Source organism: Lates calcarifer, linkage group LG8 (assembly GCF_001640805.2).
Source record: "Lates calcarifer isolate ASB-BC8 linkage group LG8, TLL_Latcal_v3, whole genome shotgun sequence".
NCBI lineage: Eukaryota > Metazoa > Chordata > Actinopteri > Centropomidae > Lates > Lates calcarifer.
The window spans coordinates 23,340,594-23,411,561 of NC_066840.1; the positions used below are offsets into that span (position 1 = coordinate 23,340,594).

The 70,968-nt window shown below is 42.1% G+C and overlaps 5 protein-coding genes across 6 annotated transcripts; 3 read left to right on the top strand and 2 right to left on the bottom strand.

Annotated features, from left to right (window-relative positions):
• Positions 1-202: 202 nt before the first annotated feature.
• smu1a (SMU1 DNA replication regulator and spliceosomal factor a) lies at positions 203-5,413 on the top strand. The gene is made up of 12 exons (XM_018679609.2): positions 203-332; positions 954-1,164; positions 1,263-1,415; positions 1,572-1,682; positions 1,790-1,918; positions 2,090-2,209; positions 2,318-2,434; positions 2,553-2,680; positions 2,830-2,956; positions 3,043-3,210; positions 3,398-3,550; positions 4,108-5,413. The coding sequence occupies exons 1-12, from the start codon at positions 307-309 to the stop codon at positions 4,204-4,206; spliced, it is 1,542 nt and encodes a 513-aa protein (XP_018535125.1). The 5' UTR covers positions 203-306; the 3' UTR covers positions 4,207-5,413.
• Positions 5,414-6,193: 780 nt separating this feature from the next.
• LOC108885308 (probable carboxypeptidase X1) lies at positions 6,194-17,084 on the top strand. The gene is given in 15 exon segments (XM_051072564.1): positions 6,194-6,571; positions 10,008-10,117; positions 10,653-10,792; positions 10,964-11,048; positions 11,760-11,919; positions 11,997-12,088; positions 12,687-12,810; positions 14,281-14,477; positions 14,584-14,763; positions 15,142-15,339; positions 15,450-15,546; positions 15,716-15,855; positions 16,031-16,133; positions 16,222-16,274; positions 16,276-17,084. Coding segments are annotated over 15 exon segments (2,244 nt in total). The 5' UTR covers positions 6,194-6,258; the 3' UTR covers positions 16,528-17,084.
• A 97-nt stretch (positions 17,085-17,181) lies between these two features.
• On the bottom strand, positions 17,182-24,911 carry elp1 (elongator acetyltransferase complex subunit 1). Its single transcript, XM_018679606.2, is given in 32 exon segments — positions 17,182-17,327; positions 17,467-17,545; positions 17,949-18,100; positions 18,267-18,394; positions 18,487-18,586; positions 18,696-18,809; positions 18,959-19,019; positions 19,196-19,258; positions 19,353-19,414; positions 19,514-19,715; positions 19,925-20,022; positions 20,245-20,368; positions 20,498-20,646; positions 20,725-20,810; positions 20,980-21,117; positions 21,193-21,272; positions 21,449-21,527; positions 21,693-21,766; positions 21,851-21,966; positions 22,073-22,178; positions 22,284-22,337; positions 22,434-22,463; positions 22,465-22,538; positions 22,740-22,846; positions 22,942-23,097; positions 23,291-23,369; positions 23,544-23,714; positions 23,789-23,830; positions 23,833-24,018; positions 24,238-24,331; positions 24,434-24,558; positions 24,763-24,911. Coding segments are annotated over 31 exon segments (3,135 nt in total). The 5' UTR covers positions 24,497-24,558; positions 24,763-24,911; the 3' UTR covers positions 17,182-17,259.
• A 302-nt stretch (positions 24,912-25,213) lies between these two features.
• Positions 25,214-26,814, bottom strand: LOC108885309 (elongator complex protein 1-like). Its single transcript, XM_051072565.1, is given in 7 exon segments — positions 25,214-25,328; positions 25,458-25,539; positions 25,705-25,803; positions 25,805-25,828; positions 25,830-25,859; positions 26,016-26,220; positions 26,690-26,814. Coding segments are annotated over 6 exon segments (465 nt in total). The 5' UTR covers positions 26,166-26,220; positions 26,690-26,814; the 3' UTR covers positions 25,214-25,248.
• Positions 26,815-27,258: 444 nt separating this feature from the next.
• Positions 27,259-48,880, top strand: arhgef37 (Rho guanine nucleotide exchange factor (GEF) 37). Of its 2 annotated transcripts, none has more exons than XM_018679602.2 (16): positions 27,259-27,381; positions 31,501-31,701; positions 32,062-32,163; positions 34,224-34,726; positions 36,140-36,269; positions 37,327-37,474; positions 37,618-37,817; positions 37,983-38,113; positions 38,899-39,003; positions 40,679-40,792; positions 40,889-41,058; positions 41,841-41,988; positions 42,094-42,222; positions 43,696-43,891; positions 44,545-44,714; positions 48,031-48,880. In XM_018679602.2, the coding sequence occupies exons 4-16, from the start codon at positions 34,235-34,237 to the stop codon at positions 48,250-48,252; spliced, it is 2,355 nt and encodes a 784-aa protein (XP_018535118.1). In that variant the 5' UTR covers positions 27,259-27,381; positions 31,501-31,701; positions 32,062-32,163; positions 34,224-34,234; the 3' UTR covers positions 48,253-48,880. The 2 variants fall into 2 exon arrangements, with proteins under 2 accessions (XP_018535118.1, XP_018535120.1); XM_018679604.2 differs by lacking the exon at positions 27,259-27,381 and adding an exon at positions 28,245-28,260.
• Positions 48,881-70,968: the final 22,088 nt, after the last annotated feature.

Here is a 70,968-nt window from a genome sequence, read left to right on the forward strand (position 1 = left end):
CTCTAATTTGTTGTGGTATTGGAGACAAAATAGATTCTGAAGTTCAAATTTAAATGACCATTTAATTAGCACCCTCAAATTAATGGTGATAGTTTGTGTTGATTCAGAGGTTTGAACTTGGGCCTGAATCTTAATACCATCGCGTGGTGTGAACCACGACAAAATAATGGTCCACCTCCACGCAATTGAGACTTTTATTTTGAAGATCCCTGACTCCTCCCACTACTTCCGTGTTTGCGTCTGTCCTGCGTGCTACTGGATTTCGCTGCAGTTAAAGACGAGGGTGCTATTTTAAGCTAAATAATCATGTCTTTGGAGGTGGAATCCGCAGAGTAAGTAGTCCAGCTAATTACTCTTAAACCAGAGCACATTTTAGATTAAACTGCCCGTTTATAACTCCACATTTGAGCATATTCTCTGTAAATGAGGCCTGCCTCATCCTCTGCTGGCGTTAGCGCCCTAAGCTAAGCTAAGCTAACTTTCAGTTATCCCCGTACGGATGCTGTTTGCTCTTGTGTGTGGAAGTAGAAGTAATTTCAGTGTGTTATTTTAAGTATTACACTCTTTGTCTTTTTTGTTTTCAGTGCAACACTGTGGTGTAAACAGAGTTTAGAGACAGTGGAGTTAGAGTAAGTTAGCATTAGCTAAGGTCGCACTGCCGGTTGCAGTAACTGCTCTGACCGGGGAGGTAAACTAATCAAACAGACAAACAAACAAACAAACAAACATCTTACGAATGAAACATAAACTTTGTAATGTACGCAGTTAATAGAGACACTGTTCGTAAATCACAAACATCATACAGCAATGTCCACCTTCTTCACTTTGGAGGTGACAAGAGGGAAACGACTGAAAAAAAATAAAAAGTTTAGTTTTTATGTTGCTGTTATTACTGATCTAAACTCCACTCTCTTGCTTGTTCAACTGACTTACATCATTTGTGTTTCCCACAGCGTGATTCGTCTGATTATGCAGTACCTGAAAGAAAACAGCCTGCACCGGACTCTAGCTACCCTGCAGGAGGAGACCACTGTGTCTCTGAACACCGTGGACAGCATAGAGAGCTTTGTGGCGGACATAAACAGCGGTCACTGGGATACTGTCCTGCAAGCCATCCAGTCCCTCAAGCTACCAGATAAGACCCTGATAGACCTTTATGAACAGGTGAGGTTTGGATAAAGTGCAGGTGTTTCAGTTAATCATCTGAGGAAAAAAGAGTTGTTTTGCTGTTGTTACAACTGTCTTTGTTGTTTCTTTAACAGGTTGTGTTGGAGTTGATCGAGCTGAGAGAGTTGGGAGCAGCTCGTTCACTTCTCAGACAGACCGACCCCATGATCATGCTTAAACAAACCCAACCAGAGAGATACATCCACCTGGAGAACCTGCTGGCTCGCTCCTACTTCGATCCCAGAGAGGTGAGTCCAAACTAAGCAACGAAATCCAATCTTTGTTCATCCGTGCAGGAGCATGGTAGGATCAATACCAAAAACCCTGCAGCTGTTTTATCATCATGGACATGTTCTGTGCCCTTTGGACTTTTTAATAGGATGGGTTTTTTTCTTGTCATCCAGGCGTACCCAGACGGCAGCAGTAAAGAGAAACGCCGAGCAGCCATCGCACAGGCCCTGGCTGGGGAGGTCAGTGTGGTGCCACCGTCTCGTCTTATGGCTCTGCTGGGACAGGTAGGTACTCGAGAAACCTGCAGGTTTAATATTCTCCATGCATATGCTACCTGTCCACACAAAACTTCTAATGATGATTTTGTCCACTTCTACACTCTCCCTGTCAGTCATTGAAGTGGCAGCAGCATCAGGGACTCCTGCCTCCTGGTATGACCATCGACTTGTTCAGGGGTAAAGCTGCAGTCAAAGATGTGGAGGAGGAGCGCTTCCCCACCCAGCTCACCAGACACATCAAGGTACAACACTGTCCGAAAAGGATGGATGGAAGAAAGAAATGTTAACGGGCTGCTTCACTGCTTTTAAACTGTGTATTTAACTGAGCGGACTGTTGTTTTAATTTCACATGTTCTGATCAGTTTTGTGCCGTGATCATGTTGTGATGTTGAATGTTTTTCTCCCCTCCACAGTTTGGTCAGAAATCTCATGTAGAGTGTTCCAGATTCTCCCCTGATGGTCAGTACCTGGTCACTGGCTCTGTGGACGGCTTCATTGAGGTCTGGAACTTCACCACCGGCAAAATCAGAAAGGTAACTGATGCACGAGAAAAATACGTCGAAATCTACTCCCTGGTTGAACATGACACCACATTTAGAGTTCTGCTTCACTGAGATAACTGTATGCACTGTGACCTGCAGGATCTGAAGTACCAGGCTCAGGATAACTTCATGATGATGGACGATGCAGTGTTGTGTATGTGCTTCAGTCGGGACACAGAGATGTTGGCCACCGGAGCTCAAGATGGAAAGATCAAGGTAGAGGACAAACTTTATTTTATTCCTCCTCCTCCTAAGGATTCCCATAACTTACTGCAGGCCAATACCAACGAGGAGAAAGCAGCTTAAATCACCTCTACAATATATGTGTGTTTAGGTGTGGAAGATTCAGAGCGGTCAGTGTCTGAGGAGATTTGAACGTGCCCACAGTAAAGGAGTAACATGTGTCAGCTTCTGTAAAGACAGCAGCCAGCTCCTCAGCGCCTCCTTTGACCAGACAATCAGGTGAGCTCATATCGGACGCCTTCAGTTGTCTAGTTTCTTTCACACTTTATGGAAGTCTGTAGAGGTAATTATTAAGTCCTTGTGCTCTTAACTGAGCAGCTTTTTTAGGCAATGTTTGTGAATGTTATCCTTGTGTGTTTTGCGTAAAGAATCCACGGACTGAAGTCTGGTAAAACTCTTAAGGAGTTCCGCGGTCACTCCTCATTCGTCAACGAGGCAACTTTCACTCCAGACGGCCACCACATCATCAGCGCCTCCTCCGACGGTACAGTGAAGGTAAGAGCAGCAGCTCAGTCTAACGGTCTAACAGCATCACAGGTCTGTTTTATAATGACCCGTGTCCTTTCTGCAACCTGCCTCAGGTGTGGAACATGAAGACCACCGAGTGCTCAAACACCTTCAAACCTCTGGGCACGTCAGCAGGCACCGACATCACCGTCAACAACGTCATCCTGCTGCCCAAGAACCCGGAGCACTTTGTAGTGTGTAACCGCTCCAACACTGTGGTCATCATGAACATGCAGGGACAGGTCAGTTTCAATCATGAAGTACTTAATGCTGCTAAACCCAGCTCATGAGCTGCTCTGCACCTTCTCTTCATGCCATCTGGATTTAGTTCAAATAGTAAGACTTTTGAAATTGTTTTAATAAATCGCCTGCCTTCTAACGTTTATGCTGTGTGTGTGTTTAAATGCACCTGTGTCTCTCCCCGTGCAGATCGTGAGGAGTTTCAGCTCCGGTAAGAGGGAAGGTGGTGACTTTGTCTGCTGCACTCTGTCGCCCCGCGGCGAGTGGATCTACTGCGTGGGCGAAGACTTTGTGCTCTACTGCTTCAGCACAGTCACCGGCAAACTGGAGAGAACGCTGACGGTACGTTACAGTGCTCAGGAGCAAAGATCAAAGTGTCCAAAAATATCACAGCTCCTTCACTCGTCTGCTCCTGCTGTAAAACGTTCTGACTGTGAAGTGCTGATCTCAGTGTTGAAGGTGGGAGGTGGAGCTCCTGTGTCAGAACCACTTCATCATGAACAAAGAGAGAAATGACAAGCTGCAGATAATATTAGAAACAAAAAGCTGAGCATGTCTTTCCCGTATTTTACTGCGTTTAGTTACCACCAGCATTAAAGTGTATGTATTTGTACCATCCGTTTTAGTTTGTGTTAATAAAATATTAATTAATAACGTACTGAGTTTTTACCAGAATCCCAACAGGTGTGCTTGTTAAATCTTGTTTATATGAACAGTTGCGCTGAGTTTTTTAATCCTGACTTTCAGAATGTGATGTGTGTTTTTACTGTACTTTAATTTGTCACTGTAGCTGGTAACGAACTACCTCAGAGAGCAGGTCAGACTTTAAATAGCTGTATAATGAACATGTTTCATTTTAAACCAGGATCTTACTCACCTGTCACTCCTCCCTCATCTAGGTACATGAAAAGGATGTGATCGGCATCGCCCACCACCCCCACCAGAACCTCATCGCCACCTACAGTGAGGACGGCCTGCTGAAGCTCTGGAAGCCTTGAGGTGTTGACCCCAAAACTGAGACTGGACGTTCTCACTCAGCAGCTGCTCTCCTCACTCTGGACACTGCTCTGCCCTGTTCTTTTTGTTTTTTGTCATTGTGCAGCCCTGGTGAATCGCTCCCAGGTCCACGTGGACTCGCAGGTTTGGATGCACATGTTGATGATCTCAGTTTTACACATTTAGCTGCATGTTTCCTTTTGAACCTGGTTGTGTGTGTAATGAATAAAAATGGAGAGAGTATAGATGCTTGTAGTATTACTGAGAACATGCAGCTGAATGTTGAGACTTTATGCTGGTGTCACAGCAGAGCCTTATTTAGCTCCACCTCTGAGGGTAAAGGTTAGTTTTTAAATGAATGTCCACTTCTTAAAATACTGTGCAAAAGTCAGGTCCAAGTTTATTGGTGACCTTTTTCACCACACTGAAATGTTGCTTCTTATACGCTTAACTTCCAACACCATTAATGAGTTTGTCAGAGTGGGTGTTGTGTTCTGATTTTGGAAAGAAATTCTTGAAAATATGAGTCAAACACACTTGACTGTTGCAAATACTCTTTAACCATACTCAGGAAAGGTGCTTCCATACCTGTGCAGCTAGAGAAGAAAAGCCCATCGCAGTTATTCTTTACATATGTTCAGTTTTTGGTCAGATAGATAAGGTTCTGCTGTTCAACACCGGAGCTTCACAGACACTTTTCAGAGCCCTCTTACGTCAGAGGGAGGAGCAGAGCCGTCAGATGTTTGGGCTGAGGAGTGTAGATACCAGACTTAACTTTTGTTTTGGAAATTTTTTTGTAAATATATTTTTTAATACCATTTTTTTCCAAGAAGACCTGGTTAAATAGTGTGTAGTTGTGAGTTGGTGTGTCTTTAAGCCACGGCAAGAAATGCAGCAGCAAAAAGTATGTTTCCTGGAAATACTCAGTTCTTATTTGTCAGCAGAGATCTCAGTGTGACCTGTAACTACAGTTTTAGGAGTCATTCTGTTGTCAGATATTTGTCTCCATGTTGAATACATTTGGAGGCTTTATATTTGCTCTTTTTATTTTCTTATCCCTGAAGCTGACTGTCCCTGGCTAATTTTGGAAACCTCTCAAATCTTCAGTGCATGAATTCGCAGTAATTGACACAAATCAAAGGTTCTGTAACCTCCTGGATGTCCCTTGTAATACCTCTTGTCTGTGCTATTAAAGCTATTTAACCAGAACAGTAAATGAGCATCTGAACGTTGTGTTGTTGGAGAAACATAACAGATGAAACTGAAGTTAATCTGACTGTCCACGAAACAAGAAACAAGGACACCAGATGTCACTGTACAACCATCATTAAACATCTCTGTAGGAGTTTTAGAAAGACCTGAGTGTCTGTCCAGACTTTCCAGCCATGCATGCTGCTACTGTGTAACAGAGGTTTGTAAACTCTGCTCCTCGATGAAGAGGACGGTTGACTGGGTTTGATCCCTGGATAAACTCTGGTTGGGCAGCTGTTAGTACAGAAGCTCTGCAGAGTGGAGAGTCAAGTCATCCAACGAGAGGAATTCCAGGTTTTTCATTACACCTTCAAAATAAAAGCATGCATTTGTCACTTTCCTACTATGTTTTAGATTTTGTACAAACATTGTGAAAGACTTGTTCTTTTTACTGGGGCTGTAAAAACATTATCTTTGTCACTGATAAACCCACTAATTATTGTTCTGTCTGCCTGCTGTGTTTTCCACAACAGACGACAACATTTGCATGTTCCTGATTTTATCAAACCATTTGTCTAAAATCTCATATATAACAAGGAGAAGTGACATATCTTCACATGTGAGAAGCTGGAGCTAGAGGAGTTTTACATTAAAAATGACTGCAGTGATTCATCTGTTTTCAGCTGCTGATTCGTTTTTTTGAGTCACACTTATTTTCCTTCGTACTTTCTATCACCGAAAAGTTTTATTTTCTAAATCTGTGACAGGAAGTAGTTCTTGCATTGTAGGCACCTTGACAGTGCAGGTCAGGGAGGTTGAATGAGTGTTTAGTGTTGGTGGTGTTTCTGCAGAGAAGACTTACTATGGCAGGAGCTCTGCACTTCATTCTGCTTTTGTTTCTGCATTATGGATCATTTGTCCTCATTTCAGCCAGACCTGCTGATGACACAGCTGCAGTCAGGTCCACCGTGGACCCTGATGCAGCTCTTACTCCAACTGTGAGCCTCTCTTTTGCAGGAAAAACTACAAACACCACTGATGTTCCCACCACAGGATTCACAACCAGCAAGTCAACAACTAAACCTCCAACAACCACCACTGAAACAGGTAAAACAGCAGAGAGAGCAGCTCCCAGAAAAGAAGCTGAAGAAGAAGAGGAAGGTCCTCTGGAGTTAGGTGAGTGGATATCAATCAATTATTTTAATCATTTATTATCATTTCTGTTCTATATTGATTTTTAAGTCTCTGATTTGTCCTAAAACATTCAATACTCCTTTAAGGATGCAGTTTTTAATGTGTGTTATAAGATTACTATTAACTCATTGTTCATTGGTTTCATGTGTCTTTGCTTTTCAAAAACAGCTGTAGTGGAAAAAACAGCACCATTTTGAATGTAAAGTGTCAACAAACCTCCGAGAACAAAGTAAACAAAACTTTAAACTGAGGAGAAAATATGTTTTTAATATGCTGATGTAAAACTGAAGGTTTGTCTGGTTCTGGGAATAAGTAAGCTCTTTAAAATGTCACCATGGTCTCTGTCCTGTTGATTAATTAGTCGCTGATGAAGTCGCTGGGTTTCAGTAACAACTTCCAGACAAAGTATCCCTCAGGGTTCCCCAGAGGCTCGCAGATTCTCAGAGTGTAAAAGGAGCTCTGTTGGTCTTTGCATATCTGCGGTCAGAGAGTCAGTGTCCGAGGGTTGGGGGAGGATGTTCCACATTCTACCCTGTGTGCACTGAGAGATTTCAGCCATGTGCTTTCTACTGATGAAAACCAGATGCTCGCTTTGATGCCTCAGACCCAAAAAACGAAGAACAAGACCCCTCAGGCTCCTCAAAACCAAACAAGAATTCAACTGTACGTTCACTGTAGCTGTGGCTGCAGCTAAATGGCCTAAATGTAAATAGATGCAAACATATACAGCTCCAAACTCCAGCACAGCACTTTCTTCTCAGGGTTTAAAGTTGGTTTGTGCTGCTTGCTGCAGCCCTCATGGTTTCAGATGGACTTTCCAACCAATGTTAAAGTTTTATCCAGATACTTACCTGAAGTTCTACATGTATGTTTCCTCGTGCATAAAATGGTTTGCCTTTTTATAGCAAGGAGATCCACCAGGAGCGTTAACGTAACGAAGAAGCCCAAAACGGTCCCGAAGAAACCCAAAGCCGTCACCAAGAAGCCAAAGGTTGTTAAGAAAACCAAACCTCAGGTCAAAAAAAGTGTGAGCCGGTCAGCGGCCAGCACGGAAACTGTCCCACGTATGTACTGGGATTAGCCCTAAAGTATACAGTATGTCAGTCAGACAGGGGTCAGATATCAGCAGCAAACAGTTTTCAGTGGGGTTTACTGCAACAGGACAATTCAAGTGGTCTCAGGTTATTTAGTTTGACTTACTGACACAGAATTATCAGTTGAGGTAAACCCACGCAGGAAAGCGTCGAGCAAATCCTAAAACTATTTGCTAATTTAACACCATGACCCAGACCCAGATGTGATTCATGTGGGTCCCACGCTGAGTCAGCACATACTGTATATCTGAACTTATACGTGTTAAAGAAACTAATTCCCTCTCTCTTTCCTCTCTACCTGTAGTCACATTCATTCTAACCTTAACCCTAGAATCAAGTCCTGATCTTGGGATTAATTGTTAACATTGTTGAGATCCATCTTCATACACACACTGAGGCTGTACAGTCACTTTGGTTTGAATGTCTGAGCCCACACACACTCCCACTGAGCCCACTGTGGGAGTGTGTGTGTATATATAATGTGTATGTAGGGGGGGGAGCAGAGATTAGCTTGTGCATGTCGGCTGGAAATAAACGCTTAGTAAGCAACTTGTCACGTCATGTCAAATCAGAGCTGATCCTCATTAAAACCCACTCAGGCCTGTCAGCCAGGCAGGAGTACGATTAGCTGTGAGTGAGACACCAGGAAAGTTGCCGTGGTGGAAAAGTAGGTACAAGTGTGAAAGTGCAAACTAATGATATTATCTGTTCCTACCGAGCTTTGTGGAGGGAATCTGTTTGTGTGAGATGTCACCGGTTTCTTTTTCTTTGGTGAAGGAAAGATGGTAAATTTGAGTTTGAAATCCTGAGAGGAACACGAGAGGAAGAGTGATAATGGTTTATAAAGCACTTTATGTTCTGTTCTTCTGTCAGTGTAGCCTTTGTAGTCTTATTGTAAATTCTAATCAAGTTTTTGAAGGCCATGTGCTGAAACATAGAAGAAATGGAGAAGAGTTTCTGGGTAAAAGTAGAAAACACAGGTTTAGATATATATTATATTATGTTTCTTTTACTTTCATAGGAAACGGTAACGTCCTCAGATTAAGACAAAGACCGGTGAGAGCAAATAATGCTCCTCTTCTTACAAAACAACCTCCCTGTTTGTGTTTCAGGACCACCAAGTGCTCAGAGGTTTTGCCCCCAAACCAACAAACAGCCTTGATTTATTTTTTCACCCGGTGGACTTTATTTACCCAGATGATCAGCTGGGGTTGTTGGCTGCTTTAACGCACAATAAAAGTTTGTGTTTTCTGGGCATCGTTGTCAGTTTGCCAAGTCTCTCTGGCTCAGCCTCAGTAGACATTTGTGGCTTGGCAGGACTCCAGTGGTCAACAGCAACAAAGAGACATTACTCTTTAAAGTTCAGAGAGAGATCCAGCTGGACTACAAGGCAAAAGGGGGAAAGGGTCTTTAAAGGAAATGCCACCTACGTTTAGCATTCATTTATGCTGCTTCTATACGGTGGCCTGAGCAGTTTTAGCAGCCAGTAAAGCTCCCTGGCAGGAAGAGGCAGTCTGAACCGAGCTGAACCCCCCAGACAATGAGAGTCTGTCTGAGACTTCAACACAGCAGCAGAGGACGCCGGACAGGTTTAAAGAAACGCTGCGCTCTCTCCATTCCCTGCCCTCCTCCTCACTTCACTTTTAATCTACGTTTAAATACAACGTGTTGAGAGCCTTTACTCGTCGATACGAACGACAAAACTCTAAAAGTAAAAGCACAAAGTAATTCCTCATCTGATGTTTGTGATCACATCACTTTCAGTCTTTGAGGCGTCTGCATTTATGATGTTTCTAAACTCAGTTTTTCTTCAGTCTGTCTCCTCTGATTTGTCACATTAATAACGTGAGCAGTCCCCTTCAGTGTTATATAATTCATCTGCATTATATAACATTAAAATACCTCATTTTCTTTCTGGTTCCTGTTGAACTCTGTTTTTGGGGAATTGATCTTCACACACAAAGTGTGTGTACATATGCTAAGTGTTGTATATGTACATATAAGTGTAAATGTTTGTGTTTGTACAGTATGTGTACTTTGCACGTGTGTATACACTTACTACAGTAAACAGAGCAGCTAAGTGTGTGGGACTGGAGCTGGTTCAGTGAGTTTTCTTTCTCCTGGTAAAAGTTTACACTTGATTTGACTTCTAACAGTTAACGTGGAGTCATTGTTTGTGCTGCAGGGGACTGAATGGACAGAGCTTAACGTCCATGACCCACCACTGTCACTGCAGCTCTGAGACTGTGGCTCCCACTTACTTTGCTGCTCTGCTGTCACTGTATAATCATACTGTATCAGTGACTAAATCTGTGTTGACTCAGAATGTCCTCCGCTGGGTCTGGAGTCACTGAGAGTCAAAGACGGTCAGCTCAGAGCGTCCTCCTTCAAGCGCAGAGGCCTGGGTCCCCACCGCGGCCGCCTCAACATCCAGGTGAGCACACACCTTAACACCAAACCAGAGGCTCCACCCACTGCAGCACATGTTGTGTCCTGAGCTGTACTGTCACTGAGGGCTCTGGTTGAACCGTTCGTTTGTTCCGGCGGCGAAAGAAGGAGCAGGTGCGCCGTGCGCGAGGCGCTGCAGGGAGGTATTTATAGTCTTTTAATAGGGCGCGTTTAGGTGTGGCATGTCATTAACCAATCAGAGCCAGCTCCCATTCCCTTTAAAAGCCAGGTGATCTTACACCTGAGCTGAGCCGCCAGTTTCTATCAGCTGGTGTCTCCTCGCGCGTGCTGCCGCTGTGTAGCTCCGCATCAGGCCTCTGAAGCCAAACACTGAGTCCTCCTTTGTGTCCCACAGACGAACATGACGCAGGGCCTGAATCTAACAAGCACAGCCACAGCTCTTTTTACAACCAACACGCCCACAAAAGACGCGTTTGCGTTTTAAACAACGTGCGACCCGCGGACGGGAGAGTGACACCTGATCCGGTCTGGACCCTCTGTGTTTCCTGTGTGTGTTTCAGTCTGGGATAGAGGATGGAGACATCTATGATGGAGCCTGGTGCGCTCAGTACAGAGACAAGAATCAGTGGCTGGAGGTCGACGCTCGGCGCCTGACCCGCTTCACCGGCGTCATCCTGCAGGGCCGCAGCTCCATCTGGAGGTGTGTAGCCTGCTGAAGGTCAAAGGTCATACAGCATCAGGGAGGACAATGGGAGATGTAGTTTTGTAAAGCAAAATGAAAAAAGCAGTGATGTCCATCTTGTCTTGGACTACAAAGGTTCCTCTGTATATGACATGTAATATAATATGCACGTGTCTTGTTCACACACAGCTGGGACCTGGTCCACACCTACAAGGTGCAGTTCAGTAACGACTCGCTGGTCTGGACGCCGTGTATGAACGGGACCCAGGAGGCCGTGAGTGGACGTATTGTTCTCCATCTTTCAGACTGAATTCTTTTCTCCCATAAACACTGTCTAACATTTGAAGCGAATGCTTCTCGGTTCAACTCGTGCAGCAGATGCTCAGCGTCAGTTTATGGAAGAAAATAAGAGGGAAAGTCATCACAGTGTAATTCACCCACAAGCTGTTCCCTCCATTCCAACAAAGGCCTGTAAAGGAAAGTCTGGTTAATGAGGGATGTGCCGCCATGTTGGGGAACTGATGAAGAGCTACTGTAATTTGTTACACGATGATTTTATAAATGTTTCATTATCTCCTCAGAGACAGGCCTGTGCGTGTGTGTGTGTGTGTGTGTGTGTGTGTGTGTGTGTGTGTGTTTTGGAAATTGTACAGCTTTGGTCAGCTTTGTTTATTTCACTGGTCTCTCTGGCCTGTGTGCCACAGCCACAGCTGACCATGAAGTGTCCATCATGAGTGTTTCCTTTTTTTTTTCTTCAATTTTTCCATGGGCCTGGCAGGCAAGAGTTTTATGGAGGCAAACAAGTATAAGAAAATATTCCTCAGTCAGTTAACAGCTTCTGTACTTTGTCAGAGAGCAGAGACGATGTTTAAAAAATCTCAAAACAAAAGAGTAAAAGCTGAAAAGCACGAGTGTGAGTGAAAACGAATGATCTGCAATGACTGAAGGCTGGTTAGATTTTCTAATATTTCTCCCTGTCCTAAAGATATTTGAAGGGAACCAGTACACGGAGACACCCGTCCTCGCCCTGTTCAACACATCCACTGTGGCACGTTACATCCGGATCAACCCTCAGACCTGGTACCAGAACGGTACAGAGGGGGACATCTGCCTGAGAGCCGAGGTGCTGGGCTGCGCGCTCCCAGGTGCAGGCTGCTGACCGCTGGAAACAAGTTATTAACACTGTTCCGCTGCTCTAACACACGTCTCTCCTACTTCATAGATCCAAATAATATCTACGCATGGCAGACCGAGCCGACAGAGTCCAGAGACAAACTGGACTTCAGACACCACAACTACAAGGAGATGAGAAAGGTAGAGCATCTTAACAATGGTGTTTAAAAAACAACAATAAGTTTCAAATTTCTGTTTTTATTCATTTCATATTTTGTCTCATAAAGAAGTTCTGTTGTCAGGAAACATTTTTTTCTAAGTTTTCTCAGATTTTAGTTTTTACAGTGAAGCTGTCCACAGTGTGTGTGTGTGTGTGTGTGTGTCTTAGTTTGACCACAAAGCAAATATTATGGGAGTTTTCACTCCATCATGGCGGTGTCCTCACTGTGCTGCCACTACCTGCGGTCTGTTTGAAGACACCGTCCTGGATCTGATGGTCCACCAATCCACATTCCACATGTGGAGACGCGTTCGGCATTTTAACACAACTGAGACAGATCAGTGTCGCACCCAATAAACACAGACTATAGTTCACATATTTGTTTTCCTCCTATGTTATAAAATTGATAGTGAACTCTCCCTTCAGTGAATTACAATAATACAATGAGCAGAACATCAGTGGGTTCTTCACAGAATCACGACATTGAACTTAAAGTTCAAAGTTGTGCAGTTGGTCCCAACTGTGATTTGAGCTCACAATTAATTAAACATCACTTATAAAATGGACTTTTCTCCCCAGCTGATGAAGTCGGTGAACGAGGAGTGTCCTGACATCACCCGCATCTACAGCATCGGAAAGAGCTACATGGGTCTGAAGCTCTACGTCATGGAGATCTCGGACAACCCAGGAAAACATGAGCTGGGTGAGACACGCTGTCAAAATATAACAACAAAAATTCTTCTCAGTCTCAACATGGGTTATCTCAAAGATTTCACTATTTTCATTAACCAGAAGTTAACAGTTGTTGTTCCAGTTGTTCTGGCCTTTACTGTGAAGTCAGCTTCATTATTTTTCACTCACTTTCCTCATGAATCTTGATTTAAAAAAATAATGCAAATCAGATTTTCATGGAGCTGCTGCCACGCTGCTTCTCCTCCAGTGAGGAATCATTTCACCTGACGAGGGGCAGATCCTGCTTTGCATCCACAGAGCGATCAGAGGGTCAGGGGGTCAGAGGAGACCTCTACAGTGGCTGCCACTGTCTCCCACAGCTGAACTCGACAGTCCAGCACTGTGTGAAACACAAACCTGCCCAGATTGGAGTTCCTCTTCGTTTGCTCTGAGGTGTACAAATGTTTTTTTTGGCCTCCTCAGCTCTGCCCACATGGCAGCAGAGTGGAGAGGTTTTCCCGCCAAAACACATGGCAGTGAAGGCAGCATGGGGGAGCAGAGGGAGAGCATGCTCATCCATTCACTCCTTCAAATCTGTATTCAGTTACTGAAGTTATGCAAAGATAGATACACGTTAGGATTTCCTGTCTAGTATATTTTAATGTCAGGACTGACAGAGGACTGGCAGCCTTTACAAAGGAAGGGACAAATCACTTTTTCCCTCCACTCTCTTCAGTCATTGACCTGATTTTTTTTTTTGTCCACCACAGTCCTTTTTCCAAAGACCAGATGTCGGTTTGGTGCGATCTTATGTTCCACTGACTGAGCTCTGTTTTCTCACATTATCCTCCATCTCAGTGGTTACAGCAGGAACATGCAAACTGGATTAAAGTAGTCAGATATCTTCCTCTGCTTCCACAGATTATGTAACTGCATGAATGTCTTTCAGCAAAACTTTGCAGCTTGTTGCACAATGTGTGTCTCAAAGTTTTAATGCTGCAGTGAAACCAGCAGGCGAAGTCTGAAAAAACGACCACTGACCAAAACCACAGCACATTGTTCACTTCATAAATGCTGATAAATGATCAGAAGGCAGATTCAGGATCTTCAGAAGTCTTTCCAGCTCAAGTTATTGAAGCAAAACACACGTGTATTAGGATTAGGAGTAAATAGACATTTAGTTTTCACTTCATTTATTTGAATTGCTCAAAAATAGGCAGTAAATATGAATTTACTGACTGTTCAGACCTCATGAATTCAAAATGCATCATTGTGTTCAGGCAGGCTGATATGTGCAAACCCCAATCAGCCAACTCTCAGGTCCACAGTGTAAAAAACCCAGTGTTGCATTAGCAGAGAGGTGAGCTGGACCTCCTCCTCATAAACAGTCTTCAGGAGGATGTGTGAGATTTCAGAGCTACTTGCTAGTGTAATGTATGTGCACAGAACAGGAAATAGATCCAGGTCTTAGAACCTGTCTTTGTGTTGGCGCCCCCTGCAGGAGAACCAGAGTTCCGATACGTCGCAGGGATGCATGGGAACGAGGTGCTGGGCCGGGAGCTTCTGCTCAATCTAATGCAATACATGTGCCAAGAATACAAGCGTGGCGACCAGCGCATCGTCCGCCTGATCAAAGAGACTCGCATCCACCTCCTGCCCTCCATGAACCCTGATGGCTACGAGATGGCCTATAAAAAGGTGCCCGATGCTGCCTTTAGTCAGAGATTGTGTTTTGCAGATGAATGAAATGATCAAACGCTAAATTGAAATAACTGAAACACTCCATCCTTCTTTATCTCCACAGGGCTCTGAGCTGGCAGGTTGGGCTCTGGGACGTTACAGCTACGAAGGAATAGACATGAACCATAATTTCGCTGACCTCAACTCAGTGATGTGGAATGCCATCGAGCTGGAGACGGACCGGTCCAAACTTATCAACCACTACTTCCCCATCCCCGAGCAGTACACCTCTGAGGACGCCTTTGTGAGCCTGAAACACACTTCACACTAAAAGCACAGTAATGTTAGAAAATAAGTCCTATTCTTTGGATGGTTACACCATAGCCTCACGGCTTAATGCTGCTACATGTTACATTAAAGCAACTATATGTAGCTTATGAAAATTATGACTTTGGCGCCCCCAGATGGCCATATCAAAAAAGACAGCATGGCAGACAGCATCCCTGGGAAACTGCATCCATTTCCTCAGGGATTGGATTAATTTTCTACAAACAAATCTTACCTAATGAGGATCATTTTGAACATGCTATAATCACACTAAAATCTACACACATCTAAGATTTCAGCATCAGTGAAAGCTGAGTCTGTCCTCTCTGACTTTACTTCCCACCTCCAACGTTAGGTGGCGTCAGAGACCCGAGCTGTCATCAACTGGATGCAGAACATCCCATTTGTCCTTAGCGCCAACCTCCATGGCGGAGAGCTGGTGGTCACCTACCCATTCGACATGACGCGGGACTGGGCACCTCGTGAGCACACGCCCACTGCTGATGAAAGCTTCTTCCGTTGGTTGGCCACAGCGTACGCCAGCACCAATCAGGTTACTCTTCCTCCTACTGGCACATAATGCTCTCGTTTTAAAACACTACAGGAAGGAGTCTGATCTGCCCACTACTGCACTTATCAAGTTATTTTATCTCATGTAACCAGGTGATGTCCAACCCAGACCGGCGGCCCTGCCACAACAAAGACTTCCTCAGACATAACAACATCATCAATGGAGCCGATTGGCACAACGTACCAGGAAGTAAGAAAGTGTGTGTTTCCTAAAGTTAGTTTAATGTAGTGTTACAGTGTTTTTATATCATCACCTTTGACCTCGATGACGTCAGAAAGGTTAGTGACATTTAACTGAAGCAAACGCTGAGTACAAATGACTGAGTTAAATATTTGTTGTTACACTCACTCTCTGGCAGGTATGAATGACTTCAGCTACCTCCACACTAACTGTTTCGAGGTGACGGTGGAGTTGTCTTGTGATAAATTTCCTCATGCCAGCGAGCTTCCCATTGAGTGGGAGAACAACAGAGAGTCTCTGCTGGTCTACATGGAGCAGGTCAGGCTCATTTGAACCAGATTTCTTTCTTTAAGGAAAAGAACTGAAGATTAATCTCTTGTATGAGCAAAACAGGAAGTTACACTATTTATTTGCATATGCATTGCTGTTTTATATCTGCAGCTCCAATAAAGCGGGGTGTCTCATTTTCCTTCCTTTGACCTTTTGTCTTCAGGTTCACCGAGGAATTAAAGGTGTAGTTCGGGACAAAGACACAGAGGCTGGTATAGCAGATGCCATAATAAAAGTTGACGACATTGATCATCATATTAGATCAGGTATAGTTTTACATCTCACATCAGATCTCCTGAGTGTTACTCCACGTTACAGCTCAAGATTTCCATCTCCCACCGTCTTATTTTGCAGTTGCTGATGGCGACTACTGGCGGCTGCTGAATCCTGGTGAGTACAGAGTAACAGGCCAGCGCAGAGGGATACTTCCCTTCCTCCCGCACCTGCCAAGTCATGTACGACCATTACCCCACAATCTGCGACTTCCGCCTCACCAAGATGCCCAAACAGAGGCTGAAAGACATTTTGGCGAAGGGGGGGAAACTCCCCAAGGACCTGCAGCTCAGGCTGCGTCAGCTACGTCTACGCAAGCTCCGTGTCACCACCAAGGCTATCAACCAGAGACGTGCTGCTGCTGCCAAACGGGCAAAGAGGGTGTGATGATGAAGAATGGAGGATAATATGAGAACAAAGCAGGGACTTGTTCAGTTCACTGGTGGGTTCAGAGACAACTGCTCTTCACTGCAGTCATGCAGTCTGTTATTTATCCACTACACCTGTACAAATACACACCTGATATATGAACAATCTCCTGCTGTGGAGCAGCAGAACAGTTAAGGACACATTTATGGTTGCTGTTAAAAGTCACATCAGTCTCCAGCTCTGCTGTGTTTGGTTTGGACTTGAGACATTCATGTGCTTTGATGGCATGACAAGTAAATATCAGAGGCTATTTTAGGACAAGGATTTTCCTTACATGAGAAGTCAGTCTGTTTTCCTAGATAAACTGTAGGTAAACATGAGGAGAGACTGTACACAGAAATGTAGGCGTTCAATCCTCACGAATACAAAAAACAAAACTTTTGACCCCAACTTAACTTCAGACTCTCTCTCCCTGGAGGAGGATGCACAGTTCCAGATAAGTAAGAGCACCTCCTTTTCTTCAACAGGGGGCTGAATTGATAGAATTTCAAAATAAAAGCACATATCAAATTAAGATTGTCAGACTTGTACAAAACAGCTTAAATTTGGAAAGTAACAAACATTTAAATGCAATTTCAAGGTGTTTGGAAGAAAAAACTCAACTCCAGAGAATATGGTAAGACATGAACTGAATCTTTATTTATTACATAATTAACATTTGACTTTACATTTAAAAACATTAGAAATAAACTACTTAAGAATAGAGAGTTTCCACTTGACACCGTTTCTCATCTTTGGTGGCGCCATGACCTCAGCATCTACAAAGAAAAAATGAAATGAAATGCTGTTTGTTCAGAGGCCAGATATGCATTAAAAGAATAAAATAAAGTCGTGGAAACAGAAAATACAAGATAATGAGATGACAAAAACTCATTTAACACGATGAATGCTGCTGACCTGGTTGTGAAGCTGCAGGTCTCTGCTGCTGCTGGAAAGAAGCCATGATGCTGTTTGCAGTCGAGTTTGGCCCAGTGAGCTGAAAAACAGGAATGAGATGAGAGTTAAATAAAAAAATCTGATTACAAAAAATGTGACAATCTTAATAATACATAAACACAATGCTGCATTCCTGCACGCCATACATTCCCAGAATGCGTGCATGTATTTTGACTCTTAGCTTTGTTTTTAGTGTTTGTTGTTTAGTGTTGTTGGTCCAGGTGCAGGTTATTATTCCCTTTTAGTTAATAGAAAAAGTGTGATTTATTTTCTGCTGTCTTGTCACTGTCTTTTGATTCTGATTTAACTAAACTATCACTGTGATTCCAAAGATGTTAAACCAATCACAACAATCAACAAATAAAAACTAATTGAACATTTCACAAGAACATGTGAAGACATATTACTGATGTTATAATGATCATTTCTGGTATTCTAGTTACCGGAGCTTGGTTGTTTTGGAGGCCTTCTGGCCACACCTCAGGTACTGCTGCCTCCATCATCTGCAGAGCGCCCTCGTAGGCCAGCTGCAGCTTCTCTGCCTGTTTGTCAAACTGGAACAGCACCAGGGCTTTCAGCAGGTTGTGCACTTCCTCTGTGAGGGGAACAAATTACCACTGTAACAGAGTAAACTGCTCTGAAGTAGGACTAAATATTTCAGCATAGATTAGATTTTGTGAGGGCAGGTTTTCAAAGCAGGACATCATTTCCCATCATCCCTAGCTGCTACACTAAGAGCCTCATGTTGTTTAGGTGTGTACCTCTCATCTTGTCCACAGTGGTGATGATCTCACCCAGGGCGTACATCAGCGCTCTGTCCTCCATCGGGCTTCCTTCCTTCAGACTGAGCTTCTTCCGCTCGGCCTTCCTCCGGTTCTTTGATGATCTCCTGCAAACAGACCGAGAACAAAAACCAAAATGAAATCATTTATCACATGGGCCGCACATTTACAATGCAGAAACCACCAGGATTTGTCTTACGAGGAGATGCGGGAGTTACTCTGGGAGTATTTGGAGCCGGTCATCACACTGCTGGCTTCAGAGTAAAGCTCAGCGTCAGGACAGTCTGGACCGTCCTCATCTGATAGACAACATGGAGGAAAATGTAGGTTTAAATAGACTTTAAGAGACAGACGATACATAAAATCATAACATGTTCAAATCAATCAAACATGTTAAGTACTTCTCACCCAGCATTTCCAGTCTGGCCTTCTCTTTCTGCTCTCGAACCACAGCCAGTCGGGTCCTGTGCCGCGTGAACGTCGCTACCTGAGCCTCCAGGAAGACAGTCTGGGTGTTGACCGCTGATACAAGACAACATGACAACATTAGAACAACACACAAACACAACAAGACTACTGTCCTCCATCAGAATGTTTCAGGCTCGTTTGGCTTCTCTCCTCATTTTTCTCCCTTTTTCTGAAATGTGAACACACTGCTGAACTGTTCTTACCTTCTAACAGAGCAGGTTTCAGGTTGGTTTCAGTGATGTCTTGCCTGTTGTGCATGTAAATCTGAAGAAGACAAAAACACACACACACACACACATGCAAAGAATCCAGAAAAGGATTGTGCTTCAGTCTGACAATTTTCACAAGAAAACCACTGAATTTAACAGGTTTAAGAAAAAGCTTTTAAAAAAAGATAATGACAGAAATCTTTAAAAAGTGAAAAGGAAAAGATCACTAACCAATCGAAGTGCCTCCTCCCAGACTGCACCAGTGATCAGAGCCAAGATGGCTTCCTCACAGTCCTGTTGGAAACAAAAACACAGACCTTCAGTGGTGGACAGGGACAGGGAGTTTTGTTTTGCTCAAGCAGCTGCTCTTTGCTGCAGAGGATCTTACTTTGGCGTATTGGTCCAACAGCAAAGCAGCTTCTGAGTACCGCCGCTGTTCGGTCAGCTTCTCTGAGGGAGGGAAGCAGAAACGAAATTTAGGATTTATATGTGAGGATGCACACAGCTGCCTTTCTGTCTGTCAGTCTGACATCACGTTGCCGTGGTTACCTGCCAGGTCCCGGGCCAGCAGAGCTAACTGGTCAGGCGGTAGCGGGATCTGCTGAGCCACACAGATGGCGTTCCTCCAGCTGGAGCTGCTGGCGAACGCCTGCAGGGCGCTGACTGACTCTCCGCATCGCCACAGCAACAGGCCGGCCTGCTCCGCCTGCTGCTGCTCCACTAGGTGCTCAGCATAGGCACAGCTCAGAGCCTGGAGGTCAAAGGTCAAAGTTCAGGAGGTGGAACTCAGGTTTCATGTGCAGCTTGGTGAGCAAATGTTAATATTCTGTAACGATGACTGTGCCGACTTTCTGTGGTCCAGTGGAGATGTGTTTTATTGTAACTTATTCTTCATTACTGCACGTGACAAACTCAGAGACTGACAGATGAAAACAGCACCGGGGGTGTTTGTGTCTGTACCTTGTACTGAGCGCTGTTCGCTGTGAACAGTCTCAGAGCTTCGGTGTAGAGTTTCTGCTCCCTCACCAGCTGCAGAGCTTCAAGAAAATGTTCCTCTCCTGAACACAAAATACCAGATCGTTGAGAGGAAGATTTAATGGCCAATGATCTTAAGATGCATCATTAAACATTTCTAAATTGTGGGAGATCCATTCTGTAAAAGTTCCTGTTGGTTAAGAGAAGACTTACAAATCGTTGTAGACATAAAGTGGAATAAATGACTTGTTATTAAAATGATCTATGGATAACTGAGGCTGTGAGTTGGATCAAATGGGACTGACCACACTTGCTGAGGTGAATCAGGGCCTTCTTGTAGCGTTTCAGGTGTTTGTCGATGGTGTAACGTTGGTAGTTTGGCTCCAGACTCTTCAGCATGTTTAAGAAGGGAAGGTACTCTTTGGGGTCCTGCAGGGGTTCAAACAGAAATGAATGACAACATGATGCTTAATTCATCCAGCAGTTACAGCTTGTAATTGTATTTGTGTGTAATAAAGGACCATGGTTGTGTTTGTATGCGTTTGGCTCGTCCCGTACCTTCTGGGATTTCTCGGCCACCATGAGCACGAGGTCGAAGTCATACGTTCCCAGAGAGTGTTCATACAGGTCGTTGACGTTGACGAGGAAGAGGAGGTACTTCAACGCCTCTTCAGCGCTCACAGCACCTGGAGCTTCAGGAGGGTTCTCTGGACCAATACACACACACTTAATGATGCAATGACTGAGCATGAAAGCAGTGTGTGTGTGTGTGTGTGTGTGCTCACCTCGAAGCTCGTGGACTTTCTGCAGAGCGATTTCCAGCTCTGGAACCGTCTTCTTCACATGAGCCGTCAGTATCGACAAACAGAACCTGGACGGAGAACACCATGATCGTTTTATGTTCCACTGGTGAAGTCAAATGATAAAGTCACAGCATATTTCTGACCTAATCGCTGTATTCTCTCCTGGAGAATGCTATCGAGGGATCTAAGTGTTGCTGTAAATGTATGTCTAAAGACTTTAATAGTAATGTCACTGACTTGTTTGGATCCATTGATTCCATGGCGGTCCGTAAAGCATCACAGACCACATCCACTTTCTTCTGCCCAGGGGCAGGCTGAGGCTGCACCGGGCTGCTCTCAGGTCGGGGGTACATGCTGCTGGTTGTATCCTCCTCCCTGGGTACCAAAGAAAAATGCATGTATTTAAAGAGGTTTTTAAATGTGAAAATCTCAGCTCTGACAAAGTCTTACTTGAGCTCAGTGAGGAAGAGGTTGATGTGGTTGATGGAGTTGAGTTGTGTGATGAAGGTCTCTATGTTCTCCAGGAAAACCTGCACAAGGAAAATATATTTATTGTTCTTAATGCACTCTATCTTTTAGAAGATGCACAGTATGTGTTTATTTACTTTAGAAATCAGTGCTTTTTTGTTAATGAACCTGTGAACATTTTATTACCTGTTTGTTGTGAACTAAATTAAAGCTCTCCACATTAAAAACTGATACAAACCTTGGGGTTGTGGTCGTAGATGAGGTTCAGGTTGATCCTCAGTTTCCTCATACACTCAAAGGCTTCTCTGAACCTCAAACTGAAAAAAACAGAAAACAACATGTAGGACTGAGCTCCAGATATTAGTTTGCATATAATCTTCACAGGTTAAGAAGATCATGTTTGTATGTAAAACTTGGATATATAAGGCTACAGATGGCTGTGGTGTAGTTAAGACCAGATTCAATAATGGAAGAAAACTCACCTGTCAAACCACTTCCTGAGCTGAGCCAACACCAGTGCTCTGTGATGTACAGTCTCCAGGTTCCCACGAGGCATCTGGACACAAACCAGAATGAATCAGACAGTAAATACCTCTAAACTGGTTTTCACAGTACAAACAGTGAAAGTAGTGACAGTGACCTGTAGAATCACTCTGGTGTCTTGAGGCACTACGGTGACGATCCTGGATCCTCTCTCCACCCGACGCAGCGTCTCGTCATTCTGACCTGCATCTGAGGCCAAAGCCGCCTGCAGCCCTGTCACGACAAAGGTCATTTGACTCAGCTGCACCATTACATATACCAGCGACAACATTACACACAGTACAAATGTTAATGTGTGTTTAATGTGTCTCCATCTTACCTTTGACAGTGAGGGTGCTCAGCTGGAGGCAGCGGCAGGTGTGGGAGTGTGTGGTGATGAGGAGGAAGTCGTTGCAAATGGCGAAGGAAGAAACATTGGAGGCCAGCTGAGAGAGAAGCAGACATAAATGAACACATATCCCAGAAGCCATGTTTCTTCCTGTCTCCCCACGAACACACTGAGAGCTGGAGAAACAAATTAGACAGCATACCTCTGTGTCTCCAGCGTACAGGTGCGATCTGTCTGTCAGGCCGAGCAGATATTCCTGAGGACGTAAAGGCAAAGCGAAGAGAAACATGCGTTTTGCATAGAAGAACTCACTTATGATTAATCATGTAAGTATGAGTCAGTATGTTTGTACCTCCCCACTGATGCTGCAGAGGGCCGTCTGTAACGCAGGGAACAGGGAAGTTGATATGACATCCACTGGAGTCACGCCAAACCTCCACTGATGGTTCAGGACAGTCTGGGCAGAAATGAAAAACAATTCTCATGAGAAAAGCATCAATACATGTGCAGAGAAATTAAACAGGAAAAAATGGAAGAAAATGTCAGACTTTATTCCAGTCATTTGTCCCGTGTGGATATCTGATTTTAGCCGTTTTGTCAATTTTTCAAATAAACATCTCTTAGCTTGAAAAAGCAGACAGAAGTGTCGTTTACTGACCCCACAGCACTCTCCTGATCTGTCCGTCCTCCAGCTGTAGGGCCACAGTGCCAGTCTGAGGACAGTGAACCACACTGACCACAACACCGTCCACCTCTATCTCAGACCTGGGGCACAAATAGCAACATTAAAAAGCTTCATTACAGCATCATCACATTTATTTACAAGCTCTGCAGGACATAGATGAGTTGAGTTTGCTGACCTGACAGTGAGCGAGTCACTAGCGTCCTGAGCAGGGCAGAGGATCTGCAGGGTGGAGGAGGTCGGCAGCAGACCAGGGCTGACACTTAAAAACAGCTCATCCTCCAGCCACAGCAGCTGCCGCAGGGAGAGAGGGTCGTCCTGGAGAGATGCTACACTGCAGGACGAACAAGGAGGAGAATGACTCGAGAAAACAAAATAAACAATGAAAAAAGAGCACCAGGGGAAAGTAAAATATACTTCAAATTACTGAAGTAACCACGAATCAGGCTGAGCAAGTGAAGCTCAGGCAATTAGCTGCCAGACTACAAGGATCACACAGTCAGGTGCATCGTTGGTTGTTGTGTTACCTGAAGGTTTTCTGGAGGACGAGGGGACGAGATATAATCCTAAACCCATCAGCTGTTTTGTCAGCCTGGTCTCCTGAATCTGATTTAATAAGAAAATATGTTGGTGAAATAAAAGAATAACATACAGGTTTTTTTCTTTAGTTAGTTAGTTCTCACTTGAAAAGGTGTTAAACAAAAGAGAAATTCTCCTCCTCTACTCAATATTCCAACAAACCACATTTCATTTACTTTACTTTAACAGTGCATAACCCACCTTGGCTGTAGACGGAGATCTGTCCACTAGCGGTGAATGCTGCCAGCTGATTGGTCCTCTGAGGTCGGCAGAGGAAGGTCACCTGGTTGACTGGTGACTTCAGCTGGAGTTCGAATGAGCACATGGGAGGAGGGACCACACACTGCCTGAAGGTCGTCACCAGGATTTTATCTGAGGGGCATCAGATAAATATTAACACCACGCTGAATCACTGTACACTTCCACCTCCTCTCATCGGTCCTCACCTCCGTCTATAACCGCCACGTTGGCGTTGTCAGCGGCGTCCAGCCCGGGCTGCGCTCCGTCGTCCAGCCCCAGTCGTAGGTGATGCTGGTCCAGCTGCGTGTCACCAGGTGGAGCTTAAGGGGACGCTCAGGGTCCCAACAGACACAGACCGGAACCTTCTGAGGGTCTCTGCCAAAGTCCAGGCTCTGCTTCAGATACCAGTGGTAGTTCCCTACTGTCCACAGCTGGACTGCAGAGGGAGCATCAACAAGTTTAACGTGAGTTCACCACACGACTCATGAAACACATCTGATCTGGATAAATATTTTCTTCATTCATTCAATAACTGATTATTTAATAAGGACAAAGGAAGACTTTAGTGACTCCTAGTGTTAGTATTAAAAACAGATACTGAGGCAGGCAGCAATAATGTTATTACACATCAGAGTTCAACTTTGGCTGAGCTTACTGTAGGTGTTGACCTGTCCGTCCTCTCCAGCAGTCATGTCCTCCAACCAGACAGCTAAAACTGTGGAGTCACTGTTCCACAGCAGCTCCTTCACCTACAACACACACGTCAGTGTAATGATCTGATATTACTGTCCTCGGAATAATCAAACTGCACCACTGATCTTTGCCTGCTGATGGTTTTATATCTGAAATACCTTGGCCTGGTCTTTGCTGAAGGGCAGGGTGAAGTCTCCGTGCAGCAGTCCGTTCTTCTCCATGAACACCACGCTGTGTTTGTTGGGGTGACGCTGGAGTGCTCGCTATCAGGCTGCCGGAGGGTCTGAAACCCAAGGAGAAGATTTAAGAGTCAGTCCAAACCAGCTAGCATCCAGGCAACTGCTAACACTGCCTACTCTTTAATGTAAGTTAGTACCTGTTCAGCAAATACACCATATTCTTTCACACATTAATAGAGTTCTTCACAAGGAAAACATCCCAAACTTAAGCTTTAAAAAAAAGAAAATTGCTTCATCATCGCTCTTACTTCCAGCAGAGCGCCTGCTCCAGGCCGTTGATGGACTCACTGGTGGCCTGCAGGACACCCTCTCTGTTCCACACCCGGACCTTCCTGGCTCCAGTCTGAGGACAGATGGCACTGACAGCAAACAGCTGACCGTCACCTCGCCACGTCACCCGCGGCCTGCGGTCGTCCCACCCGGAGGCTGGCTGCACCTCCTGTGTTACAAGTTTACATCATTCAGAAGATTATTTCATTACTCGTCAGCCATTTAAAAAAAACTCTGGCGTTTCCTGAAGTTGAACACTGACCTGGATCTTCCTCTGCGCTGCCTGTTTCCCCTCTGAGCCGTGGAACTGAGTCTCCTTCTTCCCCCAGCCCACTGTGATAAACTTTCCTGAAAAACACACACATACAGAGGATCATCGTCATTTTACAAATATTTCTACATTCCACAAATCATCTCATGACCCTCACTGATCTGAGCACAGTCCATTTAGAGCCACTGTACCTTCACCGAAAGTCGTCCTGGTGGATTCCGACCTCAGTGATCGGTTCAAAGTCTTTGGTCATCATGATGATTGTTTCCTGACCTGTGAGCACAAATAATTACTGATTTATTCATTTGTTCATTCAGAACAATCTCTCTAACTGCCGATTCAGAATAATTCAGTTACAATCGTATGAATAAAAAGTTTTTAGCATTTGTTTAAAATACTGACCGGTGGTGAGAATGACGAGCTCCTCATCAGGACTCCAGCTCATCGATGTTAGACCACTGTCCACACTGCCAACACACTCCAACTGTGGAACATGATCACAGATATTTTGTGACATAACGCATTCCTTCGTCCTTTATCCTCATCTTAAATCAAAACCTGAGCATATTTTTATCCTTCAAGCAGCACTTTGAAGAAATGAGGACCGGACAAAATGTCCTCACTTTCCAGTTCTCTTAGAGCTGCTGACCTGGCACGTGTTGAGGTTGAAGAGGACGACGTCACCACCAGCTGTGGCCAAACACGCCGACTCGAGTTCAGCCAGGTCCTGCAGTCCTACCACCACACCCGCTGCCATCCTCCGGGAGGAAACCGATCCGCTGTCAGCGAGGCTTCACTGACCACCTGCAGGAGACGATGGAGGAAAGTTAAAGATGAGTGAATTAAACTTAATGAGGAACAGAGTTAGTGTGCTTTTAAATAGAATAAAAACTAACAACCAGCAAAGTCTTGAGCACTGATTTCACAAGAGACAAGTACAGTATATCATCACCAGCTCACCTGGCCAGTCCGGGGGTCATACTCTGTGATGGAGTACTGAGAGGCAACCAGCAGTGAGCCGGTGTCGGCCCGCACAGAGAAAAACTGCGGGGAGCCTGGACCCTGCAGCTCCGAGCTGCGCAGGCTCTTCAGCAGCTTCAGGTTCCTCATGTCACCTCAGGACAGGACGGAGAACACACACTGAACCTGAGTCTGGACCCAAAGGCTGCAAAAGACCCGAAACAGCAACCATGTGATGAAACCATAGACAGACAGAGCTGGGTGATACATCAGCATAGCATTAATAAGGGAAAAAACAGTGTGTTCTCCCTGTTAATACAACAACTTTTAACGCCCCTATGCAACGATTTAAAAGTTCATTAACATGTTTTCAATTACAGAGTTATTTTAATAGATTACTAAGACGTTAACTACTTTCTTTACGCTCTTCCAATGCTTCATTTACGGCATCAATAACAGAAATCAATACATAAACCGACGATAACAGTGCAGTGTTAGTTTACATGTACTTTCACGTTACGATTTACTCACAAAACTAATGGTATTTTAAAATAAAAGTGTGCATGCTGTCCGAAAATAGAACTGGTCATGCTAGCTAATGAAGCTAAGCTGTTTTAACGGAATATAACAGCTATGAAACCTGTTAATGTCACAAGAAAACAATAAAAACCCACCGAGAAGAGACACCTTGAAGAAATAAAACCTTTTAAATGTCCAGCATCAACAACACAACAATATACATGTGGCGCTGTCAGACTCACGACCTTTCACCTCTGACGCAATTACGTGAGGTCACGTCGGTGTCGCCCCCTGGCGGAGTGGAGTCAACATACATCAAATATAAATACAGGGACTTTTTTTAATCCAGGAAAACTGGTTAATGATTTTTAAATGTATTTTAAAAACAAAACAATGACGAGGCAATGAGAAGCGTTATCCGTTTAATCCCGCTGTTTTTAAGTGTAATTTTTGGATCGTTTCCCACAACATTCTAAACATAAACTGTCTCACAATGAAAACCCAACTTTTTTAAAACTTTATTTATCTATTAAGCTTTCTCTCCTTGTATACATGTGTATATGTTACCATATTTGTGTGTAGGTGCCATTACGGAATTGACAAACAGAATCTTTGTCTCCTTTACTTTGAAAACAACACAGATATTACCACTTCCGCATGACTTTTATTTTGTAAAGTAGTGACCGGACGTCATGATCTTCGTTTGTTGTTGTTGTTGTCGGTTTGTCGCGAGCTTGATTGGGTGCTAACTGACAACAGGTGAACGGGAGTTCAGTGTTCAGAAACACGCAGAGCTCAGGACATCACAGCGGGATAAAGTACGCGATGAGAGGGCGGTGACAGACAGGTAAACATTTTATCGCATTTCTCTGTCATTCTCTCCTGTTTTCATTCAGACACGAGGCAGCAGACAAACCGTATTTCCCCCCTAATCTTAAACAAACGAGGGTTTTACCTGTTTTTATCCCGCTCTGCGGCAGTTGGCTAGCGACAGTCAGTTGGTTTAAAATCCACCAGCAGACACGTCTCTTTGTGACAGAGCTGTTTAGAAACATTTTAAAAAGCATTTAAACAAATAAATGTAAGTATCGTATGGACTGGTGTCCGCCCACATCTCCCCTCACTCATACTGAATCAAAACAGACATGTACTGTTTTGCTAGTGTCATTCATTGCCCTAACACATAACGTTATGCTATTAAAATGGGCAGTATGATGTTAAATTAAGGCACTGTTTATGGTAGAATGCATGTAGGAAGGACGCCTCTCACTGACACCAGGTTAGCGGTTGCCTGAGGGTAAAAAAAAAAAAAGTACATCCCTGTAAAATGTCCACCTGTTGCTTTAAACGGAACATTTCCACACACATATTGACTGTGTAGTCAGCCACAAACATGTATTTCCAGTGTCCAGTTTCATACCTGTAAAATCTGTGTCATGAGAAACCACTTTATGAACGTACAGTGGACCATTAAATCAGATACTCTTGTCTGATTTAATGTAAAATGGGACAGACAGGAAGGTCAGCTGTACACCAGCTGCATGAGAGATAGTGGGTTGCTCACTCCAGACAGGGACAGACGGAGATGTAAACTCACTGATGTTTAGTCTGTCTGAATTTGTTTATGGCAGTTTTCCTGTGATTAAGAAGCCAAGGTCACCAGGATGTTTCACCCTCCTTGTGCTGCTTCTGAAGTCTGAGGAACTACCTGAGAGGCATTCAATAGGTAATACTACAATTTTGACGGCTATGCATTAGGACTCTTAATTTGAAAGGAAGAAAATGTTCAATCTGACTCCTGTTTGTGGACACGTCCCATGAGTAATATTGACTTTTTCTTGCATATCTTATTTGCAGTGCCTGTGAGTACTTCTTTGAAATCAGGGTTAGCTAGCAGGTGTAGCTTATTCTTCAACACGCAGTAGAATAAACTCACTGTAATCAGGCAAAAATCAATAATGAAGCAGCTTGTGGGTCAGCGACTTACAATGTTCAAACCTGAATAAACCAAATAAGACAATGTAAATGTCGCCCACTGCAGTTCAGAACAAAGAAAACAAAGTAAAGGTGTGATCACTCCCTTAATCTGCTGTCATGCACAGTCAACCTAAAATAATCCTTCACTCATTGTCAGTAAAATGCTGTGGAAACATGAGAATGAGTGGTTGAGTGTATTCAATGCCGACTAAGCTGACGCGATGCAATCATCACAGCTTTCGTTTTCAGCTTCGTTATGTTTCCTCAGCTCTTTGGCTTTCAGCCTGCAGCAGGGGGACTGTCATATGGGTTGTTAACACTTTGGCAACTCTCAGATCAGCAAATAACAACACTGTACTGATGCAGGATGAAAACGTTGTCCAACCAGAGTCAGTCTGTGGCAGGTCCTGGTGACCTTGGTTTCCCAGGGTGTACCATTTAACCATAATGGCTTGCATTACATCTGATATGAAACACTGTCATATAATAGTCAATGAGCATACCTCTAAAGTTGAATTATGTCTTTATGTGAAGACACACATATCATAGCCAGGGATTAGCCCAACCCAGCTATTACAGCACAGGAACTAGTCTAACCCTGCAGTTACAGTAAACATGATTCTAAATTTAGGACATCCTACCAAGTCAACAACTCTCCTGTCCAATAAGTCATTTACGGGGAAGTGCGCCCATCTTGTTGGACTAAATCACAGATTATTTTTACAGGTGTTTAACTCAAAGGAAGTCCTGAATTAAAATCTGTTTTTAAGGACTTTTTGCAATCAGACTGGAGCTGAAGTCTAAACAAAAAGCAGCCAAGGTTGAGTTGTGTGTCGTCATTCCTTTTATTATTTTCTCAGTCGAAGACCTTTTTTGCCTTTATTGAAAGGGCAGATGGGGAACAACATCAGGGACAGGGTGATACAGTATGAGCCAGGATTTGTAAAGTATTTATGAACTATAGACAGAAAATTAATTCACTGTTAATATGCTGACTAACACTACTTGTATTGATATTTGAGAGTCTTGTGACCTGTCAGCTGACATGTACGCTGATGCCACTCTATTTACAGTAAGATAATATGGGTTTATGAGGGATTTAGTGGTTTAGCTCTGTTGTCAGAAACAAAAAGTACAACAGCTCCAGAAGTTTGTACAGTTTTGGCTGAGATATATTTTCTAGGAATTAAGCGATTTTCAGATTTGGGCTCTGCGAAAGATGCTCACTGTCATGCATCACTACAAAGAATTGGATGACTGATGACTGATGTGTAACGTCACTTTATTCTTCTGCAGCACACCTTTAGGTTGTCATGAAATGAGCATAAGTCAGCTGGTAAAAAGAATCCAGTCCTGCAGCATTCCTCCCTGACATACTGATCTGATGAACCAGATTAGCTGCTGCCTTTCTGCCTCCTTCATTCCAGACTTATCAAGTCTGACTGCAGTGAATTCCTTCATTGTCTCAGGCTGGGTTCATGCTAACATCATATTCTATTATTATTCTCACAAGCACATACTAAGAAGGCAATTTGAGTGTATGTTTGGTTCACTGTTGTTCTTAAGGAGAAATAGTGAATAAATGTCATGTTGTCATCTGAAGATTAAGAAAGAATTATATTTAAAAATACTAAAACACAGTTTCCTTTTAGTAAATGCTGTGCCTATAAAACAGAGTAATCATTCATTAGATATATCATTATATACAATATATAATATTAATTGTACAGGAACAAGAACGTAAGTGAACCAGTGTCACATGTATTTATAGCCGAAGCTTATTTAGCTTAGGTATTCCCTGTCCCTTTGATGGGCCTTTAAAAGAGAGAAAACTCAACAATAGAATACAGAGCAGCACAAAACAGAAAATTCAACAATACATCCTGGTACACAAAGTGCACAAGGTGTGTTGACGTCACAGTGTTGACGTTTTCCTCTTCAAATAATACATCTGTCACACCTGTAATGGAAGATTACACATCTAAGGTGTAATGGAAGATGACAGTGATTAAAAATGAAAGACTTTCTGATTACATCTTGCCTCTTCTGTCAGTATGAAATCTCCACCCTGTTATTTTTTGGACATGGCCTGTCTGCACTGTATCAAACAACAGATTTTCTGTGTTGAAGGAAGATTTACTTTAAGACTGTGACAGATGACACCTTGATTTTGTGGTGTGGAGCCAAAACATAAGATACAACACTGTCCCACTTCTGCTGACAACATACATCCTGAAAGTGAAACTGCTCACAGACATGCTGGTGGAATGGCTTGAGAGATGTGTCGGTCTGTTGGTCCATCACTTTGTTTGTGAAAATGCGAAATATAAGATGGACTGCCAATAATTTTGCTCAGGAATTAATAGTAAGTAACTTTGATGATCCTTCAACTTTCATCACCCCCACTGACCAAAGACCTGCCAAGCTAATGACATTCCCATCACTTTATTTTTAGCAGTAGTTAGCAAATATTAGCATGCTAACATGTTAAACTAAGATTGTTAATGTAGTAAAAGTCAGCACATTAGCATTCCGTTATTAGCCTTTAGTGCATAGCAGTGCTATGGCTTAGTGCAGCATCACACAGCTGCTAGTGTCGATGTTGGCTCTTAGTCTTGTTCAGATGTTGTTGTTTTTTTAATTCTTTTAGCACCACAAGTGAATCTCCGTTCTCTTTCATTTTAGTGTGACAGTTGTCTCAACTTAAAACCCAAAAAACAAAGTCTATTTGCATGGCTGGATACCTTTAGGGCGAATTTACTTTACCCTTTACTGTTGCCAGTGAATGTTTATGCCGTAGAATATCACAGTCCTCTTAACTTTCATTTAAATACATTTGTAGTAACCAGTTGCTGCTCAGTGGGTGAACAGTTCCTTTAGATGTTTGTTTAATTGTTTGAGATAAACTTTGATCATAAATCTTTTATTTCCGGCTGAGGAACATCCAAAGCAGTGAGCTGTAAATCTCTTTCTGTTACCTTTTCTCCAGAAAATCTGGACAATCCCTTTGCAATTGGAAGTGGATGGTATGTCCCGCAGTGCTTTTGTTTCCTGTGAGAGGAAAACTTCAATCACGTCAACGCTCTGCCTTCATTGGTCCGTTTAGTGTTTCATGAGGCCTCTCAAGGTGTCGACTGATTGGTCCTTCATTCCACTTGGAAGACTTGTCAGCAAATCAGCCTCTGCCTGGGTGAGTGTCGCTTCCTCTTCCCACCAGCTGCTGCAGTCAATCAGCTTATTCAGCAGCATGAGTGTGTGTGTTTGTGTGTGTGAGTGTGTGAATGTGTGTGTGTGTGTGGCCATCCTTTCCTCCCCCCTCCCCTCTTTTTCCTCTACAAAACAGCCGGCCCACCCTCCTTTCCACTCCCATCCCCCCTCTCCTCACACACTCACACACTGTTTTTCTCTCACACACACACACACACACACACACACTTACATGTGAATATACACTCTAACACTCCAGCCACATGAGGCCCAGCAGCAGCCTGCTGTTTGTGAGTCACAGGAGAAAGTTACACCAGCGTGTGTGTTTGTGTTTTCCATGCAGCAGCGTCTCCTCTGCAGCAGTTTTCTGGCTCAGTTGGGACAGAGCACAGCGAGAGAGGGGAGACTGAGCTGCACTGCAGCTGAATCAGAGATTCTGCACAAGGTAATAACAGCCTGATCTCATGTAACTGCTTTGTAATGACACTCTTTAATGTCACCTTCATGCACATTGTTATTGTTAGGATGGTGGACAGTGTGCTGTGGTTTTGGTTTTGGCTTGTTGGCAGCAGATGTCAAAACCTCGAGTGGTGACACATTTGTTTTGAGTTATAAAGAAAGTTTTTGTGTCAGGTTGTGATTCATCAGTCTTGTTTTGCTATAGCTGTTGTAATGTAGTGGATAAGAAGGAGCTTATAGATAGCGCTTATTTGATACCTGCGTTTCAGTAACCATACCAAAAAACCTCGTATGAATACAGCACATTTAGAGTTATAAGAATGTTTTTCATTCAAAAAAGAAGATTTCAAATGTCAAATTTAGTCTAAACACAAGTAACATGTGAAGAGCTTAAATTAAAGTTAAGTCTCAGTTATCCCCAAGTCTGGGTTCACCATATGCTGCTAAACCCCTAAACCTTTGTTGGAGGGAAAAGATAAATCTGTGAGGGAGGATTAGATCAAAATGAATGACAACAGTCAGGATAACCACACCTGAAAAAAAAACAATGCTGTCTAGTGTAGCCATGCAGGTAAGGTTTCAGACCCATAATACACCAAGCTAAAACTAATTCAGTCTTGTACAACAGACTACTCTCTGCCCTTGTATTCCCTAGATAGAAACTGACTGCTCAGTATAAAGCAGTACAATTTAACATCACTGCACCTTCAATAAAGTTTAATCAACAGCTGTCTAAAACAAAAACCGAACATTTTAACCTTCATTACAGACATTTTTATCCAAAGTGACGCACTAGTGAGGGACAGCACTAAAGCTTCAGTGCAGTAGGACACCTTGAAGTGAATACTAAGTACTAAATCTATAAGGCAAAGTGCAAAGAGATAAATTCAAGAAGTGCAACACAGTAATAAGTGCTATTTCAGCATGTTAGGGTGTTGGTCCGTGTCAGGGGAGGAGGTACTTTCGGGAGAGATGAGTCTGTCTGAGAAATGAAACATTTTCAGTAACATACTGATCTGATCTTTAGTGTAGATTCACACAGACTCTGTGTACAAACTGAAACAGTTGTAAGGAATTGACACGCAGGAACATATCAGTTCATCATGTGAGTGACAGAAATACTCAGTCACAGTTTAACAGCATGACTTTACATTCAATTCAAACAGACAGTGAAAGACACACAACACATCTGAAACTAAACTTACCCTCTTTATGTGAAACAGTTTTATGTAGTGACGCAACATGTTAGCAGATAGTTTAGGCTGCACTATGATGCATGGAAGACTTTAAAAGTCCTGTCATGAGTAACTCCTCTCACAGAGATTATAATTTAATCACAGAGTCAAAAATAAAACTGTCATTAGAGTCAGCCCTTTAAAGCCACAGAGGACTGTTCAGCTGAACCATGTAATGGCTAATTTTCACAGCGGTGGCAGCATTAGTCGCTCTGTAAGCAGCTTGCCAGCCTCCTGGTGGGTCACACACATGGCGTTCCAGCTCAGAGGATCCATGACAATACATTTCCCCTCACTACATGTTTCTGTGCATTGATTGATGCAGTTATAAAGTTAACACAGGTATAACTTCAGTGATAATTCTCAACATGTTTGTTCCTTTTTTTCTTGCCCTTTGGAACATGTACTCTGCTCTGGCTCTTTCGCCCTTCATTTCTAAAAGATAAACCTTCAATCAAATGAAGGAATGTTCTATTGTCTGCCTAGAAATTCAAGGAATTTTCCTGTGGAAGACTTATCACCAGGCACCAGATGTTTAGAAAAAAATGTCTTGAGCTCTTCTCTCACTGTCAGTAAAGGTTAGACAATGGGAATTGAATTTGAATGACAATAAGTCTCTTCATACAACAGAGATGTTGTAAATGGTCCCTTAAACTGAAAAGTGAAAAGGTTATTTATGTCGTACTGGATGTCTCCAGCAGCACAGCAGATGTCATGGACTAATTTAACGTGTCATGCTCCTACTATGGCTGCGTTTACACATACAGATGTATCATAGTCATGTTAAATTTGCTGTGTTTCTCTCTGACAGTGATCTCCATCATGGAGGTTCCCAGGAGGCCTCAGCCCTCCTCCTTCACACTGGCTCTCCCTAAACCTCTTGGAGCCATACAGAAGGTCGCCAAGAAAGATCCAGTGGAAGAAAAGCTCCAAGAGAAGGATGGAACCACAGAGAAAAATCAGTTTGGAGAAGAGACATTCAGCACAGAGGAGAAGTCAGGCGTATCTGTGCTTGTTGAAACATCAGCCGAGACCTCTGAAATTGAAGATTCGAACACTTCCACTGTGACCGACTCAAAACTCTCCTCACAGGATAGTTTCTCAGAGTTCGAGAGTTCGATATCAGAGGAGAGGTTAGCACAGGAGGCCGAAGAGGCCAAGAAGAAATCTGAAGAGGAGGAAGCGGCAGCTAAAGAGAGAGCAGCCCAGAGACAGCTGCTGGCCATAGAGGAACTGGTCCATTCAGAGAAGAATTATCTTCGACTGCTGCAACTTAGCACAGTGACCATCAGGAGCAACCTGCAGAAACTACAGGTGTGAATGCAGTGTTAGAAGCATTGTTAGGGCAGCAACCTTTAATCTGTTGATTATTTGTCATCCACATAATATCAGAAATGTGAAAATCTCAGCTCTTGTGAGCCCGAAGTGATGTGTTTCAGTCACTTGTTTCCTCCAACCAACAGTCCATAATGTGAACATATACAGCTGTCAATCATATAAAACAAAGAAAAGCACAGAATTTCATAGACTGTGGACGTGCTGACTGCTGAATGGTCAGCATTTTTGCTTTATGTGCAAATTAATTATTAAAGTGCCATTATTTTCATACAGTATCTTTGCCCACAATTTGCTAAATGCTAAATATTTTGCTGTAGGATCACAGTATAAATTCTGAATATGCAAACAAGGAATGAGGAATTTGGCCCATACATAGACCTCCAACAATTAATCAATTAACTGATTAGTTCATTGACAGAAAATTAATTACTTTGTTTTCGTTGTTTATGAAGGAACAGCCATTTTCATTTTGCTTTCAAACAAAAAGTAATCACTACATTTTAAATTGGCACTGTGGCATCCAGAGGTACTGTTATACAGAGGCCACTCGATGGTTTATTATCATTAGCTTTTCATTACATATGAGGTATTGCTTATTACTGCAAAATAATCATTTATTATCTCTGTGGTAATGAAATGAGGCCTCGTAAAACATAATGGAATCAGGCTTTATGGGCTGCAAGGACTGAGCTGTGGATGAGCAGGAAAATTAAAACACACAGAGGGAGCAGTAGATGAGGGAACAGAGAATGAAATGGAAATAGAGAGAAAGAATAGATGGACTAATGATCTGGATTGGAGGACGGCTGATGAAATAGATATTGAGAAAGAGATCTGTCTGTGTTATGTGGAGTCAATTATCAGGCTTAATAAAATGAAAGATGAAGGTGAAAAGGTCAATAAAAATATGAGTAAAGGAATATCATAGATGGGAGGAGGACAGAAAGACTGACAGAAGCAGCGGAGTGGAGGAGGACTGGACAGAAAAACAGAATACATTTAGAAAAATGAAGCCATTGTGAGAGAGACAAGTTGCTGGTTTGTTTTCTGTGGCAATGTGCAGATTGTTCAGTGGTGTCCCCACTGTTGTCTCATTAGAATAGAATGGAGCAAAACAAAATGGATCCTTATCAGCTGTGCATTAGCATTTTTCTTGCACAAAAGGGAGCACGCACACACACACACACACACACACACACACACACACACACACGTACTGTAGATATGTGCTAAGTACCAATGCAAATAATGTGACTCAACACAGGCTTCTGTGTTTTCTGTTGTACTTTTGAAATCTTTTTTTTCTGTGGTCTGTGGTCGGACAGTGCATTTCTGTTGTACATTAGATTTATTTGTGTGTTTTTGTTTTTGTTTGCCTGCCCACCTTAGCCTCCTCCAGCCAACCTGGACAGCATGTTTCTCTACATCGACGAGGTGATTGAAGTGTCGAGTCGATTCCTCAGCATGTTGGACCAGAAGCAGGTTCAGCCTGGAGATCCTCGCTTCCTGGAGATGCTCTGTAAGGGAAAAAACTTTACACTTAAAGTCACTTAGATTTCAGAACTCTTATTGTCATTTGGCAGCATGAGCCTGTTTAGACTTCCAACAGGAAGTGTTGCAGATGTCGCTGGTTTCAGACAAGTATTATCTTTCTAGATTGATTGCTCTGATCACACTTGTTGACAGGAAATAAACAAAATCTTGACACGTCTTGTTCCCTGATGTGGTTTTCACAGGCATATGAGAATGAAAATGAGTTTACCCAGGGTATTTTACAGTGTGAGAATGGTTTCTGGAGGTGCAAGTAGAGTTTATTCTTCAGGCTGTATACCTAGAAATGTCAGCTATATTTTACTGCATGAGCTAGAACCCAAGGGTGAGAGGTGACTGTTTGAGAAGCTCTCTGAACCACAATGTTCTTTTTGTATTTGTGATTTTTGGTTATAGACGTCTCTAAGTCCATTTTATATGTGATGCAATGGCAGCGAGAGTAATCTCACAAACTACTCTGCGTTTGTCTTCGCTGTTGAGGACAAAAACATTGTTTTTAGACTGTGATCCTTCCTCTGAGTGGCAAGTTTCACTTTTACCTGGAGCACCAGAAAATTCTCTTGGACGCCTCCTAGGTTTTCCACAGTACTCTTAACTGCTATAACCTACATCTACCAAAATGCATCAGTACAGTTAAAGCCAACATGGGAATATCGCCACAGACACCAGATTTAAACCTCTGGTATGCTACGATATACAGAGAAATTTACCTTGTGTGAATTCATTTGGGAAAGTAAAAGTGCTGCACCCCAGCTTTAAGAGGAAAATGACCTTGATGAAACAAACTAAATCTAACATGGTTAGACTGGTCTCTTCCCATGACAACAATTTATAGTTTCAGCCTACAATGAAGGCTGTTTACTAAATTTCTCAGTCTGCATGACAACCATGACTGCACTTAACTGGACAACAAAAGGGTGTTGGTTCCTTAGCTGAAAAGCTGAATTATACTTTACCCCTGTGTTCTGCTCTGACCATGATTTCTGTATGTAAATGAGTAAATATGTGTTTCTCCTTCCTGACAGGTGATTCCTTCCTCAGTCTGTCTTCAGACATTGAGGCAGCCTATAAGGAATACTTGGCACACTACAACCACATTACAGTGGTGGAGAACAGCTACAAACAGAAGGAGGGGCTCTGGAACGAGATCGTCAAAGTCATCAAAGCCTCAGCGTAGGTTTATATCGTTTCCTGTTCTTTTACACTGAGACCAAACTTCTAAAAAGAATATTGAAAGAGAGAAAATGGAAAAAAGACAAGCAGATAAACAATAGTGTAATTGTTTGAGTGCTGACTACTGCCATTCATGTCTGCAGGCCTGATGTAAATGCCACTTCTCTGAGTTTTTTCCTGGTGATGCCAGTGCAGCGCATCGCCCGCTACCCCCTCCTCCTGCAGACCATTCAGAAACACACCGACCAAGCTCACCCAGCTTACGCGCTGCTGGAGCAGACAGCTCACACCTCTATTGCCTTAAACTGTCGGATCAACGAGTACAAACGCTTCAGAGAAGTTGGTAAGACACGGCTCTGCCAAGACTGTCCACTACAAACACGTAAACATGTAAAAGTTGTTCTTGCTGTGAGAAAATCAGCTGTGCTGGAGCAAAAACCAAACCCAGTAAAGTTGCCATCTGTGTTTCTAGCTTGTCCTTGGATAAACCGTTCCTTGTGTTTTATAGCTGACAAATACAAGAAGACAGAAACCCTAACCATCAAGGACAAGATCAACCGCCTCAACTCCCACAGCATTGCCAAGAAGACAGCGAGGCTCAGCCAGCAAATCAAACATGAGACTGGAATAGCACCAAAGGTAGGACAGAAGTTTAATAGCCCTAGTTTAAATAACACACTGTCTGTTGAAGTGTCCTTGAACAGCTTAGGATCCCTGTCAACTTCAGGATGTTCTGTAACTGACCCTGACAAATCACCATCTCATGTTTGAAGTTTGGCATCAGAGAGACAAGCCTAACCCATAAGAGTGAATGAAGCAACACATTACAGTAATGTCTCAGGATGCTTCTTGCAAACTCTTCTGGTCCTCTGGGCCATAAATATCCTTCCAGTACTCACCCTCCCTGTGGCTACACTGCAGAAGTAAATGATTAACCTGCAGAGAAAACACACAGCATGACCTGTTATTAAACCTGCTGTTTATTTTGGCCTGCTTCACTCTGCTACAATGTGATTAGAGCAAGCTTTTTAAGGTCTGATCAAAGACTTCACATCCATGAACATCATCACAGGTCGCCTGTGGCTTCATTTTGATTGTTGGATTTTGGCGAACGCTGGCTGTTCAGGTGGCACTGAAGCAACTGTTACCACACCTTGAGAGGTTAGAATGGGAAAGAGGCACCTTCACTGGGTGTGTGTTACTAATAATAAAGGATGATTGTTGTGTTGAACTGATAAAGCTTGTAAGGAGAAACATGTCTAAAAACCAAGTTGACAAAATGCACTGATGTACAGTGTTCATAGAAACAAGTGTTTACAGGGAATCTGAGATCTGGTACAACTAATTGTAATGACTGCAGCTTAAGATGCTTTTTGTCTTTAATCATTACAAACATGCAGTCGTCTCTGTTTGTTATGTTGTAGCTGGTTGATGAGGAGTTTGACGCCGTCGAAGGCTTCTTTTATGTTCTGGAGCATGGGATCCTGCAGCTCCTTGAGAATGTGGAGACATACCTGCACCACCTACAGGTAAGCTGCAAATGTCGTAGGCAAGGTCAGCTCATGGATAATGCATTTCATCTAACGTGTTTCTGCTAATAACTGTAAACCTATTTCTATGGTTTAAATTAAATTAAAATATTACAAGACCCTGTAAAGCAAGAGAGGATTCTACATGCTCGGGTGGTAACTCGAACGTAAAGACGTTTCAAGTTGTTAATGAATCATAGAATTAATCTGTTTTTCATTTGCAGTTATGACTTTGTGTTGTTGATAAGAATACTATGATGCCTGATCGTAAGAATACTAGGTTTGTGTGCAGCTGCTGCTTTGAATCCAGGACTGTTAAGGAAAGAACATAATAAATATCTTATTTACTTACTTATCTGTCAACAATTGTAATTAGCCCTTAAGCAAGGCACTAAACCCCAGGTTAAAGCAGGAAACTGCGGCTGTAAATATGTCTTTCTTTGCTTACATTCACACTGCAGATTATCACACTGTCTGTAAAGTGTTGCTCTCCCTCATATCTGAGTGTTGTGTGAAGGCAACATCATGTCTTTGAGCCAGTGCTTCTCCTGTTTATTTCAAACACATTTTGGTTACATTTGTAAATTTGAATTTTGACACGCCTCTGCACCAGTGACTGATGTGACCAGAGGCATTATGTCCCTGGATTCTTGCTCCAACCGTGCGTCCCATTACTATGAACGCCATTTCTCAGTAACACCTTGAGGGAATTTCTACAAATTTGGTGCAGACATTCACTTTGACTCTGATTCATGAACGAGATATCCCAGGATTTCTTTTCTTCACTTCAACTCAAAGATGAACTGATTAGATTTTGCTGGTCAAAGGTCACTGTAACTGCACAAACACATTTTTCACATGCTAATTAACTGCAGCTGGTCTGGTTGGCGGAGGCATACAACTGCAAAGTAGAATTCTAGTTTCTATTTGTTTTGTTATGTTTTTCATACTGACACCTTTCAGTATGGCGCAGTAATTTTGAGACCTATCTCAGATGAAAACAAAAAATGTAAAAACTTTTGGTTTAGTTGTCAATAATAGGACTGTTATTTACAAATTGTCTTTTTGCAACTCCTTGCTACATACATTAATGAGAAAATCTGTATCACACACAACAGAAATATTATATCCTGGATGCTTTTGTCAGCTTTGTTCCACTTCATACTAATTCAATCCCTCATATTCACTGTGAGTACAACAAACAAGAACGTTTTGAGGTGAAGTGTAGTCCTTTACAATATCCAGTAATATACTAAATATGAGGTGAGGGGGACATCATATTCATTCTGCCCTGTTCACATTTTAGCAGCAATTCCAAAGACTTGTAAATAATGCAGAACTGGAACATAACTGGAAATTTATTCTTGAACATGTTGTCACGCAGTGAGTCACACACACACACCCTCTTCTAGTCCCTGAGGTCAAACGAATGGGTTTCTGTGTACCTTTCCACTCTAAAATTATCCTGTGTGGAAACTGTTTTTTCCCTGTTTTTTTTCAAGCCAACAGGAATCACCACTCTATCCCTCGTCTTTTTCATGTTCTCTTACTAATCAAAAGCCAATTTTTTTGCCAGGCCCAGCCAGTTACCCAAATCAAAAATCCATCAAAGTTAGCCTCACACAAGTCAGACACCTGAGCAGGATTTGACAGCTTCTTCTGTGTTGGTCTTCAGGGGTTCCTGGCCTGTAAAACAGAGGAGTTTGACTTTGATATGGATGGAGAGAAGGCACCTATTTGTTACAAGGAGATCACTACAGCTCTTAGACAGTGGATTCTTCCTACATTTGTGAGTCTACTTGACATTCTTAGTGTTTTTGAATGTTTAATTTTGCTGTCCAGTGCTGTTTTGACTGTCCTGCTTTCCTTCCATCCATGCATCCAGGAGAAGAGGATGAGGACGTTAATCCACAAGCCGCTGTGTGCTCTCCGTGACCTCCTGGTGGGCCCGAGGAACCTGATCAGGAAAAGGCTGGACAAGCTGCTCGACTATGAAGTCATAGAAGCCAAGTCTAATCTGAGCTATGAGGAACAGGCTGTGGCCAACACGTACAGGTAGAGAGAGATTGTTTTAAAATTACAGGCTGAACTCGAGGTTGGAAAGCCTGTCACGTAATTGAGGGTTAGAGGGTCAGTCCACAGAGAGAGTGAGCGCATCTGTCCATATTGGAGTCTTGACCCAGAACCTGAACATTTCTTAGTGTTCGCCTGACCCTGAACACTCGTCAGAGTTCTTTAAAGAAAAGGTTATTTTCACATTTTGCCGGGGTGTAAGACTCATGACAAAATGTTGAGCCAGCAGCAGGTACAAAGGTGCAGACCTTCTCTCACAGATACACTTTGTAAAGAAGTAGAAAATGTACTGAGCTAGGAGGACAAATTCCTTCTTTGCTAAATGGGAGTTTGGTTTTGACCTGGCTACTGTTATTATTATTTTATTATTATTGAGGTGCTTTGAAGTTGAAGCCACAACTTACTACACCTACCTCTCTCACAATACAGCATTTACAACATTATGAACAAGCCACAGAGTCTAAAGAACATTCTTCCATAAAGGCCAGCCAGTCATAGTCAATGTAAAACCACTATCTGTTTTTACAGCCTGCTCCTATGAGTCATCACAGTATACACAATTACACCCTTTGGACACGAATGAGGTTAAAATTGAATCTGAGCTTGTAGAGCATATCTAATGAAAGGGCTGAACATGATTACATCCAATATTAAATTCAGTCTTTTGCAGTGGAGTTGACATTGCCTCAAAAATGTGGTTCTCACTGGCTTCAACTTGTGACACGTAAACCTCCTCCTCTCCTTTTCTTCTCTTCTCCTCTCAGAACAATCAATACGTTGCTCCTTAATGAGCTTCCTCAGTTTAACGGTTTAGCTCTGCAGATGATCTGGAGCATGCTGGGGACGTTCAGCTGTCTGCATAAAGACCTCGCCTCAGACATGGAGCAACTTTTCCAGAGCTTTGCACAACAGGTAGACAATCCTGTATCTAAACATTTGTGTCTGCAAAAGGTTAAATAGAATTTTTGCACTTATTTTGTTTCTGTCCCTCTGTTGTATCTCTTTCTTTCTTTCCAGCTGCCTCACAGCTCACTCAGCCCAGGTGCATTCTGGGAGTGGGCAGAGTCTACGGTGTTACAAGGGGCGAGGAGCCTGGAGACTCTGTGTCGAAGTGTGGAGGACACGCTGAATGCCCCGGTCGTCCAGGTTGGAGTTAAAACAGTGCTGTTGTCTTCCGTTGTGCTTTGCTGTGTCGTTGAGTGTCTGTGTGTGATTTTCTTTGATAATCACTGTAAAACTCTGGTCTAGTTTTGTGATCCCAAAATCCAGGATAGATAAAATGATAACAGACACAGCTGGTGACGCTAAGACTGACCAGTAACGCTAAAACAAGCTGTTGTTCGTCACCAGATCTCAGTCACATTTCCTTTTCTTCACAGAACACAATAGGTGCACAAGAAATATGAGCTGTTTGATTGGTGTTGACACGAGACAATGCATTTACGCAACACAACAACTTCCATAACAAAAACAGGAGAATACTGCAGTGAGGGATGTTAAATACAGCTGACATCACTTGGTATATATTTGAATGTTTTTAACATCTGCATGTAACCTGCCAGAACCGATAAAGCAGAGGGAGTTTTAAACATCCTGTCTGGTTAGACACCACTCAGCTTCTCCCTCTCAGCCTGTATCTGTGTATTAACTTTGTGTCCCACTCTAATCCTCCCAGATCTCTATTTATCTGTGCTAGTAAGGACACTGACGTTGGTCTTTTAGTCCAACTCTAGCCAAGACATTTATGACTGGTCCCCTTAGAATAAACCAAAATGATGATTGATCCTCTGACTCTCTATGTTGCACCATGAGACTAGACTAATCTCCAAATTGCCTCCAGAGCTGTCAATCAGTATTACTTTTTCTTGAAGTAATTTGGCAACTTTTCTTTAACACGTGTCACTGCTGCTTGCATTTCCCGCTCAGCTACCTGTCAGACATCTTGGAATGGGGTCACATTCCTTAAACCTGTCAGGCAGCTTGCATAAATAACCTGCTGAGAGACCAAGTTGCATGTAATGTTTTAGATGAGATTAGAACAACTTCCCACAGGTGATTATTTGCCCAGTCATAATAGTGATTCATGTATGCAGTTTTACGTTACTCGTGCGATCATGAATCAGTCACAGAGCGCAGGGTTCTGAATGTTCCTAGTCTTGTTCTGCAACATTCTTAATCACTTTGCAGTGATAGGAAATGGTTAATGGTTATCCTCACCTGTCATTCTGAGTAAGATCATTGTGTTTTCAAATGTGTTTCGTTGCGTTTCATCAACCATTTTATTCTTGATAAACAAAAAAGAGCATTTAAGGTACAAATGTTAAGTACTGACCTCTGATTGGTCAGCAACTTAATCTTCTCTACTATAAATGATGAAACTAAATATTATCTGTTTTATACCAAGAAAATAATTTGAAACAGCCCTTTAAGTTGAAGTTTCTGAATAGAAATAAACTCTATATCAAATGGACATGTAAGTCCACACAGGTAATGAGGCATGAGGCACTTATTTCTTCTTTTTCACTACACTGATCATTTTGTATTCAGCTCAGGCCTGTCTTGTCCTTTTTGCCTTTGTCTGGTCTAATTAATCAGTTTCATTCCCTTCTGCCTCGTCAGCCTCTGAGCCCATCCTTTCAGCGCCGTCTGAAGCAGCTAACAGATAAGCACGGTTCAGGAAAGATCTACCAGGTGATAGGGACGGTTGTGGGCAGCCGGGACCTGGACCTGAACCTGACCAAAGGGGAGCTGGTGGCCATTATCAGCGAGGCCGACAGCCGTGGAGACAAACGGAGATGGCTGGTTGATGCTGGAGGTATGAACAAATATTCTAAAGATTATTTCAAGGTCTTTTTTCTGCTGTGGCTCAGGATGAACTTCAAGTTATTCTGGTTTGGGAGCAACTCATGAAAATACCTAAATGAAATATGGAAGATCACATTGTGATCCTGACCATTGGATGGAGAAAAGGAGCTATGTATCTGGAGGGAATGACTCAATCATAAACACATATGCACATTTACATATGTGGAGGATGTGGTTTTCCTACTGTGCATACAGTTTATATGTGGAACAAAGAGGTACGTTTTAGCTAGAAGTTAAGAGAAAAACCAAGGGTAGTGTTCATTCCTGTGTAAAAAAAATACTGTGAATCCAGTGCAGCTTTTCTTAAATGCAGCTCATGGGTGTCATCTTGTGGTTGATTACTGTATTACAGGTAGTATTTGCTAAAGGTTAAGCCTGGTTTATCTAACAGGCACTGGCTGATAAACTGCAGTGTTTAAGGTGGTTTATAAGTTGTTGTACCAGCATGTAAGTTAAAATAAATACTTTTACATTTGTTAAGCCCTGTTTTAGATTTCATGAAATGTTTACAGAATGAATACACATCCTTAAAACAAAATACATTCCACACTTTCGTTTTTAACCCTGTACATGCACCCCATGTTGTCGTCATGTTGCACGCAGGCAAAAGAGGCTATGCTCCTTCCTCGAAGCTGATTCGCTATCATCAGCCAGCAGAGGACCCGCCCCCTTCCCCACACCTGACCCTGCCAGATGGTGTGACGGGACTCAGAAGACACTCCTACACCCCAGAGAGCCGGCCGCTGACGGTCGTGAGCCAGCCTTGCTTCCAGGTGATTAATTGACCGACTGATTGACATGATAGAAACTTCACTCTAACTACACAGGTTCCTCCTTCTCTGCAGATGTTCTGATTAGATGCTGGAGCACTTTGCTGCATAAATTTGCATATTTACGAGAGAGGACCCTAACTCCTGGATGCTTTAAGAGGCATTCTTTATTACCAAATAAAATAAAATGTGAAATATGTTGACAGGAATGTTAAATTAAGGAATCAATCAGCTCATTTTAGGGCATCATTAGTGTTTAATTCATCACCAGGCAGCTCAAGTGCTCCTTGTCCATATAGACATGTGAAACTCATAAATTTAAAGGACCATACGTGACAGTTATACTAGCTGTGACAGAGACTCAGTGTGCTGTTTTTAAAATATCTGAGACCAGACCCAAACTGTGAATGTTAATTTTCTAAATTAAAAGTTACAGACTCGTGTATCTGAAGAGTTCACTTATCGATGTGACGACGCTCTGCAATGGAATCATCAATCTGTCATGTAACTGTGTGTATGTGTGTGTGTGTGTGTTCACAAGGAAGAAAAAAGGAAAGGACAATCCTTGTGTTCATATCCTGGAATGTGTATGGGAAAGACAGAGAGAGAGATTGTGTGTGTGTGTGTGTGTGTGTGTGGTGTGTGTGTGTGTTATTTATGTAAAGGTCCATAATTAGCTGTTTAACCTTGTAAGTGGGTTACTGTGTGAAGGGCTGCGAGCTAATTTATGCATCGCAGTGCTGCAGTCTGAGATAGAGTGTGTGTGTGCATGTGTGTATGTGTTGTGAGATTGATTTACATTAGCAACACATGAGTGTGAGAGCTGTGTGTCGTGGCTTGTAAATGCTATGGTTTACGTGGTTGTGTACATGAGCGGGAAGGAGTGCCAGGTGAGTGGATGAGACACAGGATTGCGTTTGGCATCGTGTGTGTGTAGTCCAGGTATTACTCATGTTGTGGGGACCTAGATATGTTTTAACAAACACATTGTGGGGACTTTTGTACCTTATAGGGACAAAAAACAATGAAATGTGTCCCCATTATTTAAATCATTAGATTTTAAGATGAAGACATGTTTTAATGTTAGGGTAAGGTTAGGTTTAGGTTAAGGTTAGAGTAAGTCTTCAGGAAATGAATGTAAGTCAAAATAATGTCCCCTGTAGTCATGGAGACTAGACTGTGTGTATGTGTGTGTGTGTGTGTGAGAAAGATATGTCTCCACATTGCCTGTTAAAGTGAGTGATTGCTCCAGTGACCTTACAGAGACAGTTTTTCACAACCTCCCCATCATCCATGTACCGTGACCCTGAGTCTGCTCATACACAAAACATGCACACCATCAGGCCACACTACAGCAGATAAATCTGAAAACCACAGATTTTTCACTTCTGTCTGTTCTTTCATCCACATTAACCCACTGGTTTCCACTGCAGAAAACAAAGATTATCAAAATATTATCAGCAATTTTGTTTTTTCTTTTGTTAATGGCGGACAAAAACAGAAATGATTTATGGCTGTCAACCTTTACAGATATGAGGGTGTAGCTGTATCATTAAGGTGCCAAATGTGTCCTGGCTGTAACTTTCTCTGTGGTTTGTGACAGAGTGCAGTGACTGTGATTGTGATTGTTTGTCTATATGTATTCACCTGGAGATGTGTATGTGGAAAATACAGATCTCTAATTTCCTCCCATTTCTGTCCAAAATCCTGGAAGCAGCAGTGTCGTTACTGCTTGCAGACATCCTGGAAAACAACATTAGATTTAATAAATTCTAGTCTTGTTTATGTAGATATGCAGGCAGTCTCAGTTAACGCTGTCTCTCACCATGTTGTCATGACCATATACAAACACAAAGAGGTGCTGATTAGCTGCTCTATGCTTCTCAACACTCTTTCATTTCCTATCAGAAACTTAGCTGCAGCAAATATCCGCCCAGCTCCAGTAACATGAATCGCTCCGTGGCCAACAGCCATGGTCACTTTACTTTTTTTATTTTCTGTGCTCCCTGTCTCTGCCCGGCAAAATGTTAATTAAATGCTAATTGGTGTAGACCGTCAGGGAAGAGCTAATGTCGTAGCTGAGAGGTGAGCTGAGGTGAAGGGTTTGTTAATGACACAGAGCAGCCGGCTAAACTCAGCTATTAGCACTGCTGGGGCACTCTGTCATACCAACACAGGCCTCATTAGGGAGCCTTCATTCTGCGCGCATGTGTGTGTGGTGATGAGATGGGATTTGTCAAGACATAACTAGTGGGCTTAACCTTTTCAGAGAATATTACAATGATTTGTGGTTGTGTTAGTGTGTCTCTGTGTGTGTGTGTGTGTTTGCAGTTGTACCTGTGGGTGTGCACTCTCCTGCTTGCTCTTTTCTTGAAGTCGTGTGTTGTGAATTTTGTACTCAGCTGTACTCAGACAATTAGCTAAAATCACACACTAAATGTTTTCATTGTTGCCACACCAACTAGGCTGGAATAAAATGTTTAAAAGATTATAATAAAATCGTGTCATCAGGTATTTTAATACCACAATATGTCAGATGTAGGCTAAATCAGATGTAAATGAAATTAAACTGAAGTTCAAGGAAGTTAACTTTCACTGTTAGACATTACACAAGAACAAGCTCTTCTCATATGTGAATAACATTAACTTCAATCATTAATTGGATTATTTTTCCTGTAATAGAAAATAATCCAAATGATTAATTTTTAATTTTACAGAATCATTCATTTGTGCAGAAACAGTAATGTAACATAAAAGTCAATACATGATAATAATATTTATTGCCAGGTTTCTGTGTGCATGTTAAAATGCTGTGTATTTATGTTAGCTTGCTAACTAGCTAATATCCAATTATCCTATCCTATTGTCCAGTAACTGAACATATGTTAACATTCTAAGTGTATGTATTAGTTTGCTTAATAAAATTCAAATATTACAGGCTAATTGTTATATTCTCGATATTATCACCTTACATTCCAGTAGTTAACATTTATGATAACATGGTTACTCTAGTCATGCTAACATGCTAACATTTGCATTCATCTCCAATCAGAGCTGAGCCTAAGTTTAGTAATTAACGTGTGATAGTGTGTTTTAAAATTGGACACTTTACAGAGGATAAATCATTTTAAAGTCAGTAACAACGTGATCTTTCCTGTGATGCCAACTGAAGTTAAACATTCTATTTTTTCCCCACTAGTAGTAAGGATCGAAGAATAACAGAGTTGTTCCTTCAGACGTATCTTTTTGTTTACTGCCTCACAGGGTAGCTGGCACAGCTTATATACTTTTGTTTCTGACTCAGTATCCTCTCTTACAGGTGATGGCAGCCTATGACTTCACAGCGAGAGGAAACCATGAAGTTACTGTCCGGGCAGGCGAGCCGGTCCGTGTCCTGGAGCCCCACGACAAACGAGGGAACCCTGAATGGAGCCTGGTGGAGGTGAGAGGTGGGCAGAGAGGCTACGTGCCCTCCAACTACCTCACAATTATGCCTATGGGGATGGGACCACCACCAGCTGGCTTTCTCCAGTCCTTCTGATTGGAAGGAAGAAAGGAAAAGGGCCAGAGGTGAAAAATAGCAGCATGTACAGCATCAGTGTGACAGTATGACAAGGGTTTCAACAGTACTGTCTTTATAAGGCTTACAGCAGTATTTTTGTAATGAAGCTGCATCTGCTTCTCAGAACTACAGAAACAATAGCATGTACATTATCTACATCATGACCATCAGCTATTTTGGTTTTCAGTGTTTTAAACAGACATCAGAACCATTGAATAATCTACAATTATGCCATGGTACTGTGTGAGCGCTAAAAAGGACAAATTCTGTTGCTGCTTTCAGTCACACAACTGGAATTTCTCTTCATGTGTCTCCTACACTGATTTCTTGTGCAAATAACAAGGAAAGTAAAAAAAAGATTAAGTTAACTTCCTTTTCACAAGTAAAGGCCTTCTCTTTGGCCATTTCTGCACTGAGACCTGAGCCAACACCAAAAACACACAGTTTCTTTTCAAAAGTGTTCACTGAAGTGGAGATGGCACAAGTCTCGCAGAATGGTGTGGACAAACAAATTTAAGCTTTTTTTTATTATTATTATTTTTTACACGGACATCTTAGCAAAAAAAAGTGCTATAGCATGTGCAACAGAAAACGTTTATACATTTGTACAGTTTGCCAGTGGACAGAACTGTAGAACAATCTGAAAATATAAATGAAGGTGGAAAACCTTTGATACGTGAACAGTGTTTTAAGATTTTTCTGGCCTTGGCTCCACAGAATCCTTTTTAAGTATTAATTTATGTGGCTCACTGGTAAAGAAATGAAGGAAGCAGCTGCCTCAGAGTTAGTTTGTTGCTGACAGACACTTGGGCAGGTGTACACTTCTAGAGACAGAATTTAACCCTGCATCTAAAGATGCAAAGATGATCTTTAAGTTGCACTGCAAAATTTTTATGGACAAAGTTTCAAAGTGCCAGAGATGATGGGAAAATAGTTTTGAAGGTGAGCGGGGTTCATCTGAGCAGTGAAGTTTGGACATGAAGACCCTCGACTCGTTTTCCACAATCCTCAGTGGGACTCTTGAACTGGAAAAGACAGACTGCATGTTCTTGTTAGCGTGACCATGTGTTAGCAAGCTAACAGCAACACTTAGACACACACTGAGCAAAAAGTGTGTGTGTGCGCGCATCTGTTTGATCTGAAATTGGGCTGACAGATGAGCGTATGTGCATGTGTGCATGTGTGCGAGACTGTGTGTGTGATAAGTCTCCTCCTCCTCCTCACCTGGAGGCAGGAGCAGCACTGTATCAAGACTGACAGGTACACAGCACTCTCATCATCTCAGACTGTGTAATGTGATGTAAATGTAAAATGTCTCCAGGCCCGAGCAGAAGAGAGACACAGGGAGAGAGAGAGGGAAAGAGAGAGAGGGGAGAGGAGGACAGGGAGGGAATTCATACGAGATGAAGAAGTGAAGGAGTTGCAGGGAAAATGGAAGAAAGACGTGAGGAGGAATAGCAGGCAGGGAGGAGACAGAGTTACTCAGTTAGTTTGAATCTATTTTTCCTGCTCAGCCTCCTCCCTTTCCCCTCTCTGCCCGTAAGCTGATGTAAATTCACTCTTCCCTTCCTACATTAACTCCTGTATTTGTAAAAGTGAAGTGTCACCATTGTGCTTTCATTCCCTCTGCCCTCAATACAGTGAGAATTCTATTCCTTTTGGCTTGAAAAGGTTCAAATCATAGTTATAAAATAGTGCAAGCGACCTACTTCTGTATTCACAGACACCTGATGATGCTTGTTGCTATGGATACTGTTCAATCAATGCAGGTTGCATCTCTGTGTGGCGTTTCTTCGAGTTGGCTGGACTCTGAGAGCATTTAGCTACAGCAGATATTAAGTTGTTTTTTGGAGGGTTAGTGGAAATTTGCTGCTTCATTATCTCAGTGCTCTGTACAGACCTGCATTCATAACAGAGGTCATGGTCTGGAAAACCTCCTCTATTTATGACACTCACAGTCCAGGGTGAATGTCTCCTCTACACATTTTATTTCTGTCCCTTAAAGTTGGCATGTAAATTATGTGTTTATGGAAGAAAACAACTCTAAAAACATTGTCTAATGGCGAAAGGATCTAGAGCATCATCAAAATATCCAAACAGTCTGTGGTTGGTAGGTTTAGAGCTCACAACTAACAGACTGACTAGTAAATCAGTAAAATATATATATTTGTGCCCAAACATAACATCTCCGCATGTCTAGGAGAACATTAATCAAAACTGTACCAACTACCTATATGTGGAGACTTTTTAAAATGTTTTTTCTTTTTGTTTTTTTGGCAATTAACCCTGCAGAAAGAAATTCCTTCCAGCACTGACTAACACATTCCTTGCCATTTACAAAAACAATTATAATTCCCCTACTGTTTTTGGCAAAACCTTTCAGGCTGGACTGGTTAATATTTTTATGGCTACAGGGACTAAAATCACTGCTCAATTTGAAAGGAGTTGCTTGAAGTGATGAATCCATCTGACTGCAGCTCAGCTCTACACATTTTTAAAGCATCTCTCATCTCACTGTTGGTTTTACAGATCACAGATTTCCTGTTTTGTGTAGTTTGTGCTCTCATTAGCAGCAAGCAGCTCAAGTAAACCCACTGACTTCTGATAAACACTAATGTTGCTCTGTGTACTCTGGATTTGTAAACCAGCAATAGCTTGCTAACAAGTTTAGCATGTGAACTTTAAAAGGCCGTAATTTGTATAATATGCTGCTACCTTGTAACACAGACATTTTGAAGGGGAAAAAGCATTAAAATCTTTGCTTTCACTCCTCCAAAATGACAACTCAGTTTTTAAAATGGTTACTAATGACAATCCTGCAATTAGCCCTTTTGTTACATGAGCATGTTTTTGCATAAAATGGAGTCTTTTCCCATTAGATTGGGCTGTATCAGCTGCTGTGGATGTGAAGCAGGGGGAGGGAGGCTGGGATCTGGAGCTGCTCAGCTGGAGCTTAGCTTTTTCCATCAGCCTGAATGTCAAGACGGAGCAAAGCAGCAGGAGGGACAGAAAGAGAGAGTGCATGCATGTGATAGTACTTATATACCCAAATACCAAATGTCCTCGAGGTTAGTAAGATGAAGGAAAATGAAGAAAATCCCCCAACCTGAGAACATTTTACCTGCTTCACCTCTTCAGAGGTCAGTTTGAGGTGAAAGGAACAATTCAGCCATTAAATGTTGTTAAAATAGGTAATGGCATTAAATCTTTTATCTCTGATTTATTCAATCACTGTTTTTAGTATTTTTTTTTATTCCCAATGACAAACAAAGAGTTTGAAGCTGCTATTGCTCATATTCCCTGAAATTTAAAATCTCTTTAGTTTTTTAAAAGTATTTTCTTACTCCCAAAGAAAACCCGACCAAAAGTGTAGATAATGCAAAAATCAAAGATTGAGAACCATATGATGAGAATATATGACCCAGGAAAGGGTGGATTTCATTATTAAAAATGTTATATTTGACCAGAAACTGGACAATATGTAGGTTATGGTCAGTGGTTAAGGCAGAAATGTTGTTTTACATGTGTGGTGATGCCCTTACAGAAAAGTGTGTGTGTGTGTGATTGTGCCTTGGTTACCAAAGGCTGTTTTTCACTTATCCACCACTAGAGGGAGCAGGAGACCTCCGTTGTGTTTGATAAGGGAGCTTGAGTATTTCATTGTGCAACTGGAAAGAGTGTGTGTGTGTGTGTGTGTGTTACCTCCATCTTTATCCTTGCCAGTATTAGTATTATCTGAAATCACAATCAAGTCAAATCCTGTACATTCTGTTCATAATGTTCAGTTCACCTGTGATTTTTATTAACCTGTTGTCAAACCAACATGTCAAGTGTAACATGTTTAACCTGCTGATGATCTAGTTTTACAGTCTGTACAGAATGTCTGTTTATAATTTATTGTTATGTAACTGTGTTTACTTGGATTGTTGTTTTAAATTATTTGACGCCACAGGGCTACATGACCTGAGATGAAGCGTGAAGTCTTTGAAGTGTTGCCAAAGTTATGATGTTGAACTCACTCACACACACGTATTCACACAGCAGATGAGAGTTTGTGCAGTGCAGCAGTCAGGGCAGCTGTGAACTGACTGTGTGGCTTCAATAAAACTAAACAGAAACCTGTTCAGTGTCATCGAGTCATTTCACACAGGTATAACATCCAAAAAGACATTTAAAATTGATAAAAGGTAATTCATTAAATCAAAACATTTTCCAAACATGTCATTAAAGTTTGAAAATGACTCAGTAATATAAGCTCTGGAAACTTAGACTGTAAACACAGATTTGGTAAAAACTAGGTTAACACCAGGCTAAATTTGGTTGAAAAGTAGCCTACATATTTTTTTGGGGTTACATCGTTTTTCACTGTGAAACAGATCTTACCATGACTACATGTGAAATGCTGTTAAAAACAATGATTATATTTAACCTAGAAGTGTAAAAATGACTTTTCATTCAAGTTTATTCCAGTCTATTGACCTGCAAATCATCATTCATGGATGGATTACCAAACTGGCCACCAGGAACAGACTGTCTCTATGAAATAAATGATTGGTAAAAATTCAGTCAATTAATAGACACAAAATGTCTACACATGGGCTCATTTTCTCATAATCCATCCACAGATACCATCCTTAGAATTAGTATAAAATTCAGCCTTTTTGAAATCCATCTACTCATTTTCTCTCAGTAGAATACAGATTGCCTGTTTGAGTCACAGACTAGTTAAGAAAATTTCAACTCTGAAGTTGACAACAATGTTTTCTTTCTTACCCAACAATTACCACTGTGGTGCCCTTCAGCAAGGCACAGAAACTCAGTGTCAGCTGAGCAGTTTACTCTCTGTCAGATTCTTACAGACTGAACATGTTTGCAGAATAAACTCAGTTCCCCACAGGCTTCGGACTCTGCAGCGTGAACAGGCCTGTTGCCCAAACTGGTCGGATTCTTTACACAGCAGCTGTCACTACATCATCTGCAGTTCATCTAAAATATCATGTTTATTTGTGTTTCTCCTCTTCCTCTGTTTATTGACTTATTCCCTTTCTTATTTTCCAGCACAAACAATTCTCAAATCCTGTTTTCTCTGAGCTACCTTAGTCATTTTGTTTTTTCCAGAGCAGCAGGTGTGAGCTTTTACCGCTCACAGGTATTTCTTTCATCTTCATACACCTTCAGCACAGTGGAGTGCAAAATAAATGCACAATAGAAAGCTAGCGGAGAGCATACACACACACACACACATATATATATTAATATGCTGTGCTGTGTTTAGCAGTGTTTCTGTTTTGGGTGAGTTCAGCGTTGCCTTCAGTGTACTATTCACCTGCTGTGTGAATGTAAAGCAGCTCGGAGGCAAATATTTCCCAGAGAAATAAAAGTGGGAAAAATGTTGTGACAGCATTTTTTATATTCCCAACATACCATGTGTTTTGTTTGTGAGCCAATCCTAAAACCTAATTCATGTTTTGCTCTGGCTGTCAGATATATTTTTTTACCTGTTTTGTTCTCTCAGCCATCATCAGACAGCAAACATCCAGCCACACGAGCCCTAATGGGTTGTCTGTCTGTTAATAGAATAATTTTAGTTTATTTTTAAGCTGGCTTTATTCGTGTTATTGATTAAGAGGTGAGTCAAGACACGCTAAATGGAGAAAGTGAGACAGATAACTCCCAGTATTGATTTGCACTGAAAGAGAGAAAAACACAAGATGACAAATATTAATGACATGAAAACACAAACAAGGAGGAAGAAGAAACTGAGCCAGCAGTTTTGCCTCTGTAAGCTGTTTCAGTGTGATAATGGGAAAAACTAAGACTTACAGGAGTTTGAGCAAATCTGCAGGAAGAAGTTTTGACTGAAAGACACACTGGCTTGTTGAAACTAATTAATTAACCACCAATTAATTAAAAGATTAAAAACGTCAAATAAATTTATCCCAAAGATGATTTTCGTCATTTAAGGTAGTTTTAATGTTTTAATTACGCTAAGTAAGTTAAGTGTTGGTTTCTCGGATTGGTTTTAATTACTTATTTGATATCGTAATAAGCGTCATGATTGACAGCTCTTACTTTGACTCGTGATTGGTCGGGCAGGTGTATGGGCGGGGCCTCGGTTCAACCGCTCTAACCGCCAATCACGACTGCGCAGACTCTGACTCCAAATGACATCACCCGTCAAAGATGGCAGCGCTCGTACCCGGGATGTTTTGGATGCTTTTTCCGTACAGTGGAAGGAAACGGAAACTCCTCGAACACATTTGGATACTGACTTTGGCTGACTGACACTCTCTGGACCTTAAAGGTAAACAGTGAACTTTACATTTCTGTTTGAGGACAAGTTAAGGAAATGAGGTAAAGTGTTAATTAGCGAGCAACACGTAAGCTATTAACCTCAGACAGAACCAGGCTAGCTGCGCATTGCTGCCTCTCACTGGTGATATAATGTCATTGCTACTTTTACCATAGGCTAGCTGGCTAAATTTCAATACTGAAGAGTACTCCCAACAACTTAGCATTCAACTTTAATAAATTTATGGATTCAGGATTTTTCTATTTTGTATTCAGAGAAGATGTTCCACATTTATTTCTTTATCAGAACTTATCCACAGTGCAGTAGTACTTCCCAAGACCTGCAGACAGACTACTTTTTACAAATACTTATATATGCTGTGTGTACTGTAGAGTCCTGACAGACATGATGGATGCACACACTGTCCTCAAACATTTCACAAAGCTGACTTTGAATCCTGCCTTGTTAGCTTGTGACTGGGTCTCCATGTTTACATCAGCTGACAGTACTTATCCTCCCCACCTTTTGCCCATATATTTGCTGCATTTCTTGAGACGTAACCACCACCGACTGTCAAACATGGTAGTTAAACATTTTGCAGAGCAAGACAATTATTTTCCTCAGAGGAAGAGACTGTACTCTCCTGGGCAGGTGTAGCATACAGTGCCCCAATTTTCTGCCAAAGTTTTGTGACCAAAGTTTAACATTAACAGGAGGTGGGAATAAAACAGCATCGATTGATAAATATATGTAACTCAATCATGCTAGGACTTGTAATTATCTCTAGCATGGCTGAAAATAACAGAAAAGACAGGTTAGAAACTATCATTTTGATAGTTTACATAGTCTGTGGCATCTCAGTCAGCTGCCCTAAAGATGTGGTTAATTGTGGGTAAAACTTAACATACTGTGCTTTATTATATGACTTACTGTTTGTTGTGAAACCACAAAGCCCTCTTCAGTTAGTGAGAATGTACTGCATCAACTATATGCCTGTGTGTGTGTATATGTGCATCCTCATACACATGCTAGTAGAGCCAAAAACCCCGCAATGTTTTTTTAAAAAAGTATTTTGGGGGTGTGATACACCTCTGTTAGAGTCCTCGGTGCTTTGCATCATGGAAACATCAGTGTTCACTTGCATTTTCTGCTGTTGCTGAGACTCTCTTTCATTTTATGTACTTGACTCAATAGTCTGTTGTATCCCATGCAGCAATAATAGTTTTTTTTCTGTGACCTGAGCCTCACAGCCTGTGAAGACTCTTCAGAAAAGCTGCTGCAGTTTTAGTCAGTGAGCAAAAAGCCTCTCTTCTTCTACAGTAGTTATACTTAAGCTGTTTGAAAATGGAGATGAGGAGAGAAGTTTTCTCATCTTGTTTTCTCTCCTGATCGTCGTCTACTGAAATATATCCAACAAATGCACATTCATATTTAAAACAAATCATCTTTTGGTCTAATAAATGTATCTGTGGTTTTTTAATGGCTATAACCTCCATGCTCTGCTGTAGCATCATGTCTGCTGAGTGTATGTCATCTGTTGTGTTTAAGGCTGGAGCTGCCTGTGGAATCTGAGCAGATGAGTGTGTGAGTGTGTGTGTGTGTGCTGAGCTTCTCCACAGGGAGCATTAGCCGGCTTCAGTGGGCACTGGAGTGTGAACCGGAGAGCTGGTTTGGGGGCTTTTAGAGTAGCACTTAGTGAACAAACGCTGAGGCACATCAAGGCATGCTGCTTGCATGGGTGTAGACGCTCAGATGTTTTGTGTGTGTTAGTGTAGAAATGGACATGTGCATGCATTAATATCCCATGCATATCTGTGGATAGCAACCTTTTCCTGTGTGGTTTTCTGTTCTCAACATATGTGTCCATTCAAGCATGTGTGTTTAGTTTTAACAGTGGCATGAACTCTATGTGAGTGTGCGTCGTGCCCATTAATGCTTACGTCAGCAAAACCTTTTTCTGTCAGCAGCAGTTTGATGCAGGAGAACTCCTTCAGGCTCCTGATAGCCTCTGAATGACTGCATGTATGAGTGTGAGTGTGTGTTTAGAAATTAGTCTTGCATTAGTGTGTGCGAGTACATGCCCTCCAGTGTGTGTGGGAGGATGGACATGCCTGTGTGCGCATGTTTGAGTGTGTGGCTGAGCCTCAGCAGTAACAGTGAACAGATCTCAGTCTATAAATATCTTGTCCTCTAGTTGAAGCTGAGCTAAAAATAGGCACACAGTTCACACTGCCGCCTAGAGGACAACAGAAGAACTGCACTCAAGCCATGAACTTGAGAGCCTAAGAACCAGTGCTGCTGAATCTGAGCCCAAATCCACACCTCACAACACAGCCAAGTATACCATCATCTAGCCACAGCCTTCCTGACTCAGCTGGCTAAGTGGAATAGTCAGGTTCTTAGGACCTTTGTAAACAAATTTGTGTTTTATTGATTAGTATTTTTTACACGGAATGAATGATTGAATTCATTTACTGGACAATCTGCACAAACAGATTTACAATCAAATCAACAAGGATTGGTTAGGATGTCTTTCTTTTTATTTACTCAGAAACTTGTTGCCAGGGAGAAACAATTTTGAAATCCATAAACTGCAATAGAAGAATACGTTCCAGCAGATGAGTAATGCAGCATGAATGTGTTTTTGTTGCAGAGCAAAATTGAAAAAGTTGGAAAACAATTTAACTGAGGAGAGACAGTGCAGATTAATCAGGAACCCCGCCTACATCCACGCCTGCTTTTCATTGTGTGTGTTCTCACCTTCTCTCTCTGTGTACCTTTGTCTAAATGTGGCCGTGCATAGCAATACTATAAAAACAACAGCATCAGTGTTTGTGTGTGTTTAAGAACTATGGTTTGTAATCTTCATTCCACCAGCATGTTGTGTCTTCATCCTGGTTCGGCAGTTGCCTCTGTGTGTGTGTGTGTGTGTGTGTGTGTGTGTGTATCTGTGTGTGGTGTGTATGCTAGGAGCAACAACGGTCAACCAAACTGTTCATGTTGCTAATGGCAGCCTCAGGGTAAGAGCAAGCCATCTGTGCCTCTGCATGCAAGAAGTTTGTGTGAGTGTGTGTGTTGTGTGGTCGCTGCCTTACTTACAGCTGATCCTGAATGTCATGATTTATAGTCAAAGAGGAGGAAAGCAAGGGAGACAACACACACACACACACACACACACACACACACTCTGGATTGGCTCTGACGCTGCAACCAACACTGTCACAACATCACAACACACTCGTGAGAGTGAGGTGCAAAGTATGTGTGTGTGTGTGTGTGTGTGTGGCTGTGTTTAAGGTGACAGCTGATGTCTGAAATTAGGAGCAGCCAAAGACAAACCCCCCGAGGAGATGGAGAGGTGCTGGGCCTGAGCTGACATGACACGAACACACACACACACACACACACACACACACACACACACACACACACACAAAAACTAATACACACACATAAAACCACACAGACACATGGTATTAATATCCTTTCCACATCTGTGTCACCAGGAATTAAAAAGCTTTATGCAGCATTTTATCATTAATAAATCATCACTACATCACATCCTGTTTTGCTTTAATTAGTTTGTTCCTCTGCTTATTTTTTGATAAATCAGTTTGAGGTGACTCGTGCCTAAGTTGAGGGATGTGTTTATGTGACTGTGCAGGAAATGGAAAGAGGGCTGCATCATTCAAAACCTGAACACATCATTATGGGATGAAGAGTCTTCCCATTGAGTTTTGTCACCCTTTCAATACAATGCTGCCCTTTTTTAAATTGAGCTGCTTCCCTTCAAAACATCTGTGCATCTCTGTTACCCAGTGGTGACTTAGTTTAAAGTCAGTGGACACACACACACCACACACACACACACACACACACAGTGGATTGGCTGATTAAACTTCTTTTCAGGACTCTGACTGTGATGACTGACAGCTCTGTGAGCCTCCTGTTAGTTTAATTTCCACAGCTCCTTTCTTTCTCGCTTTGTTTCTTTCTTTCAGCCATCTTTTCTACAGCAGACATTTTGACATTGTAATGCTAAGAATATCTGCAATCATTAAGATTTTCCAGTTCTGAGACCCTGGCATTATGCACTCTGGCTCAGTGGCTTACTGAGACCCTTCAAATGAAGGAGCAATATGGAAGTATTTCACTTTAAAACATTCAAAAATGAACTTAAATAACAACTTTGATGCCGAGTCAAAGACATCTATGTATTGTGTTGCTGAGATATCTACTGAAGTTAGCATGCTAACCAGCTAGCCCTGCCCTGTCCTGTCTCCTTTGTACCTCAAGAGGTGACAGTGAGTCTCTGTAGCGTCCAGTCTGCACTCAGTCCAACATGAGAAGATGAAGTAGTGACTGTGAGTAGGATGTAAACCTGTGTTGTGGCCATTCCTCCACTCTTTCCTCAGACTGCTTCTCCCCTTCTCTTTTTCTTGACTCGTCTTCGTCTTCAGTTCTTACACATTGCCCATGTTAGTGCGTCTGTCAGTCATTAAATGTGCTACTATCTGTGTGAAGACAGTAGAACCAGGTATTTGTAAACTTTCAGATTTTGTTTAATGTTGCTGTTGGGGTGCCACTGACTGGCTATACTGGCCTTCACAGCAGCCACGTGGCGTTTGTTTTGCCTCTTGGTGTAGGTCAGGGCAGTGGTGTCACGTTAAAAACATCAACACCTTACTGTGAGTAAAATGAGGTCAGTGGTTCTAACTTTATTCCCGTGTTCTCTGTGTGTACAGTATACTTTCCCACAAACACACGTGCAAACCACCAAAAACAGACACAAACATAAACACACTCACACACATTTATTCATGGAGCTCTGTTCTGCTGTGTCGACGCTGTTTTCCTCGTTGAGCTATTAGTAAATGTCTCTCTACCTTCATCTTCAGCTCTCTCACCATCTCTGGCATGTGACACTGAGACGCCAGCTCCTTTTAAATGTGACTGTGTGTGTGTGTGTGTGTGTGTGTGTGTGTGCGCAATAAATGTGTTCCCAATTCACAGTCATTCATGGTTAATTTTCTGTATTTTCCCAGTTTTGCTGCTAGTACTAGATCTGAGAATATTTGATGTAGTTTCTGTTTTTGCCAAGTTTAAAGTGCAGCACTGCAGCAGGGTATTATATGCATGACAGCTGATCTTTGATACTAAGAGTGGATTTAGCAATTCAGTAGCAAGAGGAAGAATGAGAATTTATTTGCATAATACACAAAGGAAGGAGACTGCATTGTTATCGTCTGCTATTGATCCCTCTCCCATGAAACATCATGCTTTCTAAAAAGACCCACTATTGATACTTTTGGAACTGATCTACCCATCACTTTCTCTAAAATATCAGGTTCTTTGATAACAAGTCACAAAGGCACAAAGTCTGTGGACATAAAACCTGAAGGAGAGAGGCTCCAACTCTAAAATAACATTTCCTGATGAAACATTTTGCTGTTCCATTTTGGATTCTAGGTTAATATTAGATCAAAGCAGAGGTGTAACTACCATATATGTAGGTAATGCAGCTGCATCGCGGCCCATCTTTATCACTATATGATCCTCCCACTATTGTATCCAAAGAGCTTGATTCATTATGCCGCTGTTTCAGAGCAGTAGCGACTGCAGAGTTAACTCCCAACTGATAATAATTTCTCCAACATACATGATTTCTCAGAAACAAATCTGAATGAATTTTTATTTTAATTCACAGTTGAGAAATACTCCAGAAAGGTGCTGCCGTCCAACTTTGTATCTCTGTAGGTAGGTAGTACTTAAATTAATTAGGGAGCAACCTTTTTTAATTGGGGAGGTGTGCTTGGGAGGCCAGGTGAGGTGAAACAAAAGGACAGTGTGTCATTTTTTTGATGACAGTGTTAATATAAAGTTCAGTGCTGCTGCAGCCCCCAGCAGGATAAATACAGGTTAAAAAAATAATAACACTCCCACACTCTCCATAAACTGATCCGTATCACACTTCCTCTAACAAACCAAAATATACACACGCACACTCTCAAACATATCAGATGATTGTTGTCATTAAATTTAGAGCACAGACACACTCGGATGCACAAACGCATACACACAAACGCAAGTGCACACAAATATAAACTGTCTACCTCCTCCTCTGCCTCTCTGCAGAGACACACACACACAACTTTATCACTCATCTTACAGCCCAAACTGTCACTCTTCATTAGCCGTCTTACAGTGTGCTGCATTACACAGAGTGAGCACAGCTGAGCGGCATCTCAGCTCTAATATGGGGGGAAACTAAATACAGTCTGAGCTTAATGCTGTTATGTTATGTGATATCTCTGAATGAATATTCAAAATAATCACAGTGAGTCACTTTGTCTGCAGTCTAACTTTATTTTTACTCTGTGTAGTGTGACGCATTGTTTACTTTAACTCAGTGCACAAATTAACCTGAACCTTTTGTTCACTTGTTACTTTATAGACTCATATATGATGTTAGAACAGGTGACTTTACTCTGGTTTATACAGTGTGTTTACTTTGTTTCATAACTTCTAATTTGTCTCTCAGTTTTCTACAGTCACAGTGATATTTTAGGGAGCCACAGAATGACTTTGACATCTTGATCGGCTCATTTCCCTGTGTCTCTCATGTTGGTGACAGCGCTGATACCTAATGTACTGTTTTTCTCACTCTAATACCCCTTTTCCACTGACATGGAACTGGTTCTGTACTGGTTTTGCACACCTAAATCTGAACCATTCTGCGAACTAAAAATAACTGGTGCAGGATCCAAAAAGTTGGTTCCCAGCTGGAACCAAAAATAGCAGGATTACAAGTGAGAACTGTAATTAAATCAGTGAGACTGGCTGAAGAACCAGAGCTAATTTGGTGAAAAAGTGGCTTTGTGGATCCAGTTGGCTCCAACAGGTGTCAACGTCAGTTCCATACATGCTTCTTTGTCACAAAAAACAAAGGCCTGTTTTGGTTCAGCTTTTGGAACCATCACATGCATCAAGCCGTGCTCAAAGTAGGGCTAGAAGGTGCAAATATAAAGCTAAATATTAAAGTACAGTGGCTTAAACAATCTATTATTATATTGACAGGTGTTGATATTTATAAAAACAATACAAATATATTTTATTTAATCTCTTTTTTTATGAGTCTCTTTGCTTTCTGTGGAAAACAGCCTCAGCTGAAAGTGTTGATAGAGATCATAGTTTTTGACCCACTTCTGTCTCCATGTCCTCCAGCAGAAAAAATCTCAGACACATTTTAACAGGAAACTTGTAGAAGAGTTGGTCATGGGGTGACAAAGACCTAATTAACTTCCAGGGAAAATCTGACACATGGAACTGACCTGACACTTTCATAGTATATCAGTGCAGCGAGAGTCGTCTAGTTCAACTTGCATCTATTTCCTATCACTCCTAAATTCTCTTTTTATTGCAAATCATCCCTCCTCCCTCTCTGCAGGTCTTTTTTCCTCCCTTCTTTCTGTCATTTTTGAGTCACAGGAATATTGCCAAGCCATTGTAATTGTATCGTACAGCTGTGTCTTCTGTAAGTGAGCATCAACAAAATGCAAGATTATGTAAATGTCAAATCAATAGATATGTCACATTTCTAAGAACAACAGTTAATATTTGCACATCAACAAACGGCTGCTTCTCAGGAGAACGGGTTTAAACAAACAACCACCAACGCTTTTGTTTTTCTGGTGAGAACAGTCTCACTTGATTTGTTACCTGTAATCTGTGACACGTGAAGCTGCAAACAGACAACATGGCAATAACTAGAGGTCGAGACCTCCCTCCGCCTCTCTCTCTTCTCCTCAGTCTCCTTCCCCCTTATTTCCTAGAAAGAGCTAAATCCTGCTGTGACCTTGCTCCGCTCGACTCACCTCCGAGCTCCACCTCAATGAGCTGTTAAAAAACTGAAATAAAAAAAGGATAAGTGGCTATCTGTCTTAGAAAAAGAAGGGGAAGATTGGAAGATACAGTAAAAGGAGGTGGAGTGGAGGGAAGAATTAGGTGGAGAAGAAAAGATGTGGAGAGGAGGAGGAGCAGAATGGAAAGGAGGAAGAGGGGGTGAGGAAAAAGAGAAGGGGAGTTGAAGGACAAGGTGGTCAAAAGAGGGAAAAAGAGAAAGATGAGGCAGAAAGAGGAGAAAATTGGAGAAAGGCAAACGATGAAGAAGACCATTGGGGAAGAAAAGGAGAAAGAGGAGGTCACGTTTATCACTAAACCCATAAAGACCCTGTCACTGTAAAGACAGGAGTGGGCGGAGGGCAGGAGAGGAGGAGGAAAAAAAGCAAGGTAATAGGTAGGGAGGTGAGAAGAAAGGACAGAGGAGCTCAGTAAAGGTTCCCAGTATATCAATATGAAAGGGAGAGGGAGGGAGCTTAAGTGATTTTGTCAATAAGATGTTCTTCTGCTGGCCTTGGCTCACAGCTGCCTCTCACACTCCTCCTGACATCGTTTTTTATCCCTTAACCAGCAGCACATAAACGACACGCTTCACCAGGGAGAGGCAGGAGGTCAAACCACTTCACGCCGTATAAAATACATATAAAACCTCATTATTCCTTTATGTCCATGTCTCTGCAGTGGACACGTTAAATGATAACAAGTATTTTTGAACCTGGGCCTTTTTGTTTTGGGGTGTAAATGATTGAGTAAGATCCTTTTTGTTTAACCAGATTTTGATCTGTTAGTTTGTTTGTGTTACTGTGTGACTTTTAGTGGTGGAAGAAGCATTCAGATACTTTACATAAGTAAAAGTACCACACAGTAACACAAACTAACTAGTGAGTGTCAGTGGAGTCTGGTAGAGATATATAGAGATGTTTCTGGTTAAACAAAAAGGATCTTACTCTTTAATAAAAGCTCTGTCTTTGTAGGAATCCTATCTATAATGTTGCCAGACAATGATAATAACAATCTGACCACTTTAGTGGATGTACTTTGATGTGGACAGTTGCCTATTGGATTACATCTCAGTAGCTGTTTACCCAGGGTCAAAAATACTGGAGTTAAGGTCTGTTCTACTAAGCGCCTAGAAACAGTCAGCCACATCAAAAAATATTGCCCAGTAATTCAAAAAACAAAGATGGAACCTCCCAAAAACAGCTCTTTTGTCAAATAAAGATCATAAAGGATCATTTTAGTTTCTTATTTTGTAGCTTTGGTCATGTTTATCAGCTCTGATCAATGCCAACTAAAGCAGCCACATGCTGTCACATCTCTCTGGATCAGGTTATGTTTCATCATTCTGTCATTATGTGTTTAAATCCCCAACTATAGAGATGCAAATAAAAGCAGCGCTCGGTACATGTCAGATGTCACAAGAAATTGGCACATGGAATACAACAATCTGACTTACAGTGTGTGTGACTCATGTAATTCATGCATTCAACACAGATGGAGACAATGACAGTAAGAAGCATACAGTTTTGTGTGTGACACAGTGAGAGAGAATTTGTGTTATTTCTGAGATTGCCAAGGGAACACAGTGTACCTCACAAACTCAGTAGCTGTGGTGGAACTGATTTCACTTGCGTTCACACATAAGTACACACACACACACACACACACACACATGCATGCATGCATGCATGTGCACATGTACTCTGGCATTTTTGTGAGCACACCCACATAGACAAACACACTTGAACAAAAGCACTTTTCACACATGCACTCACACACTCAGCTGGTGTCAGCAGGGTGGACAGATGCATGGTGACAGGGCTGCAGTGCGCTGGATTAATACACTTAGAGTTCCACATGTCAAACTGCATCACTGCAATCATGAACATTTCAGGCATCTCTCTCTCTCTCTCTCTCTCTCATACAGACTCTCTCTCTGATTACTTCTACCCGCCACAGCCAGCTGTCGAATCATCCACCCATCTAGTCAACTGGTCGGTCAAACAGCGAACCAGCGAACATCAGGCTGACAGCCCAACACCCACCCACCAGTGTACTTACAGGGGATGCCAACCAACCTGCCAGCCACCCACGTAACGACCCAGCATGCCAAGGTACCACAACATCAGCTGGCAAACAACCAGTCAGCAAGCAAGCTAGCCTCATTTCCAGTCAGATTGTTAAATATAAAGCCAAACATTCAGCTGACCAACAACCAGTCCTCCTCCCAGTGTACCGCTCAGCTGGATTATCAGGCAACCAACCAGACAAGGTAATAGCACTGATACAGGCCAAAATGGATGCAGAAAGCAGAGCAGACAGAGCTGTACATGTAGGCACGTACAGCCTGCTGGGTTATGATCTATGGCATGCATGGCATGGTAACTTATACCCTCATGGCTTCAAGGTAGCAGTCACACTGGACGTGTTCTCAGTAATTGTAGTGCATTTTCCTGATTGAAATGAATGGCTTCGCAGTGTTTTAGCTCTGGGCATCTTGTGTCATATCCACCCAAGCATCTTGTATTTCTGGATGAGCACCCTTGAAAAAAGTTCTCTGCAGTCCACTTTAAAGTCCACAGGGACGGGCTATCGCTGCAGACAGACAGCTAATTGGCATGCAAGACAAACAGTTGTCAGTCAATCAAGCAAACAGCCCACTGGGCCTTTTCCTGAGCTTTTAAAAGTGATTGGATCTAGGTTCTACCTTGCATTACCATTTGGGATACACATAATTGAAAAGGTGGCGCTGCCCTGGATATATCATGTGTTTGGTAGGAGACTACCTGCCTTGCACAGACAGTGGAATAAGTGGTTTTTCTCACATTTATACATAATGACTTTTACATGGGCCTCCTAAATGGACAGGGCACAGTAGAAACAAAGTCAGAACCAGTAATAATAGCTACAAGTTGTCAAGTTACCAGAGTGGAAAAGGCCTACAGCCAACCAGCCAACGACTCACATGTCACTCACCCAGTCTCACAGACAAGAAGTCAGCACAGCAGTTCACAGGCCAACCGGGCAGCTGGTCATTCAAGGTTGATCAGCAGTCGAAGGTCGAGTCCATAAGAGGCCTGACACATGGAGAATGCTGCTGCCATGAAAAAGATGCCCTGTATAAAGATCACAGGGGATCACGCAGCACTTTGTGTACATGTGTGTCGGTGCACTTATCTCTCTGCTGGTATGAGCACAGGCATGCTATTGTGTGCATGTAGAGGTGCTGATAGGAGGTGCTGAGGAAGCTGAGGGTCAAGAGGGGAGCAAACAGTGACAGTGGCTGCAGTCACGCTATTTTAGGATCCCCCTGCTGCTGTTTATGGATCCCAGTCACCTCCTACCTTGTGTGGGGTTTATTTTGACTTTGCGCCCCAAGTGGGCCACCAACGCCCTGATAACATACTCACGTACTGGACCCCCAGTGATTTTTGCTGGGACACCTTATTGCTCAACTCGAACTGCCTGCTATACAGCATAGAAAATCTTTGTTTTATCAGCAAACACCAGCAGGCCTGTGTTTGAGGAAATAATTTCATGACTGTTAAGGTTACTTGGTTGAATACCAAGGTCACTACGGAGTAACGCTTCCTTCCTCCCTCAGCATCTATTGTTGAGTTGCCCTTGAACAGTACAGAAAATCCTCGAGTGCTTAAACATAGCTGTTAAGTGTCCAGTTTACTGTCCTAGTGCATTGGGTAATAATAAAGCTTTATTTATATCGCACTGAGAAAGCAGCTGAAGGTTCTTTACAAGCAGGAGGGTAAGGAAGAGGCTGAGAAAAGACAATATTAAGACCAGTGATTGTCAAAAGAAACAAGTTTTGTGAGTGTCCTTCCTCATAAAGCTCCCTGAAATGTATTGCAGTGTCACCCAGATTATAAAATAATTTATTTCTTATTGGGCAATGTACTAGATGGGGCTCTTATTCCTGGTGTTACTGGGTCATGGTCTACCTATTTAAAACCAAACAAAGCATTTCTAGTCTGTGGTCTCATAAAATTTACATAAAAGCCTTTTCTTGTTACCTTGTGGCCTTGACCTGTGTTAAAAACACATTTTTGCATGCTGTGCTCTTTCCTCTTCCTGTTGTGAAATTTTCTTTCCATAAATGTGAGTATACTTGTATATTTGTGGTGACCCAGTCAGTCCTTTATCAGTCTCATTCAAATCCTCAACCCAAGACCTTTCCAGTCAAGACCTGCCCTGTCATTCTGTTCCAACACATTAAACTATAGAAACATTGTACTTTCAAAGCCACACAAAGCGCTTTTGCACATTTTCTGCTCCATAACTAACATAAAAGTGTGAAATAGAAATTCCTGTCCCCAAGTTATGGACAGTGAATGATCACTTGATCAAATTATTCATCATTTGCAGCGATTAAAAACTCAACTTGGGTTTGTGAACAGGAGTTCTGGGAGAACACAGAGCGATACATCCACCCACACCTCCATCACCTGTGTTGTTAGATCAGGAGACAAAGAGGAAGAAACTAATAAACTAAGCCTTTTAGAAATGTAAACAAAGTTTTTCCACTAGCTACTACAACTACTAGTACAACAACTAGTTCTATATGAAGGGAGGAGTGACCTAAACGCCCCAAATCCCAGTTGATTGGATAAATTAATGTATACGGCCCCAATTTCATGATGAGTTATCAAGAATATGGCCCCAAAATTCCATTTATGCAAATCCACAGATGGCACAGATGTCTGTAATGGTTTATCTAAATGAGACAGGTGTATTTTCAGAGCCTGGTACAGCTTTAACCAAACTCTTTAAACTCACTGCTCCCTTTTACAGGATGTTATCAGATTGACGCCAGTGAGCACAGACAGTGTGTCAGCATATTCTGACTGCATATACCTGAGTTCACCACCATACTGCCACACTTTCCCAGACAGAGTGCTACTCAGCAAAACACTTACTAAAAAGATTTTGTTTTCCTTTCTTTAGTTGAGAAGAAAAGAATAGCTCTTTTCTTTTCTCCCAGATAGTAACAAAGATTCATTTATAACCACTGAATGAGCAGTTAATCTTTAGAAGCTCTCCCCTCTCTCTCTCTCACCCTGAAGTGTCTTAGTTTCCAGTGAGGAATTTGTTTATTGGCTGCGATGGTGATGGAGGTGTAAACTCCTGTTAGAGCGTGACTGTAATCCCTGAGCTGGATCTCAAAGTGTTTAAAGCTAAGCCCGTTCCTTACAGTGGGCTTTTTGGAACGAGCCTGCGCCACATGCTTCCGCTGGCTGCCGGCCAGACTGGACACACACACACACACACACACGCATCAATTCATGTAGGTATTCAACCCCACACAGATGGAAATAGATATAAGCACCTTAGCACACGCGCTATCAAACACATGCTCATACTGTATCATTCAAAGCATTTTAGTGCTTCTGCCAAAATGAAAAATGCACCAAAACGTCTGTCACAAAGCAAGTCACTTTATATAACGTTCGAACTATAATCTTAAACCAGATGAGGATTTTAGTCATCAGACGTCTGGATCTTCAGTAATCAGAGAAACAAGCTGAGCAAACAGTCGCTCTGTCTGCGCGTTCAATTAATTGAGTTTAGAATACATTTCAAATACGTCCTCTGATCATCACTACTTCTTCTTCCTCTCATGTTGGACTGATGGCAGACTGAAGAAGTGGTATTACGAGATGGGATGGACCGGGACTAGCTGGTTAGCATGCTAACCTCTGTAGAGGAAAGGAAGTGATAAAGACACAAAAAAACGTACATATAGCACCTTTAAGACATCACACGCTTGAACATAAACCTGTAATAAACATAAACACTCATGCAGTGTCCACAAGAAGAATGTTTGGACTCTGCTGCTTTCATCAGACCATATTTCCTCTAAATCTGTTTAACTACGTGCAGATGTAAAGACACACATCAGAGTCTGTCATAATGAGGCTTACATGTCAACAGTGACACAGACTTACACTCTGTCACTAAACAACAAAACTGTTTGCAGTGTAAACAGCCAACATAAAGGCTTTCAACCAAAAGCCAAACAGTGCTGAGCCTGATAGGGGAGATCAGAGTCCATGGGAAGCAGCACTGCAATATTGACTCAACAATTTACTGTAGAGTTTTTTTTTTTACTTTGTTAAATCCATTGCAGAACTAGACAATATCACATGATGGCACCTGCTACCATCAGGCTGTGTTCTAAGTTAAAAAGGACCTGATTTGTGGCAGCCAGGCTTTTTGCTTATTTCATCCTTCAGAAAAAGTTTATGCTTCATTGCTCAGCTACTGTTTTCTCTCTGAAACTAAATTTGTTCTACAGCCTGCCAAGGTGCTGCAACCTTAGACCTGCAGTATGAACTCCTCATCATTGGTTTCCTGTGAAGCTTATTTTACAGTGGCACTCACTGTAAGTCACACTGTATATTAGTGTCAGCAAAACTGTAAACATGACATTTGGCAACTAGCCATGATTTGCTGTTGCTCTGCCAAAATCTGCTAGAATTGTAATACTGAAACACAACTGCCTCCATGATCTGGATGGATCATGATCAGATTATTTTGTACTATGTAATTACATAAGACTCCATTTGAATTGTGAATTAATGGCTTCAAGACAACAGAATTAGAATTATGTTTGTTTTGTCAAAATTTGATTTACCTGTGCCTCTTACCACACCTGTAGTCCTGTTCTTATTCTTTTATGTGTTCTCCACCTGCTGAGTATGTGTCTGGCAAACAGCACAAACAGAGTGGAACTGAGCAGGCTGGTGGGAACATACCATTACTGTTACTGTAATAGCCTTGGTGTGGATGGTATTTGTGGGGCAAAGGTTTTGTATGTTGTGTAAGTAAAATCTCTAACCTTCCTCTGGCAGATTAAACTGACAGACTGTGGAAAGTTAGTGGGATGCAGACTCACTGGTGAGTAAGTGCATTTTTCCTCAAGCAGACAGGCCATAACAAGTGTGGTTAATGTTTACAAGCTAACCAAGTTAGCTTATCTTATTTTGGTAGCTACATTAGTCCCTGCTCTGACCTTGCACAGATATTTTAACTGAAGGTTAGTTGTTAACATGCAGACTGTGCTGGCTAATGTAGTTACAGTTCTTGTTGGTCAGCCAGCACAGCCAGACTGTTTTTATTAGCTTGTGTCTGCTAATATGGCAAAATAAAGTCACTTTTTTGGAGGTGAATGAGATAATGAACAGATTTCATTTGGATTTATTACATGCACTTTAGCAAAAATAAATATCATGTATAGGGATTTAGAAATGCAAACCAGACTAAAAGAGATCTTAACTCAAGGTCCACTTACTGACCCCTTTGTGGAGCCTTCAGCTGCATCTCATAGACTTTCATTGGTGGATGGAGTTTGCTCAGTTGTTGTGGAAATGGTTCAGTTATAGGTTGGTAGCCATAAAGAATAGTGTGGTGTTAGGCCATAACTTCCAAGGGAGTGCACTCATTAATGTGACAACCATAGTGAATGAACTTTTAAGGCAGCGTGTATCGAGGGAGTGCTGTCATGTCTCAACAGGCAATTTCAGAATTTATTTTTTCTCTGAAGTCATCACAGATACACAGGATGTATTTGTGTAAAGCAATTTTAATGGCAGGTAATCATCATATCTAATATGTAGCTGTGTTATCCAGCAGGGAGACAGTTGCTGTGGAGACATCATACCGGGAATATTTTGGATCCCGTGCTTCCAATCCTGTGTTCTTCCACATAACTTCAGCAGATACCAGACAAGACAAACATTTCCTTGCTTGGTAGGCTTTCAACGCAGACAGAGGATGCTGGAGTTTGCTCCTTCTGTTCTCTGTCTTTGAGTGCGAGAATGTGTGTGTTTACAGTGCGTCGACACTGACAGATGAGCTCATTCAGGACCAGACCAACTTGGAGAGTTGGTAAAACGAGATAGTCTGACATGCTATTCATCTATCTGTCAATCTATTTATCTATTTATTTGTCTGTTTTTACTTGAGTTACTGTTACTGTCTTCCCTCTGGCCACTCTTCTGTCCACTTGCGGTGCCCAGCTGTCACCACTAAGGGGCTGTGGGGAGTTGTAAATTCCTGTCCTCAACAGATTGATACATGCCAGTAAACAGTGTACTTTCTGTCTGTCTGTCTCTCCCTGATGCACTGAGGCATCATTTGATGTTTCAATCTCCTACACAGACTTCCTATTAGCGCTCTGTGATGAGCTTTTACCACACACCACACACTCACAATGTTTAGCTGGAAAATGCGCCAGTAAAGTGAAGCGAAGGAGGAAAATCCCATTTGAACGTTTAATCTTGAAAAGGTGAGGAGATCTCTCAGTGCGTTACAAATGTGTTGATGAAGCCATAGGTCACTGAGTGTGTGTTTGGAGAGAGAAACAAACATTTACACAAGCAGGTGGTCGATGCCCATTCATAATTTGTATCACAGTTCGACCCACGGGTCTGTCCGTGAGTCAGTGTTGGCGACGACAGAGTGGGTGTAGGTTGATCGATTACATTGTA

Bases quoted from the DNA above. Each gene is read 5' to 3' on its own strand.
- arhgef37 (XM_018679602.2), top strand. From the start codon at position 34,235: ATGGAGGTTCCCAGGAGGCCTCAGCCCTCCTCCTTCACACTGGCTCTC. The intron at 38,114-38,898 runs GTAGGACAGAAG...GTTATGTTGTAG, and splicing joins AGACTGGAATAGCACCAAAG to CTGGTTGATGAGGAGTTTGA. The intron at 42,223-43,695 runs GTTGGAGTTAAA...CTGCCTCGTCAG, and splicing joins TGAATGCCCCGGTCGTCCAG to CCTCTGAGCCCATCCTTTCA.
- smu1a (XM_018679609.2), top strand. From the start codon at position 307: ATGTCTTTGGAGGTGGAATCCGCAGA. The intron at 1,416-1,571 runs GTGAGTCCAAAC...CTTGTCATCCAG, and splicing joins CCTACTTCGATCCCAGAGAG to GCGTACCCAGACGGCAGCAG. The intron at 1,919-2,089 runs GTACAACACTGT...TCCCCTCCACAG, and splicing joins AGCTCACCAGACACATCAAG to TTTGGTCAGAAATCTCATGT.